Here is a 72,089-nt window from a genome sequence, read left to right on the forward strand (position 1 = left end):
CCAGTGCGCTCCACCAGTGTGTTGTTATTACAGATGATAATGTATGCATTTCAGATATTTTCCCTTCCAATTGAAGCTTGCAGGGGTTACCTACATGACATAGGAGAAGGGGGCTTTTGAAGTGTAAGCCCTCATCCCCCCGCCTTTATGTTCTGGGGTGGTTATACCCATGAATGATGTATCAGGGATTAGAAATTCATAATGCTCTTGTTTTTCACCTTCTGCGGAACTCCTCTCTCTCTCTTCTGCACTCAGATATAGTATACCTGTGTTGGCCTATGAGGTAGTATACCTGTGTTGGCCTATGAGGGTAAATCTAATTTTATCAAGGATCCCTCCGTTGCTTCATCAGCTGCTGGTGATGGGCACTGGCAATAGTGGAAAGATGAGGAAGTTAAAGTTTTTTTAAAGAGAGGTGTACGATTTTAATGACCTTATGTTTTCAGGGTTACACTGCGTTTCTGCTGAGGTTTGGAGTTAGCTCGGTATGGCATGGTAAATATGGGATTTCTCGAAAGTAGCAAATTAGGTGTCTTGCTTAGACCACGTCAAGAGTAGGGAAAGAAATGACTCTCTTTTCCTTCTATGCAAAGCAGTCTTAAGCATTAACTTTGACTGGTTATGGTTAGGGTAAGTAAGGTTAGGAAAAGGCATTAGCAAACACAAGCATTACCAACAAGAATTAGCACAAACAAAAAACAACCATGATTTGAACCAGCAACCTTGAGATTGCAAGTTGGGTTGCTAATGTCTCTACCAGCCCTTCACCTGGGGAGTGAACTGGCTCTCTGCCAGTAGTTGCTCCTGCTATTTAGTGGTTTTGTCATATCGTTTAGTGTACCTTGAGAAATAATAGTTGTCCCAGTCTTCTTTAACAAACATATATACCTATGCACACAAATACAGACAAGTGTACACACACACACTGTGGCATCCCTCTTTTGACTGCGACCTATGGTGAGACTCAGCACCATGGACAGCGCCAATTCTGGCCTCAGGGCCGAGTAGCTGCAGGTAAAATCAGCACCATGGACAGCGCCCATTCCAGCCCCTGGGCAGAGGAGATTAGCAGAGGTGCTCTCACAGGAGGCACATAAAGAAGGCAGGAACCAACAGACAGGAGAGCGGCCGAGACAGGAGCACACATGTTGGGGTGAGAGCCGGACTACGGCACTGTATCTATGTTTAATGTTATTAATTGTTCTGTTCTGCTGCCAGACCGAGGTCCAGTGACGGTGGGAGAGACCCCCGGCAGCACAAGAGAGAGAGACCCAGCAGAGACGGGGTCAAACAGAAGCCATTGACCACCCCGGGCTAGACGCCAACCTGATGTGTTGTTTTTTTAGGCGGAGAGTGAATTTTAGATTTTTCACAATGTTCTAGCTCTATTTACTCTGACACAGTAACATATATTTTGATTCTGATACCAAGATCATTATGAAGGCCCTTGTGATTGTGGAGATATTCTATATTGAATGAATGAATGAATGAATGAATGGTCTTTATTGTCATTGATATAGTACAGGTACCAAACAACGAAATTTGGGAGGGGGGGCTCCCCTGGTGCTAGGAAAAAAAAACAAGAAGGGAAAAGAGCTGGTTTACATAAATAAAGGCTATGTACACTATCCACTATACTATACTATACAAATAAAACACTGTGCTGTACTCTATGCTATGCTATACCTATTCTAACATTTCCAATCTCTGAACCTTATGTACCCGAGGGTTGTCATATTGCACATAGTGTTATTGCACATTCATTTAAAGTGTCGCAGTTTGCAGGTTTGAAATGTTCACAGTTGTGTTTCAGTGTTGCACTTGATTTAAATCTAGTAGCTGCCATCAAATTGTCTAGATTGTCCAGGGCCTAGAACCTAGGTCTTTGCTGTGTTCAGGGCCTGAATGGCCCTGGGGTAGAAGCTGAGCTTCAGTCTGTTTGTCCTTGCGAACATGGTCCTGAACCGCCTGTTCGAGGGCAGCCGAGCAAAGTGTTCGTACCCAGGGTGGGATGGGTCTCTGGAGATCTTGGAGGCCTTCCTGAGGCAGCTTCACTGTGGGCATGTCATTTCGAGCAGAAAACCTGAAAAATAGGACCGATAAGAACAGGTTAAGCTGGCCTTATTGCCCTTGTTCTTTTTTAGTTAATAAAATACACCTAGAGTGGCTAACTGTTCCTCCTGTTTTGTGTCGTCTCTGGCTCATTTGTGCACTTTTCCCCGGTCTCAGTGAGAGGGATGCCACAACACACACACACACACACACACACTTTATTAGAACCCAACATATAACAAAGGCCATATAGATGATCCTGGATACAAGTAGCACCATCTTCTCTACACAGCTAAGCTTCCCACAACAGTTGACACAGAGCAATAGTTTATCTTGTTTTTAGTTGGAAATAACAGTATATTAGATGTTAGGTGATGGTTATTTTTCAACGTTGACTTATATCATTTGATGCTTATCATCTAACATTGCTACATGATTGCACATGGTTTTAAAATTATGGTTTTTCTTAACATTGGCAATTGATGGTCAGCATCAGATCATCTCACAGGTGAAAATCTGTTTTTAATATTTTTGCATATTCTAAAGTATTCTAAAGAATATTGATTGAACTTCCTAACCAAATGGAAACAATCTGTTCTAGTTTTCTTCCCCATATTTAATGTATCTAAGCAATGGCGTCATTGATATGATGGCATGTTTTACAATCAGGATTATTTAGTGGGCAGGGGAGCTATAGTGGAATGGAACTCTCAGAAAGACTGGAACGGTGGGGGATAAGGCAGCTTATTGGAACAGCACTGGCACAGGTTCAGAGTCAGTCAGAGCGGTCCTAAATCTCCTAAACATCAGGTCACCATGGGTGAAACACCACTGAGAAAGCAGGTGGGAGAGAGAGAGAATGAGTTGAAAAATGACAGAGAGAGCCATACTGAGTCAGCAGAAAGCGAGAGAGAGGGAAGAGGGGAAGGGAGGGGAGGAGAGGGGGGCGGGCGATTTATTGAATTAATACAACACTCAGCAAATTAAACACATAGGGAGGGAAAAGACTATACAATTTCTTGGCAATTATTATTTTTGATCGCTATATAGGGGGTTCAGAGGCTTACTGGAGGCAATTGCTTCTATAGTCGTTCGAGTCCAGTGTGTTTTTGGGGAGTTTATTGATGATTTTAGGTCAGTTTTCTGCAATGGTTATCGGATAAGTGGTCCCCTGGGAAAGGTAGTGCCATTCTTATGATGAGGTCTTTTGCAAACATGATCAAATACATACTCCAAAATAGTGAAATGCTTCCCTCATCCTTGAGTGAAGCCATGAAGAAAATAATTGAATAGCTGAAAGCAGCTTGAAAGAGAACACATCAGAAGTTTCTGTTTCTGTTTTCAATACCAATATAATATTTGCTTTTAGATGTTTTTATTTATTGCTGTTTTTTGTATTTATGACTGCTTGGTTGTTGTTTTTTTAAGCACAACAAGTCTAGAAGAACTGGTGGCACTAGAGGGGTTTGCCTGCCATCTGGATGATGACCCTGGGACACCATGATATTCTCAGGACAACAGGGCCATCGCCAAAACTATTTACATTGCTAAGTTGCACAAATCCAGCATCCAGCACAATTGAGGAAAAAGTCTCTCCCTGGTGAATTGTGTTAATGAGTTTGCAAAAGCACTCATGTGGTCTTGCAGAAATAACAGAAACTCAGCCTAAACATGTACATCACATAAGACAAGAATTCCCAATGATGGCATTATTACGACAGCATAATGCATAAAAGAACGACGTGGGTCGATACAAAAGCCTGGTCGCAATTTACTTCTATTGCCTTTTAAAAACTATAATGTTGATAACATTCAATTGAAGTGCATTTCAAGTTTCCTGAATTGTATTGTATTAAATGTTTATATTTGTCATTTAGGAGATGCTCTAATGCAAAGCAACTCACAATAAGTACATTCATCTAAAGTAAGTGAATCAAGTATACTATGTCACAGGGTTGTACTTGCTGGGCCGTGTTCACTGGCATACACTCTTACTCCCACAGTCTTCTCTGAGTCAGTAGCTGACCTTGGACTGAAAGAGCTTGCATTTGCTAGGTTGAAGCTTGAGGCCATGCTTCCACGTTGACTGTCAAAATCAGGCAAGAAAACAATGACATCATTGAGGTAGATGAGGAGTGTGTTGTCGACCAGACCCCCAAGGCACCACTGCATCAAGTGCTAGAAGGTCGCTGGGGCATTGCAAAAGGCATCCGGTTGAACTCATACAACCCCAAAGACGTGGCCAAGGCGGTTTCCTCTCAGTCCTTGGGGTTAACTTGGCGACTTGGTGCCACTGGCGAGATCCAGGATAGAATCCCCAAGTGACTCCTCGTTCCTGGACAATGAAAAGGCATTCTTATAAGTGAGAGCATTCAGTTTTTGAATTTTTTACCAGAACTATGGTGACCTCCCATGGGCTTGAACTCTCTTTCACCACCCTCATACATTGGAGCAGCGTTCTCAGTTCTCTCTGCAAAGAGTGAAGGTGAGATAGGTCAATACCTCTCAGCTTGGGGACACTGTATGTATCAGTAGGGATCAGATGTTGCACTGCATCTGTCCGTCCAAAATCCTCCTCATAGGCTGCAAAAACCTCTGGCAGCAAAGGAGAAGGTTCAGTTTTTTCTGATGTTGGTCTGATGTTAACCTTTCGCCTTGCATGAAGAAAGCTGGGTGTTCTGCTTCTGTGGATCGCTGCACCATCTGGACATACAACTCCACTTTCCTTGGGTCAACAGTGCAGAGTATCAGCTTCCTCTCCCCATAGGGGAGACCGTGGCAGTGGAGTGCATTGCTTATTTGTGGCATAAAGAACTCAAAGCCCAAATCGCTGCGGCTAATCAATTGATGAATATACTGCAGCCAACTTTTTGTTACACGAGGGGCGGTCCTCAGGACTAAACTAAGCCCTCGGGTTCATTAATGAGGGAGCAGAGACATGAAATCAGTCTGTTAAGACTGAGCCAAGACTTTATTAAATGACTAAAATAGATGCCGCAAAATAAGAGAGCCTAAAGAAGGAGTTACGGTTAAATAAGAATATTTTATTTCCAAGGCTTAAGCTTTAAAATATTTACTCGCTATACAAAATGTGTTGGCTATACTTGCCGTAGTGATACGAGGGTAGGGCAACTGGCTGTAGAGGGGGATGTTACCACCACAGCAGTCCCAGGACAGGCACACCATGAATCTGTGAATGTACACACACACAGCAAACACACAGCAAGCCCACAGCAAGCCCACAGCAAGCACACGGCAAACAGTTATCTAAGGTGTTACACTTTACACACACCACATGCAGTGTAAGGCGACTAGGCCCAGGAAACCAGACTTACCTCTCCACGCCGGCACCCCCCACTCAAAACCAAAGAACAGAAATAGATCAAATGAGAAGAGTAGGCTAAATCACCGGTTGGTTCACAGTAAAAGAGAGCACAAATAGCAAGGTAGATCAACACATATAATATACCAAAATACAATTAGTTTCCATTAGGCTAAAATCTACTCTGAGCAAAACACAGCTACCAGAAAACCCTAACCCTAATTAATTAATGTCCTACTATTCTACAGGCAACAAAATCCTTTACCTCAGTTCAAAGCAGACATCGGCTAGCCCTCTCACTGGCACTGCCTAGGTCAGGCTAGATCTGTTGTGAAATACAGACGTTAATAAAAAAAAACATCGCTTCCCACTATTTACAATGGCAAATCAGCTATACGCCGTATACATCCTACTGTGGGCAGAAAGCAGCAACCACAACGGTTCAAATCACCTGCACAAACAAAGCGGTGAAACAAAGCTACACGGCTATTATGAGCCAACAAACTGATCTGTTACAAACTAATTACCTTCGGGACTTCGGAATGCCAGGAGAGCATAACCAACTCCTGAGAGGACGAGACGTGTAGAGTATCATGCGTATTCCTGCCTCTTAAATCGTCATGTCGGTTCTTTTACTGAAAAGACAAAAAAAGAGACTGAAAAGACACTCTTATTAAAACTAAAATCAATTAATGTTTCGGATATCCCACTTCTATGGTTTGCCAGTTACCTGAAGGAGAGGAAACAATATGTTTCACTTAAGGGATTTGACTCCCCCAAACAATTCCTCAGCTGTTTACCAAAACATGGGGTGGGGTGACCACTTAGGGTGTGTTCTCACTAGAACATTTGCTTCACTTGGAATCGGAGCAAACAACCGACGCATGCTCCGCTTGAAAAGGGTGGTTTCGCTCCGATTAGAAACGACGCATCGAGGCTGTCCATAGGAACAGCACATGCGTGTTCATCTGGATAAGAGCGGGACGAACGGGCAATTTTCAAATTTTCTGACCAATCAACTACCACGTCTGTTGCTTCAATTGCGTGCTTTGATTGCTTGTTACTTCGTTTACATAAAGGGCTGTGAGAACGCAAATCAGAGAAATAATTTATGCAACAATGTTGCAATCTCATCCACTTGTGGCTCTGTGTCATGATTTGGACTTTCATGTGAGAACATGACCGTAGTTGTTGTTTGAATCCCAGATTGTCCCTTTAAAATAATTAGCAGGAATCCCAACTCCTGTACTGTTTACTTGTTGTGCACTTCAAAACACAATGTGTAGAATTTAATTCTGGCCGCAGACCCACTGTGTTGCATAGCTCCACCGGTTTGATTGATAGGACTTTAACTCCACCAGATTTAGCATCTGTTTAACCTATTGTCTCCCAGTCAATGCCAAAAGTTAAAAAATAGGAGACGGAAAGCACAGGCATGCGAGTCAAGCCAAGCATGAGGAGGGGAAGCATCTCCAATTAAAATGGATTACAAAATCAATCCACCCCTAACCCTGTCAAAGGAGGATAGATTGAGGGGATGCTGTGTTGGAATATATGTAGTTAAGGCGTGGCATCAAGACGTGAGAAGGTTAAGAGTGGGTTTGGCACCCAAAATCCCACTGATACCACCAATATCCAATTTCAAATTCGTTCATTGTTGGTTGAATAAATGTTAAAGTATTTTTTGCTGATCTACTATAATGTGATCAGTATTGATTAACAATCAATAAGCAAGCAACCAATGTAATGTTTTTCATTTAGTTTAATTCTACCGCAACTTTTGTGGTAGTATTCATGATTGTTTTGTCTCTGCACAGGATGTCTAAATTGTTTTGTACCCTATTTCTTGTGCTCTTATTGAGGCGTAATGAATGAATGAATGAATGAATGAATGAATGAATGGTCTTTATTGTCATTGCTATAGTACAGGTACCAAACAACGACATTTGGGAGGGGGGGGCTCCCCTGGTGCTAGGAAAGAAAAAAACAAAAAAAACAAGAAGGGAAAGGAGCTGGTTTACATAAATAAAGGCTATGTACACTATCCACTATACTATACTATACAAATAAAACACTGTGCTGTACTCTATGCTATGCTATACCTATTCTAACATTTCCTATTCTCTGAACCTTATGTACCCTAGGGTTGTCATATTGCACATAGTGTTATTGCACATTCATTTAAAGTGTCGCAGTTTGCAGGCTTGAAATGTACACATTTGTGCCTCAGCACTACACCTGATTTCAATCCAGCAGCTGCCATCAATCCGTCCAGACTGTCCAGGGCCCAGAACCTAGGTCTTTGCTGTGTTCAGGGCCTGAATGGCCCTGGGGTAGAAGCTGAGCTTCAGTCTGTTTGTCCTTGCGAACATGGTCCTGAACCGCCTGTTCGAGGGCAGCCGAGCAAAGTGTTCGTACCCACGGTGGTACGTTGATGCATGCAAATGTTGATGCATTCAAACAATTATAACAATGCAGTGATGTTCATTTCCTTGTCTGTATATTTGTATAAGTAAGTACCGTGATCCCAGTTTCAGTGTCATAAACAAACCTATTGTGAGGAAAAATATTGTAGTAAAATGTTTTACTTTCCTATTGCACTAGATAATAGTAGGCTTCAAGCTGTGTGTTCAAACCTTTCAGGTTTTCAAAATGATGTATGCATACTATTTATATCATGTGAATAAATGTCTTACTCTTACCCAAATGTTCTATTTCTGGGAGTTTTTTTTTCTTGTTCACTAGTGGACCTTTACGACATTCTGCAGTTCCAAACAAGGTGTGTGGTTACTTCTTCCAACAAGGCTGTAGGACACTGAAGATGTACAACTGTATAGTGCATTTCTTACAGTATTTCAACATGGTAACTATTATTGAACAAACTCAACTGCATGTCTCAAATTAATCAAATTAAGGTAAGATGAGAGTGTTCATTTTCACAGACGTCTTTATATAGTCACAGTTTAATGCATCAAGGTGTTATTAATAGTCTTATTATTATGTTTCATCTGTGCATTCATTAGTTCATACGTAAGTTTCATTACTGGCTCAGGTGAGTGCTGATGGGCCAATGAAGATGCTCATCTTAGTCTGTTAAAGGTGAGTGTATAAAGACATAACTCGTCTCTAGAATTGAGTGAGTTGATTGAGAGTTGATTCTCGTGTGCACATACACGTTTGGCTTCCTTCCCCTGCCTTTTGGCCATGGATCCTTGGTCAGGAGGGATGCCCACCAGCCCTCATTAAACGATTCCAAATCATTATGGATCCCTTCCCTGTCCATCAGACAAGACAAGGCGATGGGGGACCCTCCCTCCGTCCATCTTCTCCCTAGTCCTCCTGGCTCAAAGCTGTGGGCTATCATTAGCAGATGACAAACCCCATTAGAGAGCTATTCCTCCTAATGGATCTGACAGGCATTCTATATCCCTCCACCCACATCAAATGCACCAGCAAAAACTACCCCTCTAATGCCAACAGATAGCCACACACACACACACCAGTCAAGACCAGTTATTTGTGGCTTACCGGTTACTTCACGGTTGTCATAGCACTGCAATACTGTACCTCACCTTTTTTTGAGGGGCACAGGAAGTTCACTTTTAGTTTTTCGTTTTTGAGGACAAAATAACTATTTAGTAAACAAATGATGTAGAATAACGTCTTGTATTGTCCTTTGAGCAGTGGGTGGGTTCTTGGTTTGTGTGACGCCTATCATGCCTGTGATGGAGATAGAAGCTGAACATTCACTTTAGTTGTTATGTCGTCTTTCTGCTCATTCTCTTTCATGACTCAAAACATGAGGTGCAGTAAGGTGGGTGAAGGAACTTCATTCCGATGCACCCCTTTAGTCAGCACATTTAGCTGACTAACTCATTTAGACCTATTAAATATTTAGAGCATTTTTTAATATATTTAACCAGAGTAGATACAGTGGTGAGAAGAATATGTTCTGCACCCTTGACGCTCTAAGCAATTAATTGGCGTGACCCATGGGGAAAGGTTTTAATATCCAGTAGCTTGTGTGTTTAGGCCTATAAAAACGAATCAAAACATAATAGGTTACCAGGTGGTCTCTTGGGGGCCCATCCGCTGTGCCGACGGACCACGATGCCGACGGACCACGATGCCGACAGTTTATTTGCGGATTTCTGCGAGAGCTGACAAGACGGTACATGTGGGAAAACTAGGGTTAGGGTTAGGTGCTAGGGTGCTACGGTTAAGGTTAGGGTTGGGGTTAGGGGTAGGGTTAGGGATAGGATTAGGGTTAGGGTTAGACATGCCAGCATGTACCAAGTCGACGTAGCACCTAACCCTAACCGTAGTTTTCCCACATGTACCGTCTTCCCACATGTACCGTAACAGAGAAGCGGAGAGCATTCACATGCAGGGAGGGCTGTCGGCACAACGGTCCGTCGGCATATTGATGCGGCACCGGTCTCTTGTCTGTGCAAGCAGATAGAAGAAGGGCTAGCATAATTTCAGAGATACTATATAAAAGTTTCTATACGCCATCTAGAGAGTTAGACTCTCGCCTTACCCTTAAAAATACACCGCAAGCGTCAACCTCAGCAGTTTGTGTGCGTGGCGGAACTGCTGCGGCTCTCATTGATGCGGCTTCCACACTGGCGGTGTGTCTTCTGTGGCTCTAACTGCGGAGCTGCTACTGCCATCTCTATCTTTGTACATCGAGTTTTGCCTGGAAAAATAAATAAATAGGCAAGAGTCCTAATCTCTAGATGGCGTGCCACGGCAGCCAGCATGAGACACGCTGGAGACACGCTTCACACGTGCTGTATGGCTGCCCTAACCCTTTAAAATGGGCGCCGAAAGGAAACATACACGCACTGCTGAGGTTGACGCTTGCAGTGTATTTGAAGGGTTAGATAGTCTTGCGTCTGGAATGGTGTGCGCTGGAATAAGTCACACGCTGAAATAGGTTTTGTGTGAGTGACACGCTTCTAGTTCACATGGTTGAAGGTCCTTTCTCTCATTCCTTATGCTGATGTATCCCTGACCATGCTGTTAGTGTGAGTGAATCACCTGCCTGCCATGATGTGGATGCACTCTATCCATCTCAGGGGTCCAGAGACTCATTGTGCTACTGACCCACTTCCAGACAATAGAGACACACTTCATTGCCCATTTCTGATGGGGAGAAAGCTGAGTGACTGATATTTTTACAGTATCAAATATTTTCACAAGTGATTTATTTGAGAAAATGAAATAAACATATCAATGTTTTTACATTTCTAAATGGCTCTATCAGTCGGAGTACAGTATCAAATGTAGTCTAGACATATTGGCAATTCCTATGGCTTAATAACTGTGTCTTCTTTTTGCTCAGATAGCTATGCGCTCTGATAGCACTTGGATAGGTCACATTTGCGTGAGTGACACCTTTCTGGTTCACAGGAAGGTCCTTTCTCTCATTCCTACGCTGATGGTATCCTTGACCAGGCTGTTAGTGGGAGTGTATCACCTGCCTGCCATGATGTGGATGTACTCTCTCCATCTCCAGGGTCCAGAGACTCATTGTGCCACTGACCCACTTCCAGACAATAGAGACACACTTCATTCACTTCACTTCTGAGAGGGAGAAAGCTTTGCTCTCTCGCTCTCTCTCTCTCTCTCTCTCTCTCTCTCTCTCTCTCTCTCTCTCTCTCTCTCTCTCTCTCTCTCTCTCTCTCTCTCTCTCTCTCTCTCTCTCTCTCTCTCTCTCTCTCACTCATACTCACTCACACACACACACACACACACACACACACACACACACAGATATACTCAGGTCTCACACACTAAGCAAGCGGTAGCTCCCATTTCACTGAGTCTGGTTTCTCCAGCTGCAGCCTTACGTTTGATGCCAGGATCAAGCAGCCCACTGTCATCTGTGGCCTCTTTGAAAAGTGGTGACATCGACATTAGCAGTGCTGAGGTCACTTTTGTCACACTGCTTTCCCACATGAAAGAGACGCGCAGCCCGTCACACAACCAGGGAAGAAGGACTGGAGGGATTGCATGGGACTTGTTACATGACTCCAAAACCAAGCCATTTACCCATACCAAAGTGAAGTAATTATACAGTCTGATACAGGTCGGAGAGACTGTGGCTAATGGAGTGTGGAAGCACAGCTGAACTCTTGGAGGGGCCGCACCTTGGGCATGCGTGTGCAGTGCATGAAAAGTGTGCGCACACACATACACACACACACACACACACACACACACACACACACACACTCACACACACACACACACACACACACACACACTGTGTATTATGAATTCATTAATATGAAGGAATTGAGTACATTTGATAAACTGTTATTAGTTGTAGTAGTTGTAATAGTAGACAACCATCCTAAAGGGGTAACTCGGTTTTGAAGCAAAATCATATATTACATGGACCGGTAAAAAGGTCTGCAAACGTGTCTATTTTGATTCAAAGTGATTTTCTCGGTATTTGGTTTGAGGTGTAGCCTACCAACATTCAAATAAGCATATCTCGTTAAACTATTTTCAATGTATGACACATCATTTCAAAGCTTACAATCTGCATTTCATAATCTGTAAAAAAAAAAAAAAAAAGACAAAATTACAAATGTACAAAACACAACCTGGACTGGAGAACTTTCTGGAGAACGGTTTCTAATAATATGTTCTTGGAGGACAAATCTAGGTCAAAAGAAGACGTCCAAACAATCAAATGGCTGGTTCTTTATTAAACCAAGAGAGTCCATCTGATTGATAATTTATCTCCCTTAAAACTGTGACTGGGGCTGCTGGCTGTATCCCCCATCTCTGAGATCTCATCCAAAGCGAGCTCTACCTTCCCTTCGCTTGGGAGTCACCTTCACACTGAAACCATAATCACACTCAGCGGGCGGGTAGATATTGTCATAGCAGACACACAGGCCTTTCTCTCTTCATGTCCCCCACGCTTTAGCAACTGTGTGAAAAATGCATTTGTTTCACTGCAGTCTCTATCAACTGTATTGCTGTCCCCTTTACTTGTCTGGAATCCACTAATTATTTCCAATAAAAAACATTGTAACATTATGTTTCCCCTATGTGCCCTTCTATTGGGGGAGATGCACTTGTGAGATTGTCTTGAGATATCCCTTTCAGTGTCTTTAAAATAGACATGCAATTATACTGTATAGCCCCTCTAGAACAGAATTAGAACTCTTTTTTTTTTCATGCACTGACGATTTGCAGAGCTTATAATACATTATGAAGATGTTGCAAACTTCTACTGTAGGGCTGTGTAGGGTTCTAGGGACTTAGTATAAAAACAGTAAATGGAAGGAAAAAAAAGAGCTATATATTTATATTTAGTTTAGAATTTGCCCTAAATGCCACATCAGTCAACATCTTGACAGATGCTTAGCACAGATTTCCTGCTTTCATTTCACTGAAAGTCTTCCTTACACGTAACGAGGATGCAGTTTTACATTATGACTGACAGCACTAAATGTTTATGTTATTTAAATGATTACCTTCTTAGTTACTATGGTTTTGTTCCTTCAAACAAGTTGTATAAATGGAAGGACAGCGCCAGGGATTGGAAAATGGTATGTGAGGTGCTACACTGACCTCTAGTGGAATAGAAGTGTATCCAAAAGTTTTTTTTATTTCAGCACCAGAGACAGAGTGATGTTCTGTATTCCTTATTGGCACAGTGTCCATTCCCACTCCTGTGGATCTGTTCATGCGGTGAGACATCATACTGGAAACCATACCAGTGTAGGCAGCTGGAGGTAGAAATAGGAGGACGGGCTCATTGTAATGCATGGAATGAGGAATGGTATCAAACACGCGTGAGCCCGTCCTCTGATTTCTACCTCCATAGCCTCCCCTGTGTTTAATTCAACAGGATAGTCAAATCAAATCAAATCAAGTTTTATTTGTATAGTGCATTTCTCATAAGATGTGACTCAATGCGCTTCACATGATGACAGAGTCGCAAGCAGGCAAAGGTAAAAAACCTGTAGCCAGGAAAATTCCCTACTCATAGAGCGACTACTACCAGTTTGCCTACCAGCACCCAGCAGTGGCCCCCAAACCCCCCCCCCCAGCCGCCCCACACATCCAACCCGCCCCACCACCAGCACACCCGGCCCAGCCAACCAAGCACAGACCATAATAGCCCCGCATCAGGCTAGCCAAGCAGTTGCCCCAGCAGCGGAACAGATCAAGCGCGCGAGGCGGCCGAGGCCCCCGAGGGGAGGCCCGAGGATCACCGGCGGATAGCAAGCAAGCAAGGGCGATAATGTACAGGTGGGAGACTTCCGGTGGAGGTGGAATGAAGTAGACCTAGGCTCCTCAGACTCCCACTACATTCCGCAGCTAACCTATTTTAAATCCTCACTTTCTCTACTCAGCTTAGTGAAACTTATCAGGGTTTTCCCAAGACAACTTGACAATGTCGCCGAAACAGGCCAAAAAGGACAAGGAGAGAGAGGAAAACGTGCACCATGCCGCCAACGAAACTGAGGCGAAACTGGACTACGTTCAGACAACGGTCACAGACCATGTGTGAGTGTGTGTGTGTGTGTGTGTGTGTGTGTGTGTGTGTGTGTGTGTGTGTGTGTGTGTGTGTGTGTGTGTGTGTGTGTGTGTGTGTGTTGGATGTGTCAGAGGGACCCAGTGTACCTTTTTAAATACATTTTAGACTGGGGTGCCTCGAGATTTTGCATACTTTTAAAGGGTGCCGTGACTGAAAAAAGTGAAACACTGGTCTAGATAATACAAAGCATTGTTACATCCTTGCCCGAGGCTACAGTGTGTTCTGTGACCTCCAATAACCACTCGGGTGCAAGGTCATTCGATCTAAAGCAGCTTGCTGTCAGATGATGACACCACATCTGCGTAGGCTACTGTGAGCGCCAATAAGCTCCAAATACTTCCAACTTCGCTTTTCACTATTTTCGCGGCTTCAAAATAAAAGCGAAAAAAAGAGTGGAAAGTGACGGGATCACAATATTTAAAAAATTAAATATTTTTGAAATTACCCAACATAAAGTTTATACAATGTGGACATTCTGTTGTAATGTTGTAATTCTCTGATCTTTAAAATGTACATATTGGTTAAACAAAAATGTTCTATTTTTGTGTCCTCATTTCCATTGTGTCCTCATTTACCTGCAAATTAGGTAAATTAGTATTTACCTCATTTGCATATTTACATTTGTTTGGTAAATAAAACGTGTAATGCAAAAACATGTTCTATACATGTTTGCTTTCACTATGTTAAGTTTCATTATGATAGGAGTAAAGGAAAAAATATATCCTATTTTGGGGTGGTGTCTGCCCTAAGATCACATTTAGGCCATTTACATTGAAAACAGGGGACAAAATCATTCACTTTTGACTGAACTAATATTGGCCTAACTTTCTTATTTCTCAACCGATTGATTGATTGATTGAAAACTTTATTAGAAGATTTGCAGAAGTAGGTACATGAAAGTACATATTACATACAAGGTCAACTAAAAGGATAAACACCCAAGAAAGCCACTGGCTTATTTCAATTGGGGTCCTTGATTCTCCTTGATTCTCAATTCATCGTTAATTAATTCGTTGTAAGACAGACAAAAAAAAAAAAAAAATACAAAAAAAAATACAAAAAAACTAGTACTATCTACAAGATAATACAGACAAATAACTATTACTATCTACAAGATAAACATACATCCATCATGGGAAGAACAATACAACAAAACATAAGGTATGTACAGCGGGTAGGACAGGTGGGGACATACACCACAGGTGGGGGCGGGGGACAAAACACAAAGTATGTACAGTGGGTAGTTCGGGTCTTTTAATCTGATTTTTGATTTAGAGGGTCCAGTTACGGATTGCAGCCTTTGGACGATCTTGGTGTTTTTCGTTTTCTTTTTCCAAGCCCTTTTAGGCTTGGTTTTCATTTTGGAAGAGTTTAATTTTTTGGTAACATACCGTGAGCTTAGAATGATAAGGTTCTATCTCCGTCTAGGGCAGTTCAGAGATATTGAGCGTCAACGTTTTTACATTCCATTATGTTCTGTGAGATGGAATCTTTGTATTTTATTAATTACTAACCCAAAAATGTCAACATTTAAAAAATAACACCACACAGGCGTTAATAAACACCTAATGGATCAGATTATGTAAAAAAAACTCAATTTTGACAAAAATGGAGATAGAACCTTATAATTCTAACGTCACATACCTAAACTTCGGCGCTCGTATTTTGAAGAAATCGTCACGCTACTATATTTACATTGACCGGAAATAGGCGGGCGCAGTTCCACTATTGGAGCTCAGTGAACAACACAGATGTGTGAATCTTGCTCTATTATGCCACAATATCAAGTTCAGACGTAAAAGTTAAAGATGCCGAGAGTCCTCGCAGATATCGAACATCAAACACTGACCGAGGTAAGAGGATCGCAGCCACGTGACAAGACTTCTATCGGTTTGGACCAAACTAATAACAGCTAGCTGAAGTATAGTTAGCTAGTTAAAGTTAGCTGTACTACCATCGTACTAATAGATGTTGTTATATATTGTGATATATTGCAAGTTTAGCTGTGCATTTACCACATTGCCGAACTTGATGTAAGAAAAACGAACTAACTGGAAAGATAGTTGTCATGAAATATGCAAACCGTAGCTATGGAGCTAATTATGTTTCCTAGCACTAGATTAGTACTAGCACGCAAAAACACCAGTCAAAATAGGTCTGTCAAGCCATGTAATGAATCCGATCTCTAGGCTATGTGCACTATTAATAGTGTTTTAAGTGACTTTATATGATAATACAATAATAATCTACGCCACCCGGATAGCTGTGATGTAAACACATGAAAGTGAAAGTGAAACTTGCCCATGAACATTTCATGACATGAGAACAGACAAGAGTTGCTCAAACAACCAGAACACATCGCTGACATGTATTAACGATGATACTGAATGCGTCTATTCATAAATATGTCAGCTTATTCTAGGCTAAGGCTTCTTTTTAATGCTCCCTCGTCTCTTCTCTGCCTTTCCCAGTGTCAGTACAGCTTCCCCGTGGAAACACTGAGTGACATCAGGACTGTCACAGCCACCTATGTGGACCTCCGTCTGCATGTGGACTTCTACTGTGAGTTCCAAAGTTGTCAATACAATGTATAGATGTTGGTAGCACTGTCTTAGTAGCTCAGTTAGTGATAAAAGAATAATACTGATGAAGAAAAAAAGGGCAGCAATGTGTATTAGAGAGGTTATCAAGTTTCTGTTTGTAGAAAACAACTTCTGTCTTCCCAAAATATTGCATTTACATTATTTTCACATCTGAACCGTAGGTTATCCCAACAAGGAAAAGAAGAAGTTGGTTTACTTGGCTGGTACCATTCCAGTTCCATATGAAGGTAATGACACTTGCAAGTCTACTTGAAACACTTTCCGCATGGAAAGTGGATTTCACATTGAAATATGAATTTCATTCATTTTCATTGATTTAGAATTTGTCAGTGCAGAACTACACAGTAGTACTGATGATAACACTGGCTGTGACTTCACTTCTGATTTCTATCAGGGATCAACTACCTCCATCCAGGAAATACTGTTGTGCAAATTAGGGCTGTCATGGTTTGGAATTTCGGCCTGAAGCCTGGAACCCACATCCTGTGTGAGGGTCGCGTGTGCGTTGCGGAACCTCTTGCTTTTCATTTCGGCACCCAACAGGTTAGAGGAGCTGTCATGGCAAATAGTGTCCGGGTGATGTAATCATGTCTTTGGAATGCCGTTGCTATGCCGACGCACATTCCCAACTGCAGACGCCTGCGTTCCGGACATTGCACCGCTCGCGACGCTGTGTGCTCACTACCACAGATTAATGTGTATCTTACATTGGGAAGACAAGTAATCGTCTTGCACTTGAATAGCATTAAGGTGAATGCAGGCTCACTAGTCAGTTATAGCTTTTATGTTGGCATGGACATTTTATATTAAAACACCTGCTAGCATGCTAATTGTACGCTTAATTCCCTACGCTAATGTTACAGAGTTGGCTAGTTAACAATAGCAAACAAACCACATCAGCCAAAGTGGTGATACATATAATTCCATAACCGGAAGAGAACGCACAGATGCACAGGTGAGCTCGGCACCACAAACAAGTCTGGACGTCCATGAAAGACAACCAGTGGTGGTGGATGATCGCAGGATCCTTTACATCAGCGATTCCCAACCTATGGGCCGCCTGCAAGTGGGCAAGAGGGTACTGCAAGTGGGCTGCCAAATCATGGGCAAAAAAAAGAAACGTTTTACAAAAACGTTTTAATAATAAAAAAAAATTCATGGTACTGTATTTTTTTCTTTAAAAACCTTTAAAAAATGCATCATCAGTGTGATACTACTAGGCCTACTGCACTGTATGTATGATGATTGTATGATGATGCATATGAAATATCCAGTAAGAATAGGGTTAGGGTTAGATGAGACACCCCAAACAATTTACGTGTGCGTAAAATGCCTGTGTGGGCCGCGAATACTTTTTTTTGATTTTTAAGTGGGCCTTGAGTCCAAAAAGGTTGGGAACCGCTGCTTTACATGATAAAGAAAAATCCCTTCACAATCCCTTCACAACATCCAGCCATGTGAAGAACAGTCTCCAAGGGTACAACCAACTGAAATGTATAGAACAGGTAATAATAAACCAGAAAAAACAACGACAATGGTGGTTTTTGCGGTTGTTTGGTCTAACCCCACAGGTGGCCTGGGGAGGGGTTACCACAACAGCCCTAGTGCAAATGAAAACACACTTCTGAAATTGCTGCACAGAGAGACGCTATCTGCAGTGGTTTGAATCCTGGCCTAAGTAACTCATTCAAGTTATTTCTCACTCAAGTCTTCTCTTGGCTCTTCAGGTAACACATACAACATCCCAGTGTGCATCTGGCTCCATGAGACACACCCCCAGAGCCAGCCCAGGTGCTATGTTTGCCCTTCCGTCTCCATGGTGATCAACCCCAGATGTCCCTGTGTGGAAGCAGATGGACATGTGCTCCTCAACTGTCTCAGCAGCTGGGAGAGTGTAAGTGAATCCTACTACAGTGTGACCTACTGATACAAGTGTGTACATGAAGTACCTACTGTATGTGATACATGTTTGTAAATTAAGTACCTATTCTGAAGTACTTATTCTATATGATACAAGTTTGTAAATGAAGAAGTTCATAAAGGTTTTGTGAGTATACTTTATCCAGATTTAAGGCAGACTAGTTGTAGTTGGTCAGTTCTAGAGTACATGTAGGCCTTTCACACCAGCAAGACTCTGTGCTGGTTCCGGTTCCCGAACGTAATTTTGAACCAGCCGACGAGTTCACACCGAAAATAAATTGGTTCGGAACCTGAAAAATTGGTTCTCAGCTGGAACCAAAAAATAGTGGTTCTTAGCGGGAACCAAAAAATAGAACCATGACGTTGTCAGTGGGTGTGTCATATTCAAGAAGGAAGAAGACAAAATGTAATCTAATCTAAATCTAATCATTAGTGATTCAAAAAATGATCAAAAGTTTCATCATTCTCTATCTTCCTCACATGCTCAGCAAACACACACACACGCGTGAACGCAAACCTCGTAAACCATTTATATTCTAGTAACAGCAGCTGGGAACGTGTTTAGAAAGTGTCTTTTTTTGTGTACAAAATAGTGTTTATTATAGATACTGTAGTGGAAGATATTATCCTCATTTCCAGTGAATTAGTCGCCATCTTGTAACCCAACGTTGATGACGTTGATGGTTCCGCTTAAACTGGTATGAACACGGGCTGGTTCGCCAGAAAGCACCACGTTTCTGAGACTCCAGAACGGGAAACGGCATGGAGCCTTACCGGTGTGAAAGGCCTAATGGTGTGGTTTTGAATGTTACATACAGTTTGGGGAAACATCATTATTTATTTTCCTAGTTAGCTGTAACTAACTACTTCTGTCCCGTTTATATGATTGGCAGGGGTTGTCCAACCTCTTACTGCTTGTCTCGGAGATGAGGTCTGCCTTTCAAAAGGAAACACCCCTCTTTGCCACACACCCAACCAGAGCTCAGACCTTACCAACTCCAGCCCACAGTTTACGTGCAGAGTTCTCCGTTCCTCCTGGACAGTTAGTTTCTGATAGCAGGTAAATCGTGCTTCCTTGAGCATGTCAAGCAAGCACCCAAGATTTATCTTGGTTTCTGTATGTTGAAATCCTGTCCATTTTAAATTTAGTCTATAAAACAACAAAATGTAGAAAAAGTGAAGGGGTCTGAATACTTTACGAAGCCACTGTATGTATTGGACAATGTCCAACAGTTACTGATTTTAAGTGGAATACTTTCATAGAAACCAAACCATTGGCTGTTCTGTGGCTCTGGATAGTTTATGGCCCTTTCTCAATTGTTAGAAATGTGATCATCTCTCACCTCTCATCTGTCCTCCACTCACTTCTTCATGAAGCATTGGAGGAGAATATCTAATGGGAAGAAAGTAGATCTTCTCCTCCAATTCGTTTTGAATAGGAAGAGAGTGGAGGAATCATGTGTCTAACAATTGAGAAAGGTTATACGTTTCTGTTGCTGTGTGTGTGACACTCTTGTTGGTCTCACCCAACCAGCAAGGACACCCAGAGAGCCAGACCCTCCTCAATGTCCCCCATACAGCCTCCCAGAGAGAGAGGTGAGCTGTCTGCTATGTCTGTGTAACTCCGCAAATGCTGTACTTCTGTGGCTGACATTTTTACATTTACATACAACATACAAGTACATTTGTCTAAAGTAAGTGAATCATCTATACGTCAGTCATTATAAGCAACAATCTATGCTAGGACCAGGCACCATTAGCAGTCACAATGTCAGAAGAAGGAACAAACAAACATATTTATATATATATATTGTATTATTCAGCAGTGACGGTCATTGCTTATTGCATTAGCAACTCTGCCCCTTCTCTCTTCTCTGCATTCATTAACTCCTCTTCCCTCACCTACACCTATGTTTTATGATTTGGCCATCATCATTTTTGTTTGACACTAACAATGTAACTTCTTCATTAGTTCCACCCAAGAGTTTAAAGACCAGCAGATCAGAGCCTGTCCGAGAGTCCAGGGTGAGGCGGTCCTACACAGAGGAGCTGTTAGACATGGGGATTGACTTTGGAGCGCCAGGGGTCCCATTTCCCAACTCCCACTCCAACCCTTTCATCACCAGTGCCTCAGGTAGGACTCAAAGTGCATCCGATAGATGCAGGGTTCAAAGAGCCTCTGATAAAAAACGTAAGAAAAAGTAATGGTACAGTGGAGCATTTTTTAATCTGTTGACTCATTATTTACCAGAACATGTCTGCTTGACAGCTCAAAACGCAACTTTCTTCAATTCTGAGGACATGAGCAACCTATTCAAGAGCCTGCAGTTGAAAAATGGTACCCAAGACAAGGGTGAGTCATATCCTTCATTGATTGTTTTGATGAAAGATTTAAATAATTTAGTTCAGCCGTCACTGAACTGAATGGAACAAAATTATTTTCTCTAACTTTATTAACTCGGAAGGGCCTTCATTAAGCCAATTGAAAGATCGTTGATAACGGCGCACAGCCGTTGGCTTTACCTCGCATCAGTCATCTTACACTTTCCCTCAGTGCTTCACCACCACACATTTCTGACTTGGTGTTATCATAGCAGCCATATATTTTGCAGGAATCAAATAATAACAAATACGTTACTCTGTAAATACATGCCTGGAGACAATGTTAACTCTATAAATTTGCAATATTTAAACATCCAGAAGAATTCAACCTGTTCCTACCTATGGCAAAGTAAGGAGAAGTCCTTCTAGAAACTAGATATACTAGATATATGTATATACGTTCAACTATTCTTTCATCTGGGGTTGCAGATTGGCCTTCTTTGTTTAATATCATGTCATACTGTGGGTGGGCTGAGTCAGCATGAAATGGCATGTGGGGGTAGTGGTGGCCTAGAGAATATTGAGTTGGACTGGTTATCAGAAGGTCATGAGGTCATTCAAATCCCACCTGGGAACACCACCACTAATGTGCCCTTGAGCAAGGCACTTAACCCTAAGTTACTCCAACCCTAAGTTACTCCTAACCCTGTCCCTGTCATCTCTAATTGTAAGTCACTTTGGTAAAATGTGTTGGCATGTTGGGGGAATTTTGTGCGTGGGTGTGTTTTTCCTCAACTAGCCATCACCATTGTCATGATCAATGACCTCTTGCCCCTTCAGGACTGGACCTGGGTAGCAGCAGCAATGTTGGGAATCCCCCCAACCCCTTCCTCACTCCCCCTGGTGCCCTGCTGGACAACCGACACAGGGTCCAGGTGAGCCAGCTGCCCCCTGGTTTGACCCCTGGGCGCATGAAGAACAAGCTCACCCTCTTCTTCCAACGCAGGAACAACGGGGGGGTGGAGGTTCTGGACGTGACCTACCCTGCAGCCCAGCCTGACCAGGCCTGTGTCACCTTCCGTAGTCCCCAAGGCAAGCACCAGACCAGGATGCTTACTGCAAACTGATGTTTATGGTATCATTTGTTGTACTCTTTTATTTTAGGAGGAAAATGTATACCGTACTATAAAATGTTTTTGTCTCTCTTTTGACCTTTCTGTGCTATGCTGCTTTCTGTTTTTACTTATAAAAGTAGCCTTTATAACATAATATGCAATCATGATGCATTTAAATGATCAGGGAGGTTGTCAGGAAACAATGTCCAGTTTACTATTAACCATTCAAATGTACACAGCCTACTCTCTAACGTTGCAGTAGCAATGTGTAGATTCATTCAGATTCTTTAGAAGATACTGTATATCTGACTTTGTTCTTTTTTGTCCTTTGATTTTGTCCTTGCAGATGCAGAGCGTGTGCTCCAAAATGCAGAAAGACTCATCACTGTGAATGATCAGCCATTCCCCATTCAGCTCAAGAGGTTTAACAGCGCTCCAGTAAGGCAACTTGGGAACTGACAGATTCCATGATTATAGAATTGACTAGTTTCTAATAATGTCATGTTTGATATCCTGATGATAAAGTGTCAGTAAGCTCAACTCTTTCCTTTGTTACCCTTTGTCCCTTAGACGCTGGTTCCGGCTGGCATCCCTGTTGACAAGGCTGCCATGTTCCAGAGCCTGGTGTCTCTGGAGGGGCGGAGCTTCACCCCTGCAGATGTCCTGGAGGCAGTGCAGTCATGCAGGGACCTCCCCTCGGCTCTGAAGTACCTCTCCCACGAGTGCCCCATCTGCCGGGAGCAGGTGTCCTTCAGCAAGGTGAGAGTTGGCCCAGGTCAGGTCAGGCCTGGGAAGGATGGTGTCAATGTTGGTACATTTAACTATTTATAGAGACGGACACATTTTTTACGTCCTGTAAAAATATGACATATGACATATCTCTCTCTGTCTCTGTCTGTGTATCGGCCAAGATCATCACCATGACCCACTGCTCGTGTGCATTCTGCGAGAGCTGCTTCAAGGCCTACTTCTCGTCGGCCATCAAGGAGAAGAGCATCGTCCATGTGGTGTGTCCCCTCTGCAGCCAACCGGACGTCCGCAGGCAGAGAGGCATGGAGGAGACGATGGACTACTTCAGCTTGCTGGACACACAGGTCAGGGCGTCCCGCAGGCAGGAGACACTGTACTGATGATGATATCTGAATGTATTATGGGTGGCACACTCTTCTCAATTTGCATTTATTCATTAAAGGAGGGGGGGGGGGGGCACATGTAGAAACAGTTGTAATCCCTACACTATACACCTGATTTGGATGTAAATACCCTCACATTAAAGCTGAAAGTCTGCACTTAAAGCACATCTTGATTGTTTCATTTCGAGTCCATTGTGGTGGTGTACAGAGCCAACATTATGAAAATGCTGTCAGTGTCCATATATATATTGACCTAACTGTGTATGTCTTCCTACGAACCATGATCTCATCCAGTAGATGGGGCTCCAACTCTATGAATGCCAACTCCACTTGAATGTATCTCTTATGTTTCTAGATGTTAAAACACATGTGTTTTATGTGACAGATCAGGCACTATTTGGATCCTCAGACCCACGAGTTGTTTCAGCGGAAGTTGAGAGACAGAGCCTTGCAGGGAATGCCCAACTTCCGCTGGTGTGCCCACGTAAGAGAAGACCACTCTTGTTGTTGTTCCTTCTCTGGCTTCTATTCTCTCTGTCTGTCTCTTGTTCCTCCTTTCTGTTTCATAAGGAGTTTAAATATTTAGGGCTTTTTGATTTACTGATTGATTAACATAGATAAAGATACAATTTTGGAGGAAAATATTATAGAAAATTGTATTTTCCTTTAGCCAACCAGCTGGGATAAGGCCAGTGGATTTGACCCAGAACAGAATAAAGCCATAGCTTGTTAGGACAGTTGCAGAGTGTCGACTACTTTCCTTTTTATAAAGTAAAGCTTGGATACGTTTGAATTCAGGATAATAATAATTCTATACCAGGGATGATGAAAACAAAGAAATTGTGTTTTCAGCATATACAAGACAACAATCAAATTGTCGTCAATACATGTCCAACATCAGTTTCACTCCACCAGAATTTAAAAAGCTGTCTCTTAAAATAAACCTTGCAATCCATAATACCCTTGCAATAAACCTTGCAAACCTTGCAATCCTAACTCCACACCCCTGAAAAACTCTGCAGGGCCACAGCATCCAGACGGACCAGCGGATGTAAGACATGTTTGTGGTCATTCTGACACCCATTTGTGTGTGTTGGCTAGTGCTCCTTTGGCCATCTCCACGAGGCAGACAGGCTCAGGATGGACTGCCCCAGCTGCGGGAAAAGCACCTGCTCCCAATGCAAGACTGCTGTAAGTACTATGCAACGTGTATGCACACACACACACACACACACACACACACACACACACACACAAATTGACACTCTTTCTATTTAACTGGTGGGGGTTAGCTTGTGCTAACAGCTTTCAGACCATTAATATACAGCTTCAAAAACACCAAATGAGATCTAGTGTGTATGTGTATGTGTATGTGTATGTGTATGTGTGTGTGTGTGTGTGTGTGTGTGTGTGTGTGTGGTGTGGTGTGTGTGTGTGTGTGTGTGTGTGTGTGTGTGTGTGTGTGTAAATTGGTTCACCAGTGGGCTCCACAACACGAGGGTCTCTCCTGTGAGAAGTTCGGAGAGTGGCAAATCCACAACAACCCAGAGTACCTGACTACAAGATTGGAGAACTTCCTCAGCAAGAACAAAATAGGTATATACACAAACACACTTAACGCTCGGGTCTATCCATGAGATATTGAAGGTTAGATGAAGAAAGAAAAATATACACTATTTCATACTGCCACACATTCATTGCTGTTTTTTATATTCACATACTTTACACACAGTAAATCATATTTTGGCATCTATGTCTCCATATTGAGAATTTCTCATCCATACTGGACCTAACCACAATATATCTATTCTTTTTTTTTTTTTTAGAGTGTCCAAAATGCAAGTTTGTGTTCTACCTCTCCAAGGGTGGTTGTCTCCATTTCAAGTGTACCCAATGCCAGCATGAGTTCTGTGGTGGCTGCAACAGGCCCTTCAAATTAGGATATGTAAGTTTGTAGTTTCTTGTAAGTAAAAGCTTTACTTCAGATGTAAGCATTTGTGCTAATAACACTGTTCACTCTTTACCTTGAAAAGAGACTCTCAGTTGAATTATGGCCATAACACTGTCACAATCATGACATAACAGTGGCCTGTGGTGGTACAATGGTCCAGCACCGCGGCCTACATTGCACACACATGCCCAGCATGGGTTCGAATCCGGCCCATGCCCTGCTGACATGCCCTCTCCTCCTTACTGTCCTCTCTCTCTCTCCACTGTCTCTAACACAAACAAGTAAAACTATATAAGAGTGGGACTGCCCCCCTTGAGGAGGGCCAGAGGCCAGGAATTCTTCTCACCAAATGACCTGGTTAGGGTTGTCTGGTACATGTACGTACATGTTACGGTACATGTGGGAACACGGTACATGTGGGAAAACTAGGGTTAGGGTTAGGTGCTAGGGTGCTACGGTTACGGTTAAGGTTAGGGTTAGGGATATGATTAGGGTTAGGGTTAGACATGCCAGCATGTACCAAATCGACGTAGCACCTAAACCTAACCCTAGTTTTCCCACATGTACCGTAACATACCGTATACATTTACTGTATCCGTATACACAAAGTACTTACAAATTGTCTTATTGCCTACCCCCTCAGCCTGTGGTTAAATGCTTACGGTGATACATATGTATCACTTTAGATGTGTGACTTCTCTATGGAATGTGGGACCCAGGGGTTACACTCTCACCACCCCAGGGACTGCCTGTACCACCTACGGGACTGGAACGTGGACAGACTACAGAAGCTGCTCCAAGTAAGTCGTCCACTACTGACATTTACCTCTGTTTATACCTTCACCCTCACTGCAGTCTCCTTGTCCTTTCCTAACTTTACCTCTAGAACCTCTGCAATTTATCTGGCTCTTACAGTTGCTTTTACACCTCTCTGTTCCAGCACTTATCTGTACTCATTCCTTCGGTTTAATTGAATATAAAATTATCATTGCCCTCTTAAGAACTTAATATATAATCAACTTTTTTTAAATGCTAACTATATTGATGCAAGTATCTAGTACATAGTACATACAAGTATTGTATGTACTATAAATTCTGATGTGGAAGCTACTAAATACTGACAAATGCCTTTGTGCTTACATTTTAGTAATTTAGCTACAATAAGTACATTTGTCTAAGCAACTAAATTAACTATACATAAGTCATCAAAAGTAAAACCAACTGACAAGTGCCATCAGCAGTTACAATGCTAGAGAAAGGAAGAAAACAGGTTGTTATGGTATTATTTTGTATTATTATTATTATTATTATTTTATTCTTTTATTCTTTTCACTGTCACCGTAGTGACCTGCTATGATAATTGAGAGTGTAAATGCTGGTATATCCTCCTCCAGCTTTACAGAGTGTCCTTCTCAGGCCTGGTCAAATCCAAAGAGGGCTCGGCGGGATCCAGAGGTAAAGTTTGATCCAGAAAGCACTTTACTGTATGTTACAGTAGACAAGGTCACAAGTTACAATGTGGGACTCTGCCCTCTCGTGCTCTCTGTACTAGCCCCTGTATTAACCCTTTACACTCTGAGAGGTTGAACACTCTAAATATACCTGAACTCCAACTTATCATTCTCCACATTTTACCCAGGGGCAAGCGATGTCACCTGAACGTTCATGCTCACTTTGAATTACATTTTTAATCCTAAAAACGTTATTTTACGACTGTGCGGTTGTTGTCTCAGGTGTGTGTGCGGTTCTGGAGCATGGAGAGACAGGCAGTCGCAGAGAGGAGCCCTGTGGTCGCCCAACTCTCCCAGAATACAGTGGCTACTGCACGTAAGAAACATCAACCCTGTCCAGAAACAACCCTTAAGATGGTCTTCCTTGACACCTACATATACAGTTGCAATCACAATTATTCAACCCCCATTGCTTATTAGGCTTATTGGCAAAATGTAAACTTTTCCAGTTGCAATAAAAAAAGCTGTCACATACTGTATATTGGTTTCACCATTTAGAAAACACTTTTTTTTGTCTTCTCCCTCTCTCCAGCTTACATTATAAGGAGCGTCTAGTAGAGCTGATAAACTGGAACCGTGCCGACCCCGCGGTGCTGTTTGACACGGCGGAAGTGGTGGCGGAGCTGCAACGGTGGAACATTCCTATTCCACTGAAGAACCCTGAAGAACCAGAGCCACTCTACATACACCGCCTTAGACTGGTGAGCACTTTTAAATTGCACTGTAAAATTAAGCTACATTAAATGAAAAGTGCTTTTCATTTAAATCCCAAAATCAGACAGGTCTGTAAATTAACATGGTTTCAATATAGTTCCATTGTAGTTTAAAGCACATTATATAGCCCCCCCCCCCCCCTTCAGTAATGCAATGTATATTTCTCTTAGACTCTGACCCAGAGAATTCGCCTTAAAAACGACCTCCCTGTGAAGTCCAAGGTTGACCATTGCCCTCTGCCCTCGTCAGCCTCTATGGGGAGCGTGTGGTCTTCTGCCCCAATCAACCCTGCAAGGGGCTTCCCCGAGGACTCTCAGCTGCTACTCTTGCTTAACGATTGAGGACAGCCGTTGTAACGCCACGTCATAAGGGATGTATAACACAATAATATGACATAAATGCTGTGGGTTCTCCAGATCAATGTGATCTGACCAGGAAAATGTCAACACAAACACTAATGCAGATAATGCTAATGTAGCAATAGCATACTAGGTGGATTTTTTTTTACATTTAGCTACACCCTACTACATCCAAGGATAAGAAGATTACTGTATGTTGTAGGCAGTATGAAAGGTAATTGAGTTCTAGTGTTGCTTAGTGCACTCTACAGTCTCAGACATACCGTGAGCTTAGAATGATAAGGTTCTATCTCCGTTTAGGGCAGTTCAGAGATATCGAGCGTCAACGTTTTTACATTCCATTATGTTTTGTGAGATGGAACCTCTGTATTTTATGAATTACTAACAAAAAAATGTCAACATTTTAAAAACAACACCACACAGGCATTAATAAACACCTAATGGATCAGATTATGTAAAAAAACTCAATTTTGACAAAAATGGAGATAGAACCTTAGAATTCTAACGTCACGATACACCACCAGCAGGGAGGGGCTGGTGGAGGGAGACATGGGGAGGACAGGCTCATTGTAATGCATGGAATGGAATAAGGAATGGCATCCAATGTGTTTGTTTGGTACCATTCATCTTTCTATTCCAGGCCTTATAATGAGCCTGACCACCTGTGAGAGGAAATGTTTTAGTTGGTTTAAAATCCTGCAGAACTGTGATGCACATTTTGGGTCCTTGGGTTTCACAGCCAGAAATGTGTCTAATGTGAAATACTGTAGAGTCGACATACACTAGGTCTGCTATTCAGTTAGAGCAACTCATTTTCTATAGGGTGCAACATTACCGATCTTCCAGATGGAAATGTATTATGAAGGACTCATGTAGAATACAGCTGTCAGCTCTACTCAAGACATTCTATCTGCATGCCTCATACAGTAGTTTCTGTGTGACAAGAATACAAAAGCAGAATTTGGTCTTCAAGTGAGTTGTGTACCCCCAGTATTGTGAGTACGGTAAATGAGACGTTTCATTTTGTTTTTACTTAAGTCATTTGTTTATTTGTTCAGTTTATTTATTAAAGTATGTATTAGCTATTTTAAAAAGCACTTTGTCCATGTTGATGGTACATCTGTGGAATGTTTCCTTTCTGTTGTTTTCCACAAGGTCTCAGGTTAGCTCGAACAAACGTATAAAATATAACTCGAGAGAGTTGTCTTGATACTTGTATTTCCTCTTCTATAACACGTACCAGTGTGTGAAGTCTGTCTCACACTTTAACACAGAAATATTTTTGAATGTCAGGTACTATATTATGCATGTGGATATGACAAGCCACACTTAACACCACATTTTGAGTAGAAATGTATCCTTATTCAGTTACTGTAAGACACAGACACATTTCTGTCTGGATTTTGAATAATACTTTACGGTAGTTTGGGACCAGTCAATTTAATATACTCAAATCTGGTATTTAGGTATAACTGGAGCCACACAAAAGATGGTATGGGACTCAAAACCCACATTGACATTAAACTACCTTTGATATATCAAAACATCTGACAAGCTGTTTTGGAATGTAATGCCTCTAGGGGGGGGGGGGGGTAGGGGGGCTTACACTGTTTGTGTTTGCATGTTTTGTGTGAAAAGGATCACAATTTGGATGTGATAAATAAAATAACAGCCATAATGTGATTAATGAAAAGTGTTAAAGTACTTTAATAAACTTATTTTTCTACTGACTGTCTGTTAACAGTATGTCTGAATTATTGTAAAAAGTCACAATTTCTACACACTGTAATCAACTTATCAGGTCTTCTATTCATATAAATGAAGTATTATACAGTTATATAGACATGTACATTTCCTGCATCTTGTGTTAATAACTGGTGACAAATATACAGTACATTTCAGATCTCCTGGAAGATAGTTATCAACTAAACATTCGAATTTCAAATGATTGAAACGTATGCTACGACAAAATATGTTGGTTTTCAATGACCAGACTTTCTTCAGAAATACATCAAACCATTTCTGTAAAAAAATCTGACAAAAACCAAAACATTTTCTTTCTTTCATTCTCTTTCTTTCTTCATTGAATTGAACATTACAATTTCCTTAATTTAACCTATTTTGGTTCTATAGGTGCATCATCTCGCAAAGGGGTAAATGCATCTATTTCTTTGACAAGACGTTCAGCAATTGTCTTGTTGTTGGCAGCCACCACTCTTCTGGACATTAGGTCCAACTGTCCACCTAAAGAAATACATAGCAACAATAAATGCATTAATTAATCTATAAAAACACTTTTACTCGATTATCAATCATAATTAAGGGATAATAACAGCTTAGACTCTCCAAGATGTCAGAGTTTGCCGTGGTGCAGATGCCTACAGCGACCACTATCTGGTGACAGCTAACATCAGGCTGAAGCTCAGGAAAAGTTAAACAGCAGGGTCAATGAAAGAGACGACTCAACATCGGAAAACTGAAACATCAGAACATCAACAATGACCATGATGTCCTCTTGTAAGTCTATTGCCTTACCCTCGACATCCATGAGGACTCCCCCAGCCTCTGTGACTATGACAGCACCAGCTGCAATGTCCCAGCAGTGGATCCCTATCTCGTAGTAGGCCTCCACGCACCCTGACGCCACCAGACACATGTTGGTGGCAGCCGTGCCTACGCCCCGCATCCTGGGGAGAGAAACACAGTTTCTGGGTTCAAAAGAATTTAAACCACTTGAGGTGCATTTGATTTAGCTTTCTAAATATAAATGTGCAAATCTCATGTGCAAACATTGCCCAACCGGTGCACCAAGCATATGAATTAAACCGTACAGAGTATTCTCAAGCAATTTAAATATTTTGCTGAGGTCTGCTTCAGGATTTACAGATATATACAGTGAGACCAGGAGAGGAAGAGACAGACCCATGTGCTTATTAATGAATAATTTGGCTAATCTATTTGGCTACGTTTTTTCTGAAAAATGTTTCCTTCCCTAATGATATGACTGGGTCGACTTACCCATGGATTGGAAGACACAAGATTTTCCTCATGCTGGAAAAGATTTTGTCAACCACCTCTGCGTCTCTGCTGGAGCCAAACTCTGTGGCGATGATTGACTGATTGATCTCTTCAAAGGAATGAAGACACATTGTCATCAGTGACAGGGATTGGGGGAATTAGGGAGGGGGTGGGGTTGACTACTGAAAACTGTGAAGGCCCGACATACACACAGCTTTTTCCCCACAGCCATCCGGCTCCTAAATGCCGCTGGGCCCCCCCCCCCTGACCTGACCCCTATCTATCTACCCTCCCTCCACCCCCACCCAGAGAGCTTTGGACTGTCTGGACATGAACACTTGAACACTTGATCTCTGCACTTTATATTTATATTAATTATGGCTCTTGCACTTTGATGTTGGTTTGCACTGTCTTGTCCTGTCTTGCACCTGTCCTGCTGTAAACCGTGCTCCATTGTCCCAAACCAAATTCCTAACATGTTTACATGTCATGGCAATAAAGTCTTCTGATTCTCTGATTCTGATTCTGATTCTGGATCCAATTATGAGTATATAGTGTGAAGAGAATTTGTCAGGAAAAGAAAACAATTTGTGCTTTATTGCGGTGGTAAATGGTATATGGACTGCACTTATATAGCGCCTTTATCCAAAGCGCTTTACAACAGCCTCTCATTCACCCATTCACATACACATTCAGACACCAATGGCGGCAAGCATACCATTCAGCCTAGTAAGTGAGGCTAAAGACATAGTGATAGGAAGTATAATGGACAGCTGTTGGCATACCATTCTGGTCTGACACCTGGAGAGGCTGTCCATTGCAGAAGGCTCCCTTTCCTTTCCTAGCTGTGTACATTTTGTCTTCTATGCAGCTGTAGACCACACCAAACTCCATCTGTAGAAAATAAAGAAACAACCCCTTGCCTTTAACACACTCACTATAGATCCAAAATGATTGGATACTGTACAGAAAGTAGGAGCAATATGGTAGTGGGTTGTCTGGCCCTCTAAAAGGCTAGACGGAATTTTTGCTATATTGCTAATGTATCTAGTTACAAATCCCAATTTGTAAGTGTTTTGCTTGCGGCACAGTCATTCCATGAAGTTCTGTAAATTCAGCAGTTTAATTTGTGTTTTTGCAACCGGATGTCATGCATGTAATTTTTTAATTTGAACAGACATTTATGGTAACAAGGTTAGGTAACACAGTCCTTTGGAGAAAAAGAACCCTGAGTCATTCTGAAGACTTACCTTCTTGTTCACTGCAAAGCCAATAGAAATGGCAACAAATGGATATCTATGGGGGAGCAGAAATGTCAGAGAAAAATGGTTACACAGCATTAAATCAATGCATGTATGATGCTACTGTAGGGTGAAAACATGGTTTGCCATATGCTATCTTGAATGACTCTTCTTGAGCTTAAATATCTTATACTGTATACATGTACAGTACCAGGCAAAAGTTTGGACACACCTTCTCATTCAATGGTTTTTCTTTATTTTTTTTAAAATTATTTTCTACATTGTAGATTAATACTGAAGACATCAAAACTATGAAAGAACACATATGGAATTATGTAGTAAACAAAAAAAGTGTTCAACCAGAATATGTTTTATATTTTAGATTCTTCAAAGTAGCCACCTTTTGCTTTGATGATAGCTTTGCACACTCTTGGCATTCTCTCAATCAGCTTCACGAGGTAGTCACCTGGAATGGTTTTCCAACAGTCTTGAAGGAGCTCCCAGAGGTGCTGAGCACTTGTTGGCTGCTTTTCCTTCACTCAGCGGTCCAGATGACCTGGTCTCCACAATCACCCGACCTAAACCCAATTGAGATGAGTGGGACAGCAATGTAAAGGAAAAGCAGCCAACAAGTGCTCAGCACGTCTGGGAGCTCCTTCTGGTGGAAGACTGTTGGAAAACCATTCCAGGTGACTACCTCATGAAGCTGATTGAGAGAATGCCAAGAGTGTGTGCAAAGGTGGCTACTATGAAGAATCTAAAATATAAAACATATTCTGGTTTGTTTAACAATTTATTGTTTACTACTACATAATTCCATATGTGTTCTTTCATAGTTTTGATGTCTTCAGTATTAATCTACAATGTAGAAAAGAATAATAATAATAATAATGAAAAACCATTGAATGAGAAGGTGTGTCCAAAGTCCAAACGTTTGACTGGTACTGTATGTTGATGTTGTTTATCAAGCTATAATAATGTCCAATATTGATGCATAATGACATACAGTATGTGGGCTATAAGTATTCTAAGCATACAAGATATCCCACTTACTTACCCATGTACAAAATTAGTGGTCCCATCAACTGGGTCGATGATCCAGGTTGGGTTATCAGTCAGGACACATGGTTCTCCAGCTGCCACTGACTCCTCACCTATGAAGCTTGAATACAGAGGAGGGCAACCAGACTTAATACATCAATACACTGTCCAGCATAAGTTCTTTTGTTTCTTCTTTTGGCTCCACACTACTAATTTGGGGATTTTAAATCACTGTACTTACTATGAGGTTAACGTGGAGATTCCCAGCTTTTATATGATGGTATTTGTGTACATATTGGTTTCACCATTCAGAAATGACAGCACTTTTTATGCACAGTCCCCCTATTATATATTTTCGGGGGTACCAAAGCATTTCAGGGTACCAAAAGTGATGGGAGAATTGGCTTGATAGGTGTTTCTGGTTTGTCATTTGTGCATCATAAGAGAGCTCTCAATGTCAAGTAATGATTGTACGCTTTTGTTTGCCTTGTCTGTCAACAAAAGAGATGTCAATTAAAGTCTGATAATTAAAGTCTGATAATCTCTACTTTAACCTCTAACCCCCTAGTAATAGTTTGATTTCAAATCCAAACTTTTGTGTACAGCCAAAAGACGAAACAATGCTTCACTGTCCAATTACGTACATAGGACACTGTATAGCCTATACCAATACTACATATCTCTTCAAAGGAATTAAGACACATTGTCATCAGTAATGGCGCGCGTGCGTGCGTGCGTGTGTGTGTGTGTGTGTTGTTTTGCATCCAAGTCTATCTCTTACCTGACACCATGCAGTGGGAGAGGTCCTACAAAGGGCCTTTTCATTTTTCCCATACAGGTGTGGGCCATTCAGCCGACCACATTTTACAATCAGTATTACTTAAAGTACAATACAGTAATAACATAAGCCATTACTCACAGTAAGCCTACTAAAGGCAGTAGTATCATACCTGTTAAGAAAACGTCAAAGAGTGTAATTATCGTAGGCTATACAAATTACTTTACCTGTGTGTGGGAAACCTTTCTTTCACAGACTCGATAATGAGTTGCTCCACCATTTGGTCAGTTTTGGTCACTAGGTCCACAGAGGAGCTCTTACACATAATCTTCATCTCATTCTGCACAGAATCCCTTACAATCTGCAGACAATAAAGGTGGATTAATGGTTGGTCAAAGTGTGGTCATGTATAATAACATTATATGGGCAGAAATAAGTGTATAACAGCCACAATCAACTACTGAGTACACACGTACACAAGTACACACGTACACACGTACACACACACACACACACACACACACACACACACACACACACACACAACTCACAGATCCTGCTTTCCTGGCCAAAGCCACAGCATGGTCCATGGCATCCTGCCAGAGGTCAGGCATGGTGCCTTGATGTGAGAAATATGCCCTTAAAAGGAAATAGTCATTCTGACCATGATGTGATGGTATCAACAGTACACATGCATCTCATTCAGAGGTTAGACCAACATATCAATATTGATGACAAGAGCAACCCATTGCTTCAGTGGGTTCACCTAATTGTGATTTGATAACAATATTAGTAGTAGCCCTAAGACTAGCAGTTACCTGTGGATTGCATTAGAAAGAAGCCTAGGCCCACTTTGAAATTGTGTAATTTTTAATCTCAAATCTAATACTTAGCTATAGCACCTTAATGAAATGCAACAGCACTTTGGACCAGTGTTGTTTCCACAGCTAACATGTCTACGTGCAAACAATGTTGAGGCTTTGAGATTGCTTTTCTGCTGTTCATGCCAACATATTGACCTGCCGAGTCTTTAACGCGTTGACAGAGACACTAAACTATGGTCTGGGTGTACAATGTCCATGAAGCAAGAAACATGCAATGAGCGAGTTGCCCAAATAAATCGTGACGTTAGAATTATAAGGTTATATCTCAATTTTTGTCAAAATTGAGTTTTTTACATAATCTGATCCATTAGGTGTTTATTAATGCCTGTGTGGTGTTTTTTTTATTTAAATGTTGACACTTTTGAGTTAGTCATTCATAAAATACAAAGGTTCCATCTCACAGAACATAATAATGTAAAAACGTTGACGCTCAATATCTCTGAACTACCCTAAACGGAGATAGAACCTTATCATTCTAAACTCACGAAATGTGAGTCGATAAATGACGTAAATAGGCCTATATTATAGTCACTAAAATTACGAAAATCTTACCCGGTGTAGATTAAGTTTGAGATAACAGGAAGTCAATTCCTGTAATCTAATTAACGAATTAAGAAGATAGTTTAGTGGGTTTAAATCCACGCTGTCCACCCCGGAAACTAGAAATGCAACTGGAGTGAAAACAAAAATCGTAGCCACCGTCTGCACGCATGCGCAGAGAGATTTGTGGATGGTTTATTTTCAAACTTCGTAATATAATTGTGTTAAATTAGCTGGAAAACAAACGGCAAGTAAGTAAGTACATATTTTAAATTGCGTTAAGTGTTTTTATTCCGGCAATTGTTAACGAGGGCAGAGGATCTAGTCCGACTGCGCATGTGCGTACTCACTCTCCTTAGGGTGCGTTCGTAAATACGCTCTGGAAATCTGCTCTGGTTTCAACGTCATAGAGCGCTCTGTAATCAGTTAATTTACTAACAGTCTGTTAAAAGTCTTTACAAACTAACTGTAAACATGGCGGACACCGTTATTGACTCTAGCTAGCTTTCTGCTGCTAACTTAAGTGATGTAACAGATTACTACTAACGTTACCATTTTTTCCATCTTTTAAAATTCATTCAAATTAACTTTAATTCATGCCATGAATAAACATGATTATTAAAAAAAATTGTTACACACAGATGTGTGTTGAGTACCAAATAAGCCAATCATAACATTTTGTTGACATGTTTAGATTGGAATGTTCGGCCAAACCGTCAGTGCTCTCAGTGCTCCCAGAGCAAAGTGCTCTGAATTTTCGAACAGGTACGCTCTGAGCGCTCTGAATATCCGAACGACCAGAGAGCACCCCGGGTGCGCTCCGGCGCTCTCAGATCGTATTTACGAACGCACCCAAAGATAAGTGAGAACAGTCTACCGCCCTACTATGTACTCTCTGTGTGATTGCTAGACTCTCTGTGTGATTGCTAGACTCTCTGTGTGACTGCTAGACTCTCTGTGTGACTGCTAGACTCTCTGTGTGACTGCTAGACTCTCTGTGTGACTGCTAGACTCTCTGTGAGACTGCTAGACTCTCTGTGAGACTGCTAGACTCTCTGTGAGACTGCTAGACTCTCTGTGTGACTGCTAGACTCTCTGTGTGACTGCTAGACTCTCTGCAAGACTGCTAGACTCTCTGCGAGACTGCTAGACTCTCTGTGTGACTGCTAGACTCTCTGTGAGACTGCTAGACTCTCTGTGTGACTGCTAGACTCTCTGTGTGACTGCTAGACTCTCTGTGAGACTGCTAGACTCTCTGTGAGACTGCTAGACTCTCTGTGTGACTGCTAGACTCTCTGTGAGACTGCTAGACTCTCTGTGAGACTGCTAGACTCTCTGTGTGACTGCTAGACTCTCTGTGAGACTGCTAGACTCTCTGTGTGACTGCTAGACTCTCTGTGTGACTGCTAGACTCTCTGTGAGACTGCTAGACTCTCTGTGAGACTGCTAGACTCTCTGTGAGACTGCTAGACTCTCTGTGTGACTGCTAGACTCTCTGTGTGACTGCTACACTCTCTGTGAGACTGCTAGACTCTCTGTGTGACTGCTAATACATTACCATATTGAATTTATTGACCCAAATGTTAACCGTTTTGTGTTTGGATAATTTTCCATAAGCTCTGTGTTTATTCTTGAGTAAACATTTGAATGGAATAACAGCTGTAATTTCCCATTTCATTTACTTACCTGGGGGTAGGGGCGCCTCACCTGTTTAGCTAGACCTAGGTAAAGTAGGGGGTGGTGTCAGGTCAGTTCGGCACTTACCTCGCACACACTGCACACACTTTTCACGGCCACCTACTAAAGCCCACTTTACTCCGTCTAAGAGGTTGACGTTAACCCAAGCTACTAAACAGTAAACAACTTGCTCACTCACCTGAACATTGAGGCCATAGGTATTGGGTGTGGGGGACCGAGATCCTGTCCCACTCAGTCCTCCCCAGACTAAGTACTTTGTAACCCCTACAAGGCGGCGGTAATAATCCCGACCGTCACCCTTCCTTCCTTCCTTCCTTCCTCACCTTCTTAATGTAGTTCATTCGAACCAGCACCCCTCTCCCCCTCTCGTTGAGGATGATGAGCTTCTCAGCCAGCTTCTGTTGGTAGGCCATGACTCTGGACATGATGCTGCAAGGCTCCCCTAGTCTACACCCACACCTCCACCGGTTCCCTGGCAACCCTCAGTCACAGCTCGAACCTCCACCACTAGGACAAGTGCACCCGGCCCAAGCCCCGCCCCCCTAGCTGTCACATGGATGGTGGTAGATAGAGATGGTGGGTGGAGTCTAGAGTGGGTGGTGACTAAAGGGAGGCTATTGAAGATTTTTTTTTATGTTGAAAATGTGTGCCCAGTCTTTCGTGACGTTAGGGCCCCTGTTTATTGCTTTAGTTGACTTTTGTTAAGTTAATTTAACCCTTTTAAAACCAAGCACATATAATACAGACAAGCATACATGTATGTACATGAATAAAATCATAGAGGATAATACACAATAAAGTACTTATTTCAGTTGTAGTCCTCTTTACAACACATTGGTTTGGCAAGATTGACAATAAAGTTGGCTACACTATGGCTATGAGGGAAGGATATCAAAACATAGAAATAAAGAAATTGAAAACATCTACTTCATGATTTGCTGTTACGTTGTTTCAGAATACTCCTCTTATATCTAAAGGCGAAACAGGAAGTGAAACACAGACAAGATGACATGATGGAAGTAGAGGCTTTGGATTTCCTGTCTGTTACTAACCCAGACCCTCCCCCTCTCCCCTCTGAACTGTCTCACTGGTAGTGTGTGATACACACAGCGTTTGTTCTTATATTACGTTAACAGTTTCTAACATCAACTTTGTTTGTTTTGTCTCTTGTATTTTGTCATTATCACATTCATGTCAGCTATTATCGATCATGGCCCAATGACTTGTTAGTCTTCCCAAACATGCATTACAGCACGCTTACCAGCATCAGTTATGAGCAACAAGTAGCTACATCAGGTGCATCACCGTTACGCTCTCCCTGAGATTATGTTGGCCACTAGGGGGAGTGCTCTCCCTGAGATGATGTTGGCCACTAGGGGGAGTGCTCTCCCTGAGATGATGTTGGCCACTAGGGGGAGTGCTCTCCCTGAGATAATGTTGGCCACTAGGGGGAGTGCTCTCCCTGAGATGATGTTGGCCACTAGGGGGAGTGCTCTCCCTGAGATGATGTTGGCCACTAGGGGGAGTGCTCTCCCTGAGATGATGTTGGCCACTAGGGAGAGTGCAACCTCCTGCTGCTGCAGCCTATGATCAGTCCACTCTGCTAGTAGGTGTGTCAAACAACATTAACCATGGGTTAACCAGGTTCCATTACTGACAGCCCACCCAGCCAATGCCTAAAGCAACATTTAATTTAAATCTCTTGAAGTAGAAGTGGAATTCCATCAGTAAATTCCTCCGCTCTTGTCGTTCTAGAACTCCGACGGCTGCTACTCTGGCCTGGGCAGCGTTCTAGAACTCTGGCCTGGGCAGCGGTGTCAGTAGCAGGCTGTGGACCTGGGGAGATTCTTCATCAGGGAGTTCTACACCGTCTTTGACAGACAGAACAACATGGTGGGTCTGGCCCAGGCAGTGTAAGCAGAACCAGACACACCTCCACAGAGCTCAAATATCCCCTAACAATAAGTCCTCTAATAGAGAGTAGTATGTTTTATTTGATTCTAGAAACTATGGAGAAGATCAAAGATGAAAAGTTTTGTATAACTGCCTATGAATTAAATATATTTGAACATTGCAAAAACATTGTCTGTGTAATTGATTTTTTTTGGGTGTATGGGTGATCTATGTATCTGAGAGCTCATGTAGTGGGGTCACAGTACAGTCAAGCGACCATCTTTGCTTGCTGCCGTTAAGGGCAGAGGCAATAGAAATCACTTGTAGTCTTTTCTAACAGACCAGTTATTTTGTATCTGAACAGGCACCAACATTAGGCTGTATCTTTTGACTTTTCAAGCTCTTTCGTTGAGGTAGAACCGTCCTCTTAGAGGTGGAACCTTTCTGTAATGTAAGAAAAAACTGGGAAAAGCAGGGAAGTTGGACGGATGCCGGTGGTATTCCGCCCTGCAGCTGTGCTGCAACTGCTTACAGTTATTGCTGTAGAACTTGATACCTTTCAGAAGGACGCAACAAGGTGACCTGTGAGAGAAAATTATTGTATGTGGGGGACATTTTTCTACATTTAAGATTCAAACTTTGGATGTCTGGGGCAAAGCTATGGAAGCTGATTTCCTGTTTGTGACCACACAATGGAACCGGTTTCTCTGCTTGAAGCTTGACATTGGCTGGACGGCGGACACATTTGAATGATTACAAAGACCTGATTGCCCTCTTTTCTCCCGGAGTGGACTAGGCCATCTGGAGCAGTTTTGGGCTTTTGTGTTTCCCCAGACCCGGTGCTCTGGGACCAGACTGAACCAGTTTGTGGCTATTGTGTTCCTTTTTCACCTTTGTGTCCCTAGGAGAAAGTGGGGATCAGATTCCCCCCTAACCTTCATCCCCATCATCTTCATCCATGTACAAACTCACACCCCTTGCTCATGATTGGTCTAAACCTCACCCGAGGGCGGACCCCTTACCTGTGGAATGAATGAATGAATGAATGAATGAATGAATGAATGGACTTTATTGTCATTGCTACCGTACAGGTACCAAACAACGAAATTTAGGAGGGGTGGCTCCCCTGGTGTTAGGAAAGGGGAAAAAAACACTTTTAAAAAAAAATCACAAGAAGGGAAGGAGCTGGTTTACATAAATAAAGGCTATGTACACAATCCACTGTACTATACTGTACAGATAGACGACTAGGGTTGGAAACGACTAGGGTAGGAAACCTGATTGTATAAATACTGACATGTAATGAATGATCGTCACTTTTTGGGAGGAACTTTGAATCGTTCAGATGCGTCTGACGAACCTGCAAACTTCCTCCTTCTGCAGAAGAATATTAAATATCTTTTCTTATACATCTTGAAACGAAACAGGCTGCCATTATTGAATAATTTGCACTTACAGACCTCACTGACAACTTAATGTAAATTGAGTACGCCTACAGGTGAATGATTGTAGATAATCATGATGAGACTCGTCATGCCGAGGGCTCTTGTGTGCAGCGCTGGTTCAGCCCGTGGATCAGTATAAGGTGTTTATCTTCCTAGTTTAGACACTGTGTAACCTGGGTATCTTAATATAAGGTGTTTATCTTGCTAGTTTAGACACTGTGTAACCTGGGTATCTTAATATAAGGTGTTTATCTTGCTAGTTTAGACACCGTGTAACCTGGGTATCTTAATATAAGGTGTTTATCTTGCTAGTTTAGACACCGTGTAAACTGGGTATCTTAATATAAGGTGTTTATCTTGCTAGTTTAGACACCGTGTAACCTGGGTATCTTAATATAAGATGTTTATCTTGCTAGTTTAGACACTGTGTAACCTGGGTATCTTAATATAAGGTGTTTATCTTGCTAGTTTAGACACTGTGTAACCTGGGTATCTTAATATAAGGTGTTTATCTTGCTAGTTTAGACACTGTGTAACCTGTGTATCTTAATATCCCAAATCACTATCATTCTCGTATCTCCTGTAAGAGCTAATAGTTCCTCTGCTGTTTATGGTTCTCTCAAAGTAAACAAGCTTTTAGAGAAACAAGTTTAGTTGATGTCCGTAGACCCATGTCTACAGAACAAGCAAAGTCATAATTTGCCATCAATCCACACATAATACCCCAGAATGACAAAGTGAAAAAACATTTTTAGACATTTCAGGACATTTATTGATTTGCTCTGACAGTTATTTAAAATGCAAAAATTATCTAAACATTTTTAGGGTTAGTGTTAAGCCTAAGCCTAGTGTTAACCCTAAGCCTGCCAGCTTTGCTGTCCTTACTCTTTTCTCCATCTCTCCCTCCTCTTCTTTCCTGACTCTCTCTCTCTCCTCCTCTTCCCTGTTCATCACCTCCATCCTCTCTTTCACTTCATTCATCTCCTTTTCTTTATCCTCCAGGATTGTCTGACTCTCTCTCTTGACCTTTTCTAACTTCTTCAGCTCCATCTTGTTTCTCTTTACCTCCTCTTCTTTCCTGACTCTCTCTCTCTCCTCCTCTTCCCTGTTCATCACCTCCATCCTCTCTTTCACTTCATTCACCTCCTTTTCTTTATCCTCCAGGATTGTCTGACTCTCTCTCTTGACCTTTTCTAACTTCTTCAGCTCCATCTTGTTTCTCTTTACCTCCTCTTCTTTCCTGACTCTCTCTCTCTCCTCCTCTTCCCTTTTCATCACCTCCATCTTCTCTTTCACCTCCATTTTCATCTCTCTCTCCCTATCCTCAAACACTTTCTTCCTCCTCTCCAATTCATCTTGAAGATCCTGAACTATTTTCTTCTCCCTGTCCAGCTCTTCTCTGACCTCATCTACCCTCTGTCTCTCTTCCTTCAGCCTCTTCTCTGCATCGCTGTGTTGCTTCTCCTTCTCCTCCCCTTCTTTCTTTATCTTCTCCTTCTCTGTCTTCCAGACCTCTTGCTCTACCTTTCTAGCTTTTTCCACTCTGGCCATCTCTTTCATTTGCCCGTCCTGAGCTTGCTCCACCTCTTTCTCTCTCTTCTCCGCCTCCCTCTTCAAGATCTTTCGCTCTCCCTTTCCTTCTGCCACTCGGGCCTTCTCTGCCATGTACCTGGCCTGGGCTTCCTCCATCTCCCTCTTCCAGACCCCTTGTTCTTCCTTTCTTTCTTCTGCCACTCGGGCCTTCTCTGCCATGTAGAGCTCTTGCTCCGCCTTTCTTTGGTTTGCCTCCAACAGCAGGGCAACCTGGGCCTCTTTACACTCCTGTGGACATACAGTGAACACACTTAAGGTGCAATCTCAAATGTATTTGGCAAGAGGGGTCCCTTGTCTTTTCTGAGAATAAAACCAGTCAGTTGTCTCCCCTCATCTTTGTGTATTGTCTATTTTTAGCAATCCTAAATAGGGTGAGTGGGCAGTTATCAAATACAGTACCATAGTCCTTTGAAACTCCCCGATGGAGATAACAGAGCTATCACTCTGATAAACAATCCCCCCCTCCACATACCCCACTGAACTATTGCCCCCCCTCGCACACACACACACACACACTTGACTATGACTCTCAGTACCCCCCCCCCCACCTTAGGATACTATAGACAATGGAAAATGCCTACACTATGATGACAATGACAATACTTAATAATGGCTGCTCATCCCTGGTTAATGTGATCACTCTATAACCTTTGCACTACTGATGTACATTACTACCTTTGTACTACTGTATATTGCACATTGCACATGTCTCCTGACATGGGGTGGGTCTTACCTTCTCCACAGAAGCATATGAAGCCTGGGCTGCCATGTACCTGGCCTGGACTTCCTCCATCTCCCTCTTCCAGACCCCTTGTTCTTCCTTTCTTTCTTCTGCCACTCGGGCCATCTCTCTCGTGTGCCTGGCCTCTGCTTGCTCCCGTTCTTTCTCTTTCTCCTCCATCTCCCTCTTCCAAACGTCTTTCTCTGCCTTTTTTTCGTTTGCCACTTTGACCATCACTCTCATGTGGCAGGCCCACATCACTCTCATGTGGCAGGCCCGTCCGTCTGTGCTCTGTGGGACTGGGGTGTCCTTCTGCACTGCCTCATTCTGCCGCACCTCCTTCTGCAGCACCTCCTCCTTCTGCAGCACCTCCTTATGCACTGCCTCCTTCTGCAGCACCTCCTTCTGCAGCACCTCCTCCTTCTGCAGCACCTCCTTCTGCACTGCCTCCTTCTGCAGCACCTCCTTCTGCAGCACCTCCTCCTTCTGCAGCACCTCCTTATGCACTGCCTCCTTCTGCAGCACCTCCTTTTGCAGCACCTCCTTTTGCAGCACCTCCTTCTGCACCGCCTCTTTCTGCAGCCTCTTTTCCTCTAGCCTCTTCTCCTCTGCCAGGAGAGCTGTGGTGGTGCCGTCGTCTCCGATGAACTCGAAGAAGATGTTGACATCCTCCATCGCCAAACAACTCACCCGGTGCTCTTCTAGGCTGGATGCGTACTGGTCTGGGACACACTTCCCTACGGCGATGCCCACCAGAAAGGCGATGTTCCTGTAGGCACTGCCGTCACCTACTCCTCTCTTCAGCGCCTCCTTGCTGTAGGCCAGCTTCTTCAGCTTGGAAATGACATTCCTGACGACTTCCCACTTGTCATTGTCTCGGAGGAGGACATTCGCCAGTTCCTCCACCTCTGTCACCTGGACCCATGGCAAGAAGGTTGCCATCGCCTTCACGTCATTGGTCAGAACCCTGGCCCCTGACTTGCTGCCCCGGCCAACAAAGGCCTCCTGGTTGAGCAGCAGGCGTACTACATTAAAGAGCTGCCTGAGTGTGGCATCCAGGACTATGATCTGCCTGGGGATCTGCGGCAGACGAGAGCCCACCCTCTTCACCCTCATGTCCATGTCCTGCACCGCGTCCATGGCGATGAGCCTGGCTTCGGACGACTGCCCAGCAAAGCTCAACAGGTGGAAGGTTTCAGCTCCTGCTTTGAGCTTTAGGGCGATGGCACGGATCATATCTTGGGCCATGCTGTTGGTGATGGCAGAGAGATGATAATCCCCAGATCCCACTGGGAACCCAGACTGGGAGAAAAAAGAGGCAATTGCATTCTCCATCAGCCCACTGATGTCCCTGGCAGCAGCAGCCTCCCATGTCTTCTCCATGGTGGAGGTCTTCAGTTTGGCCTCTGACCTGTTCTCTGTTAAGGATTCAGGGTTAGGGTTAGGGTTAGGGTTAGGACACTTCTATAAAATAAAAATAAAATATCTATAATAAATAATATTTAATAATATAATATATGCATGTATGTTGTCATCTAAAATCCTAACTGCAGTAATGTGATGCCTTGTTCTGTGATGCCATTCTTAAGTGAAATAAGATTTGACAGTATGGGGCGGCTGTGGCTCAGGAAGTAGAGCCGGCGTCTAATGATCGCAAAGTTGCCGGTTCAGAGATTTAATCTCTGATTGGCCACGTGTCGAGGTGTCCTTGGGCAAGACACTGAACCCCAAATCGCTCCCAATGAGCGGGCCAGCGCCTTGCATGGTACCTTGCCGCCATTGGTGTGTGAATGTGTGTGTGAATGGGTGAATGAGAGGCCATTGTAAAGCATTTTGGAATATGGCACTGTATAAGTGCAGTCCATTTACAGTAGGCATGATGCTTCTGTATTACCTACCCAGGAAATGTTCATAGGCCATCTCTACGATCTTTGGGGAGAGATCTCCAACCATTTGAAATACCCTGGAGGGAGCGACCTCCTTCAGGAGTAAGCGAATCACAGGAAGGAGGATCTTCTTGACCGCCTTCTCCGCAGCTCGTCGGGTCTTGCACAGGAACAGGTCCATCCCCTCCATGGTTACCTTCATGTGACAGACAGAGAGTTGACTCAAGCGAGCACTTTGAGGTTTGTCTCCAGGAAATAGCAGTGTGTTGTGTTGTCATACCGTTCTGCCCATCAGCAGTGAGAGGCGGTGCTCATCCTGGATCTCCCTGCGGACTTCCTCCTCCATCTTCTCCATTCTGAGGAGCCTCTCGGCTCTCCAGAGCTGTGCACAACATTACACATTATTTCTTGCAGGAGAGTCAGGGCACTAATATGTTAATAAAATGAATTGACTGTCTGTTATTGCTGGGTATGTCAGTAAACATGTTCATGTGTTGTCCTAGTAGGCTACTTACAAGTTCAAGGAGATGGAGCTGTAAGTTGGGCTCTTTCTCAGCCATGTCATTATACCTTCATGTGAATAAAATAATGTATCAGACTGCTATCCATAGAATAACCTAACTATACAGTTTGATAATGTATCAGACTGCTATCCATAGAATATATCAACCTATCTATACAGTTTGACAAAATCTCTCACTCATCTTTGACTATGCAGAGGTGGATCTTAGACTTCATAGACATAGCCAGCAGGTTTATGGGAATTTTGTATTTGTACTTGAATTTTGTCATTGTATTTCTCTCCTGTGTTTAAGTTTTTGTTACCACTCCCTTGTATTATTCCCTGAAATAATAATACAAAATTGATCACAAAAAAAGAAATCACTCACTCATGAATCAGGAAGGGCCTGTCCGTGTACAGCCAGTTCCTCATGTCCTTAGCTGTTATATAGGAGGGGACCTCCACCGGACGTTTCAGCAACATGAACGCCTTCATGAGCTTTTTCTGCAAAAGAGGGAGACACACATTAAAGTTGTAACAGTTTATCTCCTGAGCATTTGTGCCTGACTATTGTTTCAACTTACCTCCCCGTGGAATAGGGCTTTATAATCATAACCACCCTCCATATTAACTGTGGTCATGGTAACATAAGGGAGGGAGAAACATGAAAAACCAACGAGTTAAAACAGCAAGTAACTATAAAATATAGACACATATAAAAAATATTATACTGAATTTCTGATACATTGGAGGAATAAATACCGAATGAAGAACAATCAATAATGGTTATTGATCGTGAATACTTGTGAATACTAATAAAACGCAGTGACAAACGGATTTCGCTAGAGAGTCGAGTATATTCTGCCAGGTCAAAACTTCTGTGACTGAACCATGTGCGGAATGTTAAAACATTGTTTGTGACTACATTATTATACGTTCTGAGTCAGAACTTCTGATACATTATTGCGTCGGGTCGCTGAGAGATGTGTTCTCATTGGAGGGTGACAGCGCCACTCAGTGGTAGAAGAATGTTACTGCACCGTAACTGGACTGAGATGCCATCTGTTTGAGGGGGATAATAATGACCATGACTCTTGAGAGTGGGCCTGTCGCCTAACGGTGTTCCAGGTAAAACACATCCAGACTGATGAGCTCATTAGAGCATCCATAAAAGTCCGGAAAATAAAATTTCAGAATAAAAGTCAGAAAAATTAAATTTCAGAATAAAAGTCAGAAAAAAAATGTTTCTGAATAAAAGTCAGAAAAATACAATTTCAGAATAAAAGTCAGAATAATTTAATTTCTGAATAAAAGTCAACATTTCAGAATAAAATACAGGAAAAGTTGCCTACAAGTTTGCTGATGAGGGCAAATGATAGCGATGAAAACAAATGGATTATTTCAGCTTTGCAAAATGTTCAGGCCCTGTATGTTTTCCTTGATACTGTTGCTCTACATGCTATTTGGTGTGACTAAGCTTGAGTTGTGGACTGTGGAGATTTTACAAAAGATGAAAAGTAATTTTCATGTTAAGATTATATTGAGTGATTAGAATGTTGAGTATTGACTACTGCAATTGTACCCTAGTTGATCGAGGCATACAGTTATTAATTTAATTTAAGTTATTAATTCCCACTCTGTATTATTTTATACAGAAGAGTGGAGCTTCCTCATGCTTTCTCTTATTCCCTCTCACTTTCTCTCTTTCTGAACTAGTTTTGACCCAGCCTCTGTGTACTGCTTTCTCACAGTCTTCAACCCCTTCATCATGGGAGGACTGATGATGTGGAAGGTACCCCCCCCCCCCCACACACACACACACACACACACACACCTATCAAACCACACACATATCCAACCACACTTACGCACACATCACATGAAAATAGGTTTAAAGAAAACAATGCTCTCCATCTTCAGTTGTGTCAGTGTGCGGCTAACCAATATGTATTTTTAAGGTTAGATTGGGGTAGGCCTACATACTGTGTTCTCATTATGGTAGGTATTGGAACCCAGTTACTTGTTGGTAGTGGTTCCAAAATGGCCTTAACTGACTTAATCGAAACATGTTGGAACTTTCGAACAAGCAGGGGGAAATATCAAATGTGTGACTGAAGATTCACAATGACAGCTCAATTTTGCAAAAGTTCATTAAGGCCTAGGAGTTTCCATTGTATCTTTGGTGGTAATGTATTGAAGACAGCTATGCAATGAGTCAAGTAACCTAATGTGCAATATTGTTAGTATTTAGGTGTATTAGTGTGTGTTTAGGTTGATGTGATGAATGTTGTTGAATGTGTTGTTTATTAAGCTACTTGTTGGATACTAAAAATGAAGAATATAGTTCTGAGTAGTTTAAGACTATTTATTGAAACAAAGTACAGGTACTGAGAGAGAGAGAGAGAGAGAGAGAGAGAGAGAGAGAGAGAGAGAGAGAGAGAGAGAGAGAGAGAGAGAGAGAGAGAGAGAGAGAGAGAGAGAAATACTTTTGTGCAATATGACAACCCTAGTTGACTATCTGTGCAGTATAGTACAGTGGATTGTGTACATAGCCTTTATTTATGTAAACCAGCTCCTTACCTTCTTGTGATTTTATTCTTTTTCTAAAAGTGTTTTTTTTTTTTCCTTTCCTAACACCAGGGGAGCCACCCCTCCTAAATTTCGTTGTTTGGTACCTGTACTGTAGCAATGACAATAAAGTCCATTCATTCATTCATTCATTCATTCATTCATTCATTCATTCATTAGGAAGGTGCAAAAAATATAGTTGTTGTTGTAGTAACTAATTAAAACTTATTAAAATTGAAATACAGAAATACATCATGTACTTAAGTATTCAGACCCTTTGCTCTGCCAATTTTAAAATGAGCTAAAATGCAAAAATGTTGTCCAAAAATCACTCAGTAAGTTGAATTGAGTCTGTCTTAATGCAAGGATAATAGTTAATGTAATTTTGGAATTAATATCTTAGGGTGTCTGATTTGTATAGGAATCAATTACACGCTGTAAGTGTACTAAGTAAGCAAGCTAGCAAACTATGATTGGAAATCAATATGCCTTTAATGAAATTAGTAATTCAATTGTAAATTAGCTATAGTGGTAGTAGGTTCTCCATTGTTGTGGATCATTTCCAGAACTGCCAGAATTGCCTTGAAATATCTGAAAGGGAAAAAATAGTCTTATCATTTGTGTAGATAAAATATTAATTACTTTGAGGTCATTTGAGAAGCCAATAGAATCATGTTAGCAGATAATGACGAGCCTACCTGTATTTTGTTTCCCGAAGGCCCTCTCCATGCTGTCGCTTACGAACACCAGATTAGCCGCCAAAGTTACTCTTCTTTTCTCTTCATACTCCTCCCTCTCTCTCTCCATTTCTGTCTTCATCGTCTTCACAGTATGTTCTGTAAACTGTCTCATCTCCCTCTCCTTCCTTTCTATCGTATTCTTCATAGTCTCACCCATCTCTTTTCTCACACGTTTAACCTCACCTTCTGTCTCTTTCAGGATTTTCTCCCTCTCTCTCTCGACCTCGACCCTCTTCGTCTCTTCCATCCTCTCTTTCCATTCTTTCACTTCCATTTCTTTCTCCTCTCTGTCCCTCTCTACCTCTTTTATCCTCTTCATCTCCTCCTTTCTCACCTTCTCTCTCTCTTCCTTCAGCCTCTCCTTAATTTTTTTAATTTTAATTTTGCCATTTAGCAGACGCTTTTATCCAAAGCGACTTACAATTACGAATTACAGGGACATTCCCCCTGGAGTAACTGAGGGCTAAGTGCCTTACTCAAGGGCACACTAGTAGTGGTGTGGCTTCAGGCGGGATTTGAACTCACAACCTTCCGATCACAAGTCCAACTCACTATCCACTAGACCACCACTACCCCTTTACCCCAATACAGACTACTCTATGGTTCTGTTCCAATCCAACATCAACACTCACTTTCCACCAATAACTAAGCAGTGTATAGGCCATGTAGTCTAAGTGGTACAGAACACAACACAGATATTGGGACACAGTATACCTTTCACCCAGGAGTATGCCCTGGTCCTTTCCCCTTGAGCATTTAAAAGCATTGGATTGGCAAAAAAATGATTTCAGAAAATAATAATGATTCATAATAAAAAAAAAATTTTTTAGGGGTGGTGAGATGAAATCGATGGGTATTGAAGCACACCTAAAAAGGGTCTAAAATTGCCCATGCATGCATTGCTGGTCAGAGTTTCCAACGTCCACATTGGACACCTGTCTATTCCTTTTACACCCACCAGGGGGAGTGAAACTCTTCAGAGTCAGTCAGTATCCTCATCAGAGGAGTTCAATCCATCCATGCATTACAGTACAATGAGCCTGTCTCTCCGATTTCTAACTCCACCAGCCTCGCCTGATCCTCACCTGCTACCATTGGACATCTCGTGGGCACAGTTGTAAATGCCCACCAATGCTTTCTTGTCATCAATGCGAGACAGCATGATAATGACTGATGTATACGTCACGATCAGGTCCAGGTAGTTTTTGGTGAAGTCAAAGTTCACAGCCTGTAAAGGGAATAAAACATGGTGAAGAATGAATAGAGAGTCAGGTCATTACCAACAACATCATCTGGTAAATGAAACCGTCATACTCAGTGGCATACATACTTACAATGTTAAAGAAGCACTGGCAGGCATCCATTGTGTTGAGCAATTCATAAACATGATCCTGTCAAATAGATAGTGAATAGTTAGAATAATATAAACCTTTCATATACTTGTTATAGTTGACCCCGTTGGACTTGCACCTTTTTGTTGTTGTTGTTGTTGTTGTTGTTGTTGTTGTTGTTGTTATTATTAATATTATTATTATGATATTCAACAGTATTTGAATGTATGATGTTTCATACGTATATAAGATGATATGATTCAGCGTCCTTGGGTTTGTGAAAGGCGCTATATAAATTAAAGTTATTATTATTATTATTATATAATAACACGGTATTATATAATAACACGGTACAACTAATCCTTATTGAGTTAGTTGCTATTTCTTAATGTTGCTGCAACGTTTCATGTGTTCCCTGCTGAGACCTTGATTATCTGGAAGGACTGTGCCTGAGGTTTAGCAGCTCAATGCAGTTTGTCTCGCCTGGAAATGTGCCATTTGTTTCAACTGGGGGAAAGAATCACTTTATATGTAAATTACATTTTAGAAAACTGAACGTCTGTGGTAATAGTAACAGTGTGTAGCAGATGTGGTTTGGAATCACGCTATGGTGATAATGGTAGCCCTGCTAGAGAAATGTAAACTGAGGAAGTATCGTCCTCAGACCGTGAGGATGTCTTCTGGGCCTAACGATAGACGCTTGTGTCTTCCACATCGTGAGCTTAGAATGATAAGGTTCTATTTCCGTTTAGGGCAGTTCAGAGATATTGAGCGTCAAATTGTTTACATTCCATTATGTTTTGTGAGATGGAACCTTTGTATTTTATTAATTACTAACAACAACAAAAATCAACATTTCAAAAATAACACCACACAGGCATTAATAAACACCTAATGGATCAGATTATGTAATAAACTCAAGTTTGACAAAAATGGAGATAGAACCATATAATTCTAACGTCACGACATGGTAGAGGCTGTGGTTGAACCCCGTCTGTCACATGACACAGAGAGAAGCTCAGTCTCACCCTGAACTCCATGACGTCCAGGAAGGAGTCGTAGTAACTGGACGTGGAGACCATCATCTCGGACTTCTGCCTCTGGATGGTGGTCAGATGTTGCTGCACACCGATAATGTACACCGGTTCACCAGGAGAGGAGAGGAGAGGGGAGGAGGGGAGAGGAGAGGAGAGGAGAGGGGAGGAGGGGAGGGGAGAGGAGAGGCGAGGAGGGGAGAGGAGAGGAGAGGAAAGGAGAGGGGAGGAGGGGAGAGGAGAGGAGAGGACAGGAGAGGAGAGGAGGGGAGAGGAGAGGAGAGGAGAGGATGGGGAGAGGAGAGGCGAGGAGAGGAGAGGAGAGGACAGGAGAGGAGAGGACAGGAGAGGACAGGAGAGGAGAGGAGAGGGGAGCAGCGCAGAGGAGAGGAGAGGAGAGGGGCGCAGAGCAAAGCAGAGTAGAGGAGAGAAGAGTAGAGGACCGGAGAGGAGAGGAGAGGGGATAAGAGATAAGAGAGGGGAGCAGGGGATAAGAGAGGAGAGGGGAGCAGTGCAGAGGAGAGGAGAGCGGAGCGGAGCGGAGCAGAGGAGAGGAGAGGAGAGGAGAGGAGAGCAGCGCAGAGGAGAGGAGAGGAGAGGGGAGCAGAGCAGAGCAGAGCAGAGTAGAGGAGAGGAGAGTAGAGGACAGGAGAGGAGAGAAGAGGGGAGCAGGGGATAAGAGAAGAGAGGAGAAGAGGAGCCTCAGTTTATTTCAAATCCGATTAGAGATCATTTCCAAATGATGATATGTGCCTGCTACTGTATGTGAAAATCAAATGCATCTGTTTACATCATTGTGCCTAAGGTCTGTTAAAGATCTTGGATCCAATCAGGTAGGACCTTCTCCCTCAACAGTGGTGACCAGTGTGAGGGGACGCCTGGAAGTGGGGCCAGTAGCTACTCACAGTATTTCCCCTGAAGTCGATGCTGGGGAACTTCTTGTTGATGTATTTGATAGCTTGCTCCATAGCCTTGTCTGCCAGGAACGATGGGCGGGATTTGGGGTCGGAGCAGATCTATAAGACAGAGGAGAAAGGGTATACGGAGATCTGGGGTCAGTTGCTCAAAGCTTTCTCGCGTACGTAGGACTTAATTTCTTTTGAAGATCCAGGCCCACTCCTGCCCTACACTAACAGACTTTTTAATTGAATACATTTCATTTGTTCACACACAGAAACATTGGCCTGCAAACACTGATCTTACGATGTTACTCTCTTGCGGCTTTCAGGTTTTGAAGAGAAATTAAGTCTTTTTTGGGAAACACAGGCCTGTCCATAAGTCGGCTATCTGCTGGTGTAACTGGATTTTATGGGGATGGTGTGTGGTATTGTGTTGTTGTTGAATTACAGGCCTTATGAGACAACATGTAGATGAGTCCAACAGCACTGTATATTGACTCTCTGAGTCTTTCTTTTTCAAACGAAGAGTGTTAATTTCCTGTGGTACAGTAGAGTGTATCACCCTTTTTTAGTAAGCTCAGGAGCCTGGCTCACCAGACCAAATCACAGGTTAAAAGTCTAGTGGCCGGTTTCACAAACAAGGCTTATGGCTAATCCTAGACTAAAAAAAGATCTTCAATGGAGATTTTACATTGAAAGTGTGATTTTGTCCAGAACTAGGATTAAGCCTTATCTGTGAAACCGGCCCTAGGTGTCATTTTTAGATTTAGATTTAAGTTTGAATCCCCATATTAGTAAATGGAGGGTGACAGCGCCACTCAGTGGTAGAAGAATGTTACTGCACCATAACTGAGTTTGTGAGGAAACTCAGCACCGGAGCAACACAGCCTCAAGGGAAATGTAGTTCATTACAGCTCTTTGTCGGTTACTAACTCCCAACTTGTTTGTTGTACACATATCACACACATATTGTTAGGCTGATATTGAGCGTGATATTCTTTCTTATTCACAGTTATTTGCAAATGTTGCAGTGATGTTAACATTTTCATTTGTAGCAGTTCTATCAATTAATCTAGAAGCGCTTTCATTAATGATACCTTTAATTAAATAATATACCTAATATCAATTGTTTATATTTGATGGTGAATTTAGTTATTCTAATTCCAGGTGTAATTTTGAGTTGAAAAAATAAAAGGTATTTCATAGGGCCCTACATAGGAGCCAGAGATAAAACGTACAGTGCTCCAAACACAAGCCCTGTATGGCCTCCTGATAAAGAGGGATTTAGGTTTGATTTTTTTTATGACCCAAAAAACGAGGTATGAACTGAACAAGAAGAGAAAATCCTTCACTCTCGTTACTTATGAAGGGGCACTGTATGACTGTTCTTGTACAGATTTGTACAGTAAAGGGTTAGTCGTTTTGGAGCTTTGTGAGTAGTGTTACCCTCAGTACAGATGTTACACTGGTGGCAAACTGAACTGAATTCTGAGCATGATCGCACAGGACAGGCGGACATTTTACCATCAAAAGAGTGGCAAGACGGGGCGCTTAGGTGGCCTAGCAGGTCAACCATCCATTACTCCATGTTTGCAGTACGTTTTCAGGTGCACTAGCAAGTCTACACGTCTTAACATGCACTAGCAAGTCTACATGGCACAGCATGCACTCTTTTGGATATCACCATAGTGTACAGTACATGATATAACACCATAGTGTACAGTACACGACACCAAAGTGTACAGTACATAACGATCAGAAAGATCACCTGAACTTTTGTTTTAAGAAACTAATATTTGTAATTTATCTGAATTTTCTTTTTCTTTCTGTTTTGTTTTGTTTTCAAATGAAGGAGCACTGAGGGCGAACTGTTTTCACTCAAACTCAAGGTGTGGAAATTTCTGAAATTAAAAAAAACACATGAAAGTTACTCTTGTTGATTACCTTTAATGGGTTATTTACCATTGTATTGCTACTTTCTGTCTACTTACATCTTAAGCATAAAACACTAAAAGGAAGTGATGATGACTTCATAAACCTGTCTCTGGTTCTGAATAATCCCTTTGTTTTGAGACGCTAGCCCACTGCTTTGAACACTAGGGGGTGCTTGAAGAAAATAGATTGATATGTTTCCCCCATACTGTACTATTATACTATACTATTACTGTACTGTACTAATATGACTACACTGTACTACGTTTACTGTTATGTGATTATTTTTTTTACTTCAATATATAAATATATTTTGTATACTATACTATTATACTATTTCAATATAAAGAAATATCTTAGAAGGACATTTATCAAAGATACCCATGGTCAGGTAGAATAATGAGAATAATATTCTACATTAGATTATAAAAATATATTGCAGGCAATATTTGTAATATAACAGATTTCAGCCTCTGTCCATTGTAGAGTAACAGCCTCAGGCCTGTTCACATGGGTTTTTTCACATTTTGTTCACACTGTGGTTGTCATATACCTTCGTGACAAACAGAAGCTTGATATGGTAGTGTGTGCGTGTGCATCTGCGCACATGCCTGAGTGAGTGTGTGTACATTCACTCTCACAGGATTAGCAGCAAAACAGGATGCACGTCACACTTTGAACGTCTTTCTGACGTGCCTACTCTCACTTCAGCTTCTCTTTTTCACCACTGTGGTGAAGAAAAACATGCCACAATTCACACATTCACACAAGTGTTTATTCATTTTATTAACACATGTGTGACACTTGCAAAGTAAACAATTATAAAGAAAATGAATTTCAAATGAATTAAAATGAATAACAGTGAAAAATGTAACAAATGAACAATCATTATGTTTTGAGGATGACTGTCACTATAAACAAGGCAGCAACTGAACCATAAACAATTTTATGACACACTGTACTGTAAAACACTCACTGTAAAACTTTAATTTATTCTCAAAACACATGGGCTTTCTAAAAATGCATAAATGAAGGCTACGGTAGTATTTCAAATAGGTTTTGTCCTAACCATGCATTTACATTGCGTTAACAGCTTGCCTTTCCAACCCCATGTTACTGGTTCAAATCGTGCTATGGACAACAATATTTGTTAATTATGAACCTAACCACCATGCAATTTAAAGCTAATAAAGATTTACTTCTTACGTAAGTCACGCAAATTCACTCAGTATCTTCAGTTTTTGACGTATTGTCCAAAAATCTCTCTAATATGTCACCTAGGACACGTACTTGGGAATGCGTCGTGTATAGGCACTCATTTAGACTCAGATCATTTAATTAGGAGACTGTGTCGGTTACTGCTGTCATGGTCCCATCATTGCAATCAGCAAAAACAAACCACTGATCTGACTGACTATACATCCATGTGATGCTGCCAGCTTCCAGCTCTCCGTGTCATAGCCTCAACCCATGGTCAGACAACCAAAAAAGTGAAGTAAGAGATGCTGCCAAATACACATTGTCACAGTGAAAGAAAGAAAGACTTAATCTCTCTTCACTAAGACTGTTCCTTTCAATGGTTTGTTCTGTATTGCAGACCTTGCATCTGAGGCTAGAACATGCATCAGCTCGCACCTGGATGAAAGGACTTTTGATTGCACAACGGCTAAGTGACTGTCCCTTCAAAGTGAGAGAGCCTGCGTGGTGTCTGTGTCAGACATGACTGAGGAGCGTGCGGGGCCAGCTTTGCTGAATTTCCCTTGGGTCTGCCAGCAACTGTAGGCCTGCATAAGCTTTATGACGTCCTTGCGGAAACGCACCCCGACAAAGACATAGAGGAAAGGGTTAAGGCATGCATGGGTGTACGCCAGGCTCTTCAGCACCTGGCCAGCAACATCGAAACTCTTTGCCACTTCGCAGTCAGTCACAGTGCTGTTGGCTGCTTGAGTGGCCTCCACCACTAGCATGGCATTGTAGGGCAACTGAGAGAGGACAAACACAGCCACTACCACCAGGATGACACGCAAGGCCTTGTGCTTCTGGAAGTTCCTGGTTTTGAGCAAGGTGAGGACAATGACGGTATAACAGAAGACCATGACTAGGAAAGGCAGGCAGAAGCCCATGCAGATCTGAAGCGCCAAGACCAGGATTTTTGTGTGGTTGCCCTCATTTCTCCAGTAGACCAAGGTGCAGGACTGTTTTCCCTCCAGTTCCTTGGTGGTAGAGAAGATTAACTCCGGCAAGGCTAGCATCACAGCCAGTAGCCAGACACAAGCACACACCAGCTTGCTGCAGGTCAGCCGCTGCCTCTTGGAGTTCTGCGCCTTTGCCGTCTGGACGATGACAACATAGCGGTCTACGCTGATGCACGTGAGCAGTAGCATGCTGCTAAAGATGTTGATCTTGTAGACGGCCGAGGTGACTTTGCAGAGGCCTGAGCCAAAGTCCCAGCCCTGTTTTGCCTCCACCGCCCAGAGAGGCAGTGTCCCTAAGAAGAGGAGGTCAGCCACGGCCAGGTTGAGGAGATACACATCTGTCATGGTCTTGAGACGGTGACGAAAATGCATGTAGATCCAGACCACCACCAGATTGCCCAGCCCACCAAGGAGGAAGATGGTCCAGTATAGGGGGGGTTCGTAGACTCCTCGGAAAGCCCTGACGGCAGATTTGTCACACATGTAGTCGACCAAATCCTCGTCGGCTGTTGGGGTGATGATGGAATCATATTGTGGGTAGTCGTACTGTGACACAAGACAACAGAGCTTGTTGAACTTGAGGACTTGGTATTTTGCAGGTGAATATATATGACACGTAATACACATGCAGCCACAACACACGTACCTATCTTGTGCAAACTAATAAATATAGGATTGTTAGCAGACACATAGACAGTAACACTCACACACCTTCTGAAACAAACACAGACTTTGCAATTATGCAAGTTAAATATATGAGAGTTCACACACACACACAGACATAACACATGCACATTCTCTTATTCATGTTTAATACACACAGAAACAAAAACTCGGTAAATAAATGTTAATACACAAACACAATGCACACAAGGATGAATAATGGAGGTTGCATACCTCCACAGGTGTCACCATATCAGATAAAACAGGCATCTGGTGAAAGGGGATGGACAACAAAAAAAACTAGTCATGGGAAAAATACATACCATACATGCTGGTACATATTCCATATGCTAAATCTTTTTACACCGGTTATCATGCTAGCATTGTTGCATAATTATATATGGTTAAGCATATAAAGCATTAATTTATCATGCAAATGAACTGAACTATCTAAGAGAAAATGTCAAGAAAGCTTTAATTTTGTATCTGAATTTTGCACATCATTCATGCATGATGAGTCTATTTCTGAACATATCTGAAGAAACAAAAGCACATTAAAATATCACAAAAACAATACAGAACCCACTTTATGGCAACGTGATTGTTATATTTGAGAATATGTTCAAAGACTATTACTCAGCAAACTTAGCAAACTTTACTTACTCTTGTTTTCTGCTTGTGTGGGCAAGTCAATCAAGAGAGGGAATTCTGGTTGGTTGCTTGCTTCCTTATCGTTGTTGCTGAAGGAACTGGCTGGCGTCTGTCTACTCTGCAGAGGCTTTTTATGCCCTCAATTAAACCACAATGACGTGCGTAAACTCAAAGCAGAAGCAATGAGATAGTATTCTGTAGTATCACTTTTAGCGTGTTTGGCTCTGAAACAACATCCGTTCACTATGCAACAAGCATTTTTAGCAAACTATCACAAAACATTAGGTCAGCCCCATCTTAAGCAATTTTTTAAAAAATCGGCTGAAGACTATTATGTTCTGATCGGCTTTTAATTTACTATATTTTAAATACTGACAGTTTATGCAAGGTTTAATTGTTATTTTATTGCACTTTTAGAATGTCTTTTATATATTTATCGTTCTATAAAGCACTATGAGTTTGCATTCGGTTGTATGAATATGTGCTATACAAGTAAATTTGCCTTTGCCTTAATCCTTCATATCGTAACTCCCTCTGCAGACCTTGTAGCATCAGTGTAAAAGCTGATGAAGATGTGGGTCATTAATGGAACTGTGTATGTATGGGTGATGAGGAAACTGCTTTTCCATTGTGAGAGCTTGCTAGTTTTTTGTTAATAACTAATAGCTAATATCCATGGGAAAATAAAGCTTTCATTGTTCAGATGAGACTTGGCATAGCCATGTACTTATAGTAAGTTTTGTTGAAATTCTGGGTGGATTCTGGACAAGCCAAACAAACCACTGACCTCTTGACTTTAATACAACCATAAGATGCATACTGTACACACACACACATACACTGCTAGCACTACAGTATGTCCATTAACAGTAAGTTTTACATCTGTGATTTGTAGTCAGTGTTGGTTTGCATCTACACATACATACATACACACACACACACACTCTCACACACACACACACACACACACACACACACACACACATGCACACACACACACACACACACACACACACACACACACACACACACACACACACACACACACACACACAGACATAGACACACACACACAACCCACGCCTGAACCAATCTATTAGAAGGATTAAAACCAGCAGTTTTGTTGCAGACTTGGAAGTCGAGATTGGAAAGTATTAACCATATCTCAATAGAGTATATATTGAGTCCATCATATACTGTATCCATTGCATTTCAATAGAGACCAATGCCTAGTCATTGTAAAGTGGACATTACTTGTTTGTAGGCGGGTGTACAGTACATTCTAACATTAGACCGGTTGTGTATGTATTATGGGGTGAGTGAGTGAATTGTCTTGTGCTCCCTATCAAATCCTTCTCAAATTCCTGTATATTTACTAAATGTCTGCCTCTACTTGTCTAGTGTTGGTTTGCTGTGTGTGTGTGTGTGTGTGTGTGTGTGTGTGTCTGTGCATGCGTGGGTGCGTAGGCCTATGTATGCTCGTATGTGGAGCCAGACACAATGGAACTGTTTTGGGGGCTTATTTGCTACATTTTTTGCCACAACTATGTGAAAAGTAGCCTAATCTCAAAATGGCCCAGTAATAGTAGCAACATCTATCTCCTCAGGTTATGTCTCCCCTGGCTACTGCCAACTGTCAAATAAGAGATTTGACACTTTAATGCTTGCTTGGGCTTGCCTTTTTGGCTTCAATTGTGTATTAACAGCATTTTCTCCTCTAATGGCATATTTCACCTGTCTCTCATATCAAGTAATATCTGCACAGATATTATTTTGAGCCAAGTGAGACTGAGAAACACAGTGCTCACTTGAACTTGACATGTTCTGCATCAAATTACTAGATGTAATGTTAGATGTAATGTCATGAATATGATACTTATACGTGGCAGTTATACGTGTGTGTGTGTGTGTGTGTGTGTGTGTGTGTGTGTGTGCGTGTATGTGCGTGCAGGTGTCTTTCAATCTTGTAGCAGCTGGCATAGTACCGTAGTACTTAATTTGAACTCTCAGTCGTAAGGTACAATTGTCTAGATTTCCTAAATAATGATTTGTGTCCTGACATTGTGAAGCCACTTTCTATAAACTGACACGAACTGTTGTGAATGTTTATTACAACTGCTTTGTCGTTATTCTGATAGTGTGGTGTGGGGACCTCGTGTCTTTATCCTCGCGTGCCCAACAACACAAACATACTAGTCTTACGACATTACATCTCGGACACTTGATTTGGCAATACGACTGACAAAACAGAAAGAGAAGAGAAAAGAAGAAGAAGAATGTTTTATTTGCCATGCAATCAACTTCAACGTCAGTCAATTGCTGGAATTTGTTATTGTTTTGCTCTTGGCACAGGGTCAGCCATAGTCAGTGCCCCTGAAGAAATGAGCACACAAGGTCCTTGCACAAGGGCACATATGGAGCTCCCTCCTGAGGTGGGGATTGAACCAGCGACCTTCCGATTGCTAGCTGGACTCTCTAACCTCTAGGCTACTGCTGCCGAAAAGTGTGGCAATGCAGTGAATGTCTTCTATTTCAATGTGACCCAGACTGATTGGGCAGATTAGAGACCTAGCAAGCGAGGAGCCCGTCTTTCGCCCAACTTTGTCAACAAACATGTTATTGGTCTGTGAATAGGGTGAATACATGAAAGAGGAAGCGGGCCAATGTGTTGTGTCTCTGTTTAGGTCCCACGTTAGCGTGCCTCCACTCACAAGGGGCACAAGGGGCGCTAAAACAATGTTGTTACGTAATATTGTATTTTATCTTTACCTGTTCTTTTTACTGTTTTACCCTGCTTTTATATTCATTCTATGCATGTATATGTTCTTATATGTGTGTTTATATTCACTTTATGTTCTTATTCCTGTTGTAAAGCACTTTGAGCTGCATTTCTTGTATGAAAGGTGCTATATAAATAAAGCTTTACTTACTTACTTATGTGGTGTCCACATGCCTAATTGGCATGGGTAAATGTCAGAAGAGAGATTCAATCACAGTGCTTTACCGTCAACCTCTCTGAACAGTTTCATCAAGGGCTTTTCAGCATGTTACATCTAAATATGGGCGTTGGTGACTATCATCATTGGTTATTATTTCACTCATTTACTGTCCCTCTACTGAATCAAATGGATACTTGTTCGTTGAAGAATGACGTTGCTTATGCACTCATTTTAGCTGTCTGGGACAGTGACAGTTGCAGTGACAGTTGCTCACCTCACACACACACACACACACACACACACACACACACACACACACACGCACACACACACACACACACACACACACACACACGAACACACACACACACACACACACACACACACACACACACACACACACACACACACACACACACACACACACACACACACACACACACACACGCTATGTATGGGAAAAAAGCTGTATTTGATCAAAGCTGCAGTGGGTTAAAAAAAAAAGTTTAAAAAAAAAAAGTAGCGGTTAGTAGCATATAAGACAACGTGATACTTGTGCAGGCACGAGGCAACACACATGTCCTCATTATTTTTATAGTTCCTGTTACAGTTCCTCCTACAGACTTAAAATGCCACCTGGTTGAACATATATTTGACTAGATTGGTAATTCTGAATATCAAACTGTACATGGGCCATAGTGTTATCATATAAAATCCACACTGTACCCAGTATGAAAGCATTATCATCTTTGAGGACAATAAACATTGTATCTGTTACTGTATCTATCAAAATCTATTTGTACACTGTCTATTCATCCATCCATTCTTTAAACATCTCTCATTGCAGCACAGTTAATTCGAGCCTTGATTTGCATTGAATATTGTGCAAAATGCATCATTTGAATCAATGCAAAAAGTACTGATTCAATGGACGCATATCCGGCACCCTACGCATATCAGGGTTGGCATGACAACAGTCAATACTGTAGCGTGACAACCCTGTGTTCAGTTGTAATGTGCAGTAAAAAAAAAACATTTCGCTCTCAGTGTTTACTGGTGGCTGTCCCCTAGAACATTGTGCGGTGTACTTTCACTCTGGCTTTGCTTGACAACCTCTAACCACAAATGCTATTATATTGAGGAACAGGATAGAGATGGCAGAGAAAAACACATACTTGCATACTCAATGCAATTCCCCCCTATTCTATTTCTTCTCTGAATAAATAAACAAATAAAGAAACTTGATATCATACAGTATATCCTTAAAAAATGTAAATTAGTTTGTACATTCACACACACAATATTACAATACACAATATTAAACCAATATTTTGAGGTGGTTATACTGTACTTCACAACATTGAGCTAACTGTAGTTTAGACAGAGTAAACAGCACAGACAAAAATGTCAAACTGTACATGGGCCACAGTGTTATCATGTGAAATCCACACTGAACCCAATATGAAAGCACTATCATCTTTGAGGACAATACAAATATAATAAAAGTATCTATTTGTACACTATCCATTCATCCATCCATTCTTTAAACATCTCTCATTGCAGCACAGTTAATTCCAGCCTTTCAGCTCATTGATTATTATACTAAATGCATAAATTGAATCAATGCAAAAAGTGAAAAGGTAAATCTACAATCTATAAGGTCTATAAAAACCCATATTTTGTGGTGGTTATACTGTACTTCACAACATTGAGCTAGCTGTCGTTCAGACAGGGCAGGACAGCTGGTTCACACTTTAATCAAAAACATCATCACATCACGTTCAAGGGACAGAGGTTTAAAAGCAGCCAAGTTGCATGTTCCTCCATGTGACACGATTGTACTGACTATGAGAGTACGTTTTGTGGAGGTGTCCCACCCACCATCCCCAGCCTCCACCCACTTGGTCACTCTGTATGTAGCTTACCTATGGGGGGGGTGTTGTGGTTTTATATCATGTTATACTGAGAAATGTAAGTCTCTCTACAGTTTGGCGAATCTAGCACTCAAGGAAGGCCCATTTCCTTCCTGTAAGGGATGGGCCAAGATCTGTGGCGCAGTGAATAATTCTGACTATGGACAGGGCCCATAACTTGTGTAATCACAGATTTGTATAATATGATTGGTTCCCAAGAATGGTGACCTCATGACCAAGGACAGTTCTATAAATATGAGTCGCACCCATCGTTGGGGGCTTTTTGCTTTTGGGCTATTGCTTCTTGCGTCTGCTCATTTCTCTCTGCGCTCATGTAACTTGGCTTAATAAAAGGCCTCTTTGGAGACAATTGATCTAAGCTCTTTGTGCTTTATAAGTTCTACTAAATCTATTATGAATCAATTGAATGAATGAATGAATGAATGAATGAATGAATGAATGGTCTTTATTGTCATTAATATAGTACAGGTACCATACAACGAAATTTGTGAGGGGGGGCTCCCCTGGTGCTAGGAAAAAAATACTAAAAACAAGAAGGGAAAAGAGCTGGCTTACATAAATAAAGGCTATATACACTATCCACTATACTATACTATACAATATAAAACACTGTGCTGTACTCTATGCTATGCTATAAATATCCTAACATTTCCTATCTCTGAACCTTATGTGCACGAGGGTTGTCATATTGCACATAGTATTATTGCACATTCATTTAAAGTGTCGCAGTTTGCAGGTTTGAAATGTTCACAGTTGTGTTTCAGTATTGCACTTGATTACAATCTAGTAGCTGCCATCAAATTGTCTAGATTGTCCAGGGCCTAGAACCTAGGTCTTTGCTGTGTTCAGGGCCTGAATGGCCCTAGGGTAGAAGCTGAGCTTCAGTCTATTCGTCCTTGCGGACAAATATCCCACAACAGGGGTTTGGTAAGGAAGGGGCTCCCTCCCTATTGTATACTTGTACTCAAGCTTCTGTGAGGATAGATGTATTCCAACACACACCAGGGTGAGTTACAACAGTAACAGGCTTTCAGGAATGGAGATGGTTTAGATTGGCTGAGTACACGTTTGGCAAGGAGATTAAGGAGGTCAGACGACAGTACTCTAATAAGGCGTAGGCTCCATGATGACGAAACGCAATTTCGGTATTAATATCTGATATTTAAAGTGTTCTCATACCGTTGCTCAAATTATCTCTGGCCACTTGGAATCGCGTATTTACAGGATCATTCAAGTATACTGGGCATGTGTGTGCTGGTAGACCTGGTAGATGATTCAAGTATTATTGAAACAGTACCGTAAAATAATAGAAATTCAGTAGCAATGTCAACTCCCACAGTCCCAATCCATCTCCTCTCCTCTTACATTACGTTCTTCATCCGAGATATGGCATGCATACGTTATTAATCTGTGTAACTTGATGATAATTGTTGAAGTGCCTCTTGCTAAGATGTTTCTAGCTGGCGGAGGTGCTGGAGGGGCGCAGATAGCAAAGCACCACCAGTGGAACACCACGTCCACTTTGTCAGGGAGGGAGGAGGAAGAAGAAGAAGGGGTAGTGGTGGTCTAGTGGATAGTGAGTTGGACTTGTGATCAGAAGGTTGTGAGTTCAAATCCCACCTGAAACCACACCACTACTAGTGTGCCCTTGAGTAAGCTACTTAGCCCTCAGTTACTCCAGGGGGAATGTCCCTGTAATTCGTAATTGTATGTCGCTTTGGATTAAAAGCGTCTGCTAAATGGCAAAATTTAAATTTAGAAGCACCAGGCCGAGAGAAACACCAAGGCTCTTTTCCTCCGACCAGGAGTGGAATATGAGAGTTGATCTTGGCAGGCAGCTCCAGTTCCAGTGCGAGATCACCACCACGTCTCTCCGTCCTGACATAGTGGTGTGGTCCACCAAGGCAAAAGCCGTACTCCTCATCGAGCTCACAGTACCATGGGAGAAGGGGATTGAGGCTGCCTTTGTTTGAACTAAAAAAAGGCCAAGTACACAGATCTGGCTGCTGAGTGCAGGGAGGCTGGCTGGAGGACCACCGTTTACCCAGTGGAGGTTGGATGCCGAGGCTTCGTGGGGCTGTCAACCACACGCCTGCTGAGGGACGCAGGAGTGACAGGAGGGAAGCTGAAGAAGGCAACAAAAGTACTGGCAGAGGAGGTGGAGAAGGGCAGCTTTTGTCTATGTCTGAGGAGGAAGGACAAGTGTTGGGGAAAGAACACCTAACCCAGACGCCAACTGCGGGGGGTGGCAGGGAGACGTCCCTGTCACTGCTCCGCCACCAGGAGACGTTCCAGGATTAAATAATAACCACCTTCTCTACCCGTATACATTTTCTGAATGTTGCCTGGCAACATGTTATTTATAACCTTAAACATAATTTGTGCAGTTTTGAATTTAACTAAATCCATGAATTTCAATGTTTGGCTCTTTAAAAACAGACAATGTGTATGATCTAAGTACAGGGGTGCAAACTGGTGATGGCCCAAAAAGGTGACCCATTTTTCTTGCGGCTAACCTTAGGGGGGGATAGCGCTAGCACTAATGGTGTTAAATAGATATCGCTAGCACTAACGGTGGTCTAACAATGATGCATGTGTAAGTAGCGGCAGCCCTGACCTCAACACCTGCAGAATTACTTAGAAAACAGTTTACTGTGACTGTGTTCTCTATGCTGTCTGGAACTGTACCTAGCTGCCTGAAGCCAAGAGTTCAGCAGACAGGGAGATTAGTTATCTCGTGCATCATGTGACTTGGATGAGACTTAGACCCCCCCCCCAAAAAAAAAGATCTACACAATTCACATGGATGACATATTTTGAGATAAAAACGGCTAATTTAGCAGAAAGGTGACAAGTTTGCACCCCTGTAAGTATCTAGCATGATGTCCAATCCGTATAGCTCTTTTTTGCAATGTGCATATCTTTTGTAGGTTGCTTTAGTAAGTATTCCCCCACACTTCAACACGATATGACAGATATGATACAATAAGTGTGCAATACAGTGTGTACAATATTTTCTGATTCAAGATATCTTGTTTTGCCTAATATTCTGATACTTCTTGCTATCTTTGAACACAGATACTTTATGTGAGGTTTCCAGCAAAGTTTGTGGTCTATTAAGACCCATAGAAACTTGTTTTCATATACTCTGTCAATGTTTACCGTATCAATTTCCAAATGTACTTTTTATATCGAACCAGCATTTTAATTTCTCAATTTCTTTCTTTGCTACTTCCAATAGCTGCTTCAGGTCATCCCCCGAACACAATATATTTGTGTCATCCGCAAAGACAACAAGTTTCATTAAGTCAGACACTTTACAAATACTATAGGATGAACAGTTTAGGTCCTAATACTGACCCCTAACCCTAAACATTTAGACTTTTACTGACCCATCTGTACAAATTGCTGTCTGCTGCTTATGTAGCTTTTAAGCCACTCTAGAGCCACCCCTCTAATACCAAACCTATTCATCTTTTCCAGTAATATCCCATGGTCTAATTGTATCAATTATTGTACTATTATTTCTCTAAAATGTGACATGGAAATAGGTCAATGTCAGCGTTGAGAGTGAGGTAATTGGTCTGCCTGTACTGAGCCAGTGTGGTGGAATGGTGGAAATGTGGTGTTGAATGTTCGTGTCAGCTTGTGGTGGAATATAGACTGCAATACACACAGCAATACACACAACAGCTGTGAATTCTCTAGCCAACACAGACGGCATAACAGTGCAATGTATTCAATGTCCGGGGACAAACAATTAAAACTATTAATTGTTTGATTTAAACTTTTGGTGTGTCGAGCCAAAAGAAGAAAACATGCTTAGCTATCCCATTACTTACACAGGAAAGTGTATCATTTGGGTAGTTTTCAGGTGCAGATTACTTATTGTTACTTTAACACTTCAGCATAGCAATGTTTTGTTAGTCAGTGCACACGAGGTCCCAAGTTCCATACTAGCGGTCTCTGACTATCCAACAAGACCCACCCAACAAAGCTCCATCCATTCAAGCACCAGTGCACGTGGCCTCAACTACATCATACTCATGTAAAGCCTAGGCTTAAGCACAGTGAGTCCATGTGGTCTTGAGTTGCATTGAGAACCAAGGATTCAATACCTTATTGGTTCTACTTATGTGAGGTTGTCTCCTTCATGCAGTATCCTGTACGTGGAAATCTCCACACATCTAGAGCGACCTTGACATCCAGAAGCTGCTGATAGACCAGGATCTGCTTGTGGAGGTCAGACTTTGATACCTCGATGGCTGACGTTAGGCTGGCAACCTGAGTCTGGTACTCAGCCACAACTACACTAGACTGAGCCTGGGCCTCAGCCAAGCTTTGCTGATTGAGAAAGGAGGGCAGAGAGGCAATCTATAGGAATGATGAGAGGGAGACAAAGTAGTGTAGTAAAGTAGTGCCTTGCATGAACAACTCTGTTTCTCTCTAGTCTCATAGACATACACACTTTGCCTTGCAGCAACAACACAACACCCAGCCTACATAAAAACTAGCTCGCTTATCTTGGCTAATCTAGCTAGTAATAATATAATAATGTATTGATGACGTTGCTGGCTCGAATAATGGTTGGGACACTTTTTTTTGTCAATTCTGGTTGCTTATGCTAATTAGAACCACTTTTTCAGTAGAAAAACAACGGTTGACTGAAACTGAAACAATGTGCCTTTGTTTCCTTTGGGAACGTTGCCCTTGTACATTCTCAGCCATACCATCAGTGGCAGCGGGGACTTTCACATCACTTAGAAAACAAGACATTATTCTACCACTTCCTGTGTGATTTACATGTGACTTCCAGCAGTGATTTATCGTAAACAGTGACATGGGTAGCTGCTTTGTTGAAGAGGTGCACTTATATACTCCAGGCTTCACATTTCACTGACTGTGAGGCTCAATGGACAGCTGTGTGGACAGACAAATATACAACATATTATGTGATGCCATGGGTTCCATTTTGCTTGAACAAACGTCTCTCACCAAACACCCCTTAAAATAATAGTTCAGGATTTTCTATGTGTATTATAGCACTAGTTTTATTGTTTTTGTTTCAATGCTTTCTCTGAGCAAGAGAGCACCAAGCAGAGACAAAAGTCTTAGAAGTGCAACAGAGGGTTTCCCAGGGTAGTTCAGTGTAGCTTCTTAAGATCAAATAGCATTTTCAGCCATATAGGCAGATATCCAGAAGAACTAACTGCAATCTGATTAGGAACTTGTTTGACATCATTCTGAAGAGAGAGAGATTTATTGAGAGACGAATATCACTTTTTACACATGTATTTAGTAAGAGGAGGGATAGAAGGAGATACTTTTTTTGTTTTTGTTTCTGTAAATTCAATTTTTTTCATTTAACTATCTTGCTACAGTAGATAGCAGAAATAGGGAGATTATGCAAAATAAAGTGTTGTAATTTCTGAATGGTGAAACCAATATGTACATGAACACCATCAAATGCTGGGGATCTCTACTTTAACCTCATAGTATTTCTTTATTTTTAAATTCAAACTTTTGAAGTGTAGAGCCAAAAGAAGAAAACATGCTTAGCTGTCCCATTGCTTACATAAGGAATTGTATAATGTTGGTAGTTTTTCAGGTGCAAATGACTTATTGTTACTTTAATGCTTCAGCTTGGCAATGTTTTGCTAGTACACAAGAGGTCCCAAGTTCCATACTAGCAGTCTCTGACTTTGCTACCAGACCCACCCAACAAGGCTCCATCCATTCAAGCACCAGTGTACGTGGCCTCAACTACATCATACACATGTAAAGCCTAGGCTTAAGCACAGTGAGTCCATGTGGTCTTGAGTTACATTGAGAACCAAGGATTCAATACCTTGTTCTACTTACTTGATGTCGTCTCCTTCCAGCAGCATCCTGTACGTGGAGATCTCCACATCTAGAGTGATTGTGACAGTAGGCTGGCAACCTGAGCCTGGTACTCAGCCACAACTACACTACACTGAGTCTGGGCCTCAGCCAAGCTTTGCTGATTGAGAAAGGGAGGCAATCTAAAGGAATGATGAGTGAGACACACAAAGTAGAGTCTCTCTCTCTCTCTCTCTCTCTCTCTCTCTCTCTCTCTCTCTCTCTCTCTCTCTCTCTCTCTCTCTCTCTCTCTCTCTCTCTCTCTCTCTCTGATGTCATCTCCTGATGTCGTCTCCTCTCTGTCTGTCTGTCTGTCTGTCTGTCTGTCTGTCTGTCTGTCTGTCTGTCTGTCTGTCTACAACAATGTCTGGAAACTGGTCTGATATCGAAACGAGGGAGCTTCTTTCCATCCGAACAGAGACCAAAATAGGAAGGCAGATCTCTGGAACAGTCAGAGACTCTGTAGTGTACAAGAAGGCTACTGTAAAGCCCAATGCACACGGCCCCGATTTTGTCGCACCGCCGAATTCGATTCCATTGTTTTGAATGAGACAATGCACACGGCGTGCGATGCGATTTTATCGCACAACATTATTCGATTCTCCATTCACACCAATTGAAATAATTCAAAGAATTGAGAATCGAATGTTCGGCGGTGCGACAAAATCGGGGCCGTGTGCATTGGGCTTAATGCTACGTGAGCGTGTCATAATTAGGCAAAAGGCTCAGGTGATAAACAAACTGTGGAGTCTTCAGAAAAGATTTCTCCAGATAAACGACCACAACGGGAAGAGTGGCAATGGGAGATTGAGCAGGCCATATTTCGACATATGCCAGTCCATTTGGGGCAACAGCCACTCTGCAAACCCCGTGGCTTTGGTGGACAGTTTGCAACTGGGTCACGAAGAGAGTGTGGCGCGGCCTGGACGAGTCGAGGACGGCCATGAAGATGAACGCTGCGATGATGTAGACCGCAGACCGACCGAGACGATTATTGACGGGTATTTCGCACACTGGCAGGCATGTTGTGTACATGTAACTGGGGGACCAGGTTTTGGGTGAATACCAGACAGCAGTAGAAGCATAATAACGTAATCACTTCTGCTTAATATTCAATGTTTGTTTGGAAGAAACACACTCCAGCTACCACTGAAATCGATCAACCAGGGCTACAGGCAGGAGAAGGTCAGGCTTGTGTTCGAGCTGAAAGACTCATCTGACCCATTCGTACAGAATGCCAAGACCCCGGTTTGGACAAGGCGCAAGTGGAGGGCTGAACAAGCAGCCAACCAGGCTGTCAGCCAGCTGAAACATCAGGAGATAGTCGGGTGGTTGCAGCCAGGCAAGGCCAGGCTTGGGTGGGGACCAGGTCCCAAGATGGAAAGAGTTGGTGGTCTCAGAAGTGACCCGAATGGAGGACGAGACATACAAGATCAAAGCCGTAAGCCAGCGGCAAAAAGGGAGGTGGACAAACTGGGAAGCAGTCACCAACAGAGCCATAACGTGGGTCGACATGTGGAAGATTCCACAAGCGAAATTGAGCTTCCTCATTAGGTCCACATACGACACACTCCCAAGTCCCAGAAATGTACATCTCTGGTATGGCTCGGCGATGCCATCTCTGTGATGCCCAGAACCCCAGCCTGCAGCACATTCTATCGGCCTGCCAACCAGCTTTGACCCAGGGCCGGTATGGATGGCGCCATGACCGGGTCCTGCAAAAGTTCTCAGAGGTTTTGGAGGCACACCGAACTGAATAATAATAATAATAATAACTTTAATTTATATAGCGCCTTTCAAAGAACCCAAGGACACTTAACAAGGGAATGATCGGAGAGACAAAACAGAAAACAAACAAAGCAAAACTGAAACAATGACTAGGGGCCAAAGGCCTTGGAGAACAGATGTGTTTTGAGGGCTAATTTGAAGGAGTCCAGGGTGGGGGCGTTGCGGATCTATGGGGAGGGAGTTCCAGAGAGTAGGTGCGGCCACGCTGAAGGCTCTGTCCCCAAAGGTCCATAGGTTGGTGCGGGGGGTGGATAGCAGGCCCATGTCTGCGGACCGCAGGTTCCTGGAAGGGGTATGCTGGGGGAGGAGGTCAGTTAGGTACTGGGGGGTGCAGGCGTGGAGGGATTTGTAGGTGAGGAGGAGGATTTTGTATGTGATGCGGGACTTGACCGGGAGCCAGTGGAGGTGAATGAGGGTGGGGGTGATGTGCTGCCAGGGCTTGGTGTGGGTGAGGACCCTGGCAGCTGAGTTCTGTACGTACTGGAGCCTGTCCAAGGCTTTGTTGGGAACCTTGAACAGGACTCCATTACAATAGTCCAGACGGGAGGTGACGAAGGCGTGGATGAGGGTTTCGGCAACGGAGTCAGTGAGGGAAGGTCGTAATCTGGCGATGTTGTTGAGGTGGAAAAAGGCGGATTTAGTGATGGATTTTATGCGGGAGTGGAAGGAGAGGGTGGAGTCCAGGATGATGCCCAGGTTTCGGACTTCAGAGGATGGGGAGATGGAGCAGCCGTTGACCTTGAGGATGAAGTCCCCAACCTTCCGGAGCAGCGCCTTGGGTGCCACAACCATGAGCTCTGTTTTCTTGGTTTTAAGTTTGAGAAGGTTAGATCCAGGTTTTTATTTCTAGCAGGCAGTTGATGAGGGACTGGGGGTGGAGCGGAGAGGATGGGGTGGAGCTGAGGTAGATTTGGGTATCGTCGGCGTAGCAGTGGTAGTTAAGGCCGTGACGACGGAGGATCTGGCCGAGGGGGAGCATGTACATGGTGAAGAGGAGGGGTCCGAGTACAGAGCCTTGGGGGATGCCTTGGTTGACTGGGGCTGGGGGGGAGCTTGAGCCATGGATGGAGACAAACTGTTCCCGGTTTGAGAGGTATGATGTGAACCAGGAGAGGGCTGTACCAGTGACACCCAGGTGGGTGGAGAGGCGGTTGAGGAGGATGGTGTGGGAGACAGTGTCGAAGGCAGCAGAGAGGTCCAGGAGGATGAGGATACCGAAACGGCCCGAGTCAGCAGCAATGAGGAGATCATTGGTGATTTTAATGAGGGCGGTTTCCGTGCTGTGGTGGGATCTGAAGCCGGATTGTAGGGGCTCATAGAGCTCATGGTTGGACATATACTGATGGTTTTGACCGGCGGCTGCTCTTTCCAGGGTTGTGAACAACATCATCCCATCAATATCCCAACAGTGGATATACTTCATCAGGCAAGGAGCTGGAGCACGTAACACCAGCCAGATCCTGACACCTGGATGTGAGTGGTACATGAGAGCCGACCTGGACAAACAGCTGAAGTTCCCAAGTGAGATCGCTATCGTATGGAAGCAGCCTACAAGAGGAAGAAGGAGAAGCACAGCGAGCATATAACAGAAGCAGGGTGGAAGGCATCCACTTACCCAGTGGAAGTCACCAACCCCCTGACCCCTCCCTGTCCCTAGCTCTTTAGCTGTCTAGTTTTAGGTTTTGTAGTTTTAGTTTAGTTTTAGACTATCTTAGACTGTTTTAGACTAGTTTTAGTTTTAGACTATGTCGTTTTAGTTTAGTTTTAGCCTGTGAACAGGTCACACTTGAAAATGAGCCCTTGGGGCTCAATGTGTTTTTACCTGTATAAATAAAGGTTAAATAAATAAAATAAAAAAATAAAAAAATAACAGTCGTCTGCAGAGGCTTCATTGGAAAATCCACACGACTCCTGAAGGTTCTTGGAATTACCGGGTCCAGGCAGAAGAAGTCACTCAGGGAATTCGCTGAGGAGGGGGAGCAAGGGAGCTACTGGCTTTGGCTCAGATGGAACGATGCAAAGTGGGACAAGAAAGCATCTTAGGGTCAGCTGCAGGGAGTGGTCGGGAGACGTCCCTACCGCTGCCTCACTACCCAGAGATGTTCTGGGATCAATGGGGCGAGACATCTGCGAAGGGTGGCTCCCAGCTGACGACCCTGCAGATGGCCCTGCGGCACCGGTGTCAGGCAGCAATGCCCTGCAGGTAGCAAATACCTGTGCTTCCATGATTATACAATTTGTTTTATCATGTCCTATGTTTTAATTATGTTATTGTTGTTTTTATCCTGTGTGTACTATTTATTTATTTTTTTGTTCTGTAAAGCACTTTATAACTGTGTTTTGAAAAGTGCTATACAAATAAAGTGTATTATTATTTATTATTAAGTACCACTTTACACACTACTGCTGATTATTATGACAACATTAAGTCATCACAGATAAGCAACTGTTATAGAATTTCATTGATGTTAAAATCTGGTCTTTTCCAGTATTGCTAAAACTACAGTAACTACAGTACACTTTGTGACAGACGTTTCTCTTACAACAACACACACATAGGTGGTGGAAGCCTCTCCAGGGCAATATGATGATGGCACAGTTTACACACACACACGCACACACACACACACATACACACTCACACACACACACACACACACACACACCTACACACACACATATTCTCTCTCTCTCTCTCTCTCTCTCTCTCTCTCTCTCTCTCTC

At 42.4% G+C, this 72,089-nt stretch overlaps 2 protein-coding genes across 3 annotated transcripts; both read right to left on the minus strand.

Annotated features, from left to right (window-relative positions):
* Nucleotides 1-29,328: 29,328 nt before the first annotated feature.
* Nucleotides 29,329-35,202, minus strand: impa1 (inositol monophosphatase 1). Of its 2 annotated transcripts, none has more exons than XM_080542746.1 (9): nucleotides 35,086-35,202; nucleotides 34,201-34,288; nucleotides 33,877-34,010; nucleotides 32,888-32,992; nucleotides 31,840-31,885; nucleotides 31,375-31,483; nucleotides 30,590-30,698; nucleotides 30,107-30,244; nucleotides 29,329-29,815 (listed from the first exon to the last, which is right to left on the minus strand). In XM_080542746.1, exons 2-9 carry the CDS (start codon nucleotides 34,261-34,263, stop codon nucleotides 29,755-29,757), a joined length of 765 nt encoding a protein of 254 aa, XP_080398872.1. In that variant the 5' UTR covers nucleotides 34,264-34,288; nucleotides 35,086-35,202; the 3' UTR covers nucleotides 29,329-29,754. The 2 variants fall into 2 exon arrangements, with proteins under 2 accessions (XP_080398872.1, XP_080398871.1); XM_080542745.1 differs by having other exon boundaries at nucleotides 30,107-30,258.
* A 19,795-nt stretch (nucleotides 35,203-54,997) lies between these two features.
* Nucleotides 54,998-55,993, minus strand: LOC308168796 (C-C chemokine receptor type 9-like; the record flags this gene model as incomplete). The annotated part of the gene is made up of 1 exon (XM_080543438.1): nucleotides 54,998-55,993. One exon carries the CDS (start codon nucleotides 55,991-55,993, stop codon nucleotides 54,998-55,000), a length of 996 nt encoding a protein of 331 aa, XP_080399564.1.
* Between the last annotated feature and the right edge of the window lie 16,096 nt (nucleotides 55,994-72,089).

Source organism: Nansenia antarctica (genome assembly GCF_963989245.1).
Source record: "Nansenia antarctica genome assembly, chromosome: 12".
NCBI classification, from domain to species: domain Eukaryota; kingdom Metazoa; phylum Chordata; class Actinopteri; order Argentiniformes; family Microstomatidae; genus Nansenia; species Nansenia antarctica.

Coding starts and splice junctions, on each gene's coding strand:
- impa1 (XM_080542745.1), bottom strand. CDS start 34,263: ATGCCTGACCTCTGGCAGGATGCCATGGACCATGCTGTGGCTTTGGCC. Junction 30,259..30,589: donor TTGTGTCTTCCAATCCATGG/GTAAGTCGACCC, acceptor TTCTCTCCCCAG/GATGCGGGGCGTAGGCACGG. Junction 29,816..30,106: donor AGTCCTCATGGATGTCGAGG/GTAAGGCAATAG, acceptor GTATTTCTTTAG/GTGGACAGTTGGACCTAATG.